General features: G+C 40.2%; 2 protein-coding genes across 2 annotated transcripts; both read right to left on the reverse strand.

Annotated features, from left to right (window-relative positions):
- Window positions 1–13,241: 13,241 nt before the first annotated feature.
- On the reverse strand, window positions 13,242–29,181 carry LOC120820806 (pancreatic triacylglycerol lipase-like). The gene is made up of 10 exons (XM_078104867.1): window positions 29,068–29,181; window positions 28,723–28,793; window positions 27,914–27,916; window positions 22,581–22,716; window positions 21,536–21,548; window positions 21,361–21,489; window positions 19,506–19,624; window positions 17,558–17,684; window positions 16,258–16,372; window positions 13,242–13,419 (listed from the first exon to the last, which is right to left on the reverse strand). Exons 1-10 carry the CDS (start codon window positions 29,179–29,181, stop codon window positions 13,242–13,244), a joined length of 1,005 nt encoding a protein of 334 aa, XP_077960993.1.
- Window positions 29,182–38,947: 9,766 nt separating this feature from the next.
- pitx3 (paired-like homeodomain 3) lies at window positions 38,948–57,090 on the reverse strand. Its single transcript, XM_040177937.2, has 4 exons — window positions 56,722–57,090; window positions 48,991–49,108; window positions 43,505–43,710; window positions 38,948–40,395 (listed from the first exon to the last, which is right to left on the reverse strand). The coding sequence occupies exons 2-4, from the start codon at window positions 49,097–49,099 to the stop codon at window positions 39,826–39,828; spliced, it is 885 nt and encodes a 294-aa protein (XP_040033871.1). The 5' UTR covers window positions 49,100–49,108; window positions 56,722–57,090; the 3' UTR covers window positions 38,948–39,825.
- Between the last annotated feature and the right edge of the window lie 10,085 nt (window positions 57,091–67,175).

Genomic DNA, 67,175 nt, shown 5'->3' on the forward strand with positions numbered 1-67,175 from the left:
TAGAATTTCATGACATTTGCAAAATATTTTGGCATTTTTTTCAGACTTGGAAGTTTAAAAAAAGTTTTTTCCATTACTTTTACAAGTATGGAGTGAACCCCATGCAGGCTTAGCCTACACCACCTAACACAGTGGGGCCACTGGGTGGAGTTGAACCCGAGGCATCTGTCTAGGAGGCGAGAGTGCTAACCACTACACCACTGTACCGTGTCAACTGCTGCCATTAGAAGGTCTTATGACTCCAATTTAGAAAAAATTCGGATTTTTATTCAAAAGTAGGTTTTCTCACCGTCGTCCCCCTTCATATGACTAAAGATAGAATTTCATGACATTTGCAAAATATTTTGGCATTTTTTTCAGACTTGGAAGTTTAAAAAAAGTTTTTTCCATTACTTTTACAAGTATGGAGTGAACCCCATGCAGGCTAAGCCTACACCACCTAACACAGAGGCGCCACTGGGTGGAGTTGAACCCGAGGCATCTGTCTGGGAGGCGAGAGTGCTAACCACTACACCACTGGACCGTATCAATTGCTGCCATTAGAATGTCTTATGACTCCAATTTAGAAAAAAATCAAATTTTTAGTCAAAAGTACGTTTTCTCAGCATTGTGCCCCTTCATATCACTAAAGATAGAATTTCATGACTTTTTTCAAAATATTTTGGCATTTTTTTCAGACTTGGAAGTTTAAAAAAAGTTTTTTCCATTACTTTTACAAGTATGGAGTGAACCCCATGCAGGCTAAGCCTACACCACCTAACACAGAGGCGCCACTGGGTGGAGTTGAACCCGAGGCATCTGTCTGGGAGGTGAGAGTGCTAACCACTACACCACTGTACCGTGTCAACTGCTGCCGTTAGAATGTCTTATGACTCCAATTTAGAAAAAATTCGGATTTTTATTCAAAAGTAGGTTTTCTCACCGTCGTCCCCCTTCGTATGACTAAAGATAGAATTTCATGACATTTGCAAAATATTTTGGCATTTTTTTCAGACTTGGAAGTTTAAAAAAAGTTTTTTCCATTACTTTTACAAGTATGGAGTGAACCCCATGCAGGCTTAGCCTACACCACCTAACACAGTGGGGCCACTGGGTGGAGTTGAACACGAGGCATCTGTCTAGGAGGCGAGAGTGCTAACCACTACACCACTGTACCATGTCAACTGCTGCCATTAGAAGGTCTTATGACTCCAATTTAGAAAAAAATCGGATTTTTATTCAAAAGTAGGTTTTCTCACCGTCGTCCCCCTTCATATGACTAAAGATAGAATTTCATGACATTTGCAAAATATTTTGGCATTTTTTTCAGACTTGGAAGTTTAAAAAAAGTTTTTTCCATTACTTTTACAAGTATGGAGTGAACCCCATGCAGGCTAAGCCTACACCACCTAACACAGAGGCGCCACTGGGTGGAGTTGAACCCGAGGCATCTGTCTGGGAGGCGAGAGTGCTAACCACTACACCACTGGACCATATCAATTGCTGCCATTAGAATGTCTTATGACTCCAATTTAGAAAAAAATCAAATTTTTAGTCAAAAGTACGTTTTCTCAGCATTGTGCCCCTTCATATCACTAAAGATAGAATTTCATGACTTTTTTCAAAATATTTTGGCATTTTTTTCAGACTTGGAAGTTTAAAAAAAGTTTTTTCCATTACTTTTACAAGTATGGAGTGAACCCCATGCAGGCTAAGCCTACACCACCTAACACAGAGGCGCCACTGGGTGGAGTTGAACCCGAGGCATCTGTCTGGGAGATGAGAGTGCTAACCACTACACCACTGTACCGTGTCAACTGCTGTCGTTAGAATGTCTTATGACTCCAATTTAGAAAAAATTCGGATTTTTATTCAAAAGTAGGTTTTCTCACCGTCGACCCCCTTCATATGACTAAAGATAGAATTTCATGACATTTGCAAAATATTTTGGCATTTTTTTCAGACTTGGAAGTTTAAAAAAAGTTTTTTCCATTACTTTTACAAGTATGGAGTGAACCCCATGCAGGCTTAGCCTACACCACCTAACACAGTGGGGCCACTGGGTGGAGTTGAACCCGAGGCATCTGTCTAGGAGGCGAGAGTGCTAACCACTACACCACTGTACCGTGTCAACTGCTGCCATTAGAAGGTCTTATGACTCCAATTTAGAAAAATTTCGGATTTTTATTCAAAAGTAGGTTTTCTCACCGTCGTCACCCTTCATATGACTAAAGATAGAATTTCATGACATTTGCAAAATATTTTGGCATTTTTTTCAGACTTGGAAGTTTAAAAAAAGTTTTTTCCATTACTTTTACAAGTATGGAGTGAACCCCATGCAGGCTAAGCCTACACCACCTAACACAGAGGCGCCACTGGGTGGAGTTGAACCCGAGGCATCTGTCTGGGAGGCGAGAGTGCTAACCACTACACCACTGGACCGTATCAATTGCTGCCATTAGAATGTCTTATGACTCCAATTTAGAAAAAAATCAAATTTTTAGTCAAAAGTACGTTTTCTCAGCATTGTGCCCCTTCATATCACTAAAGATAGAATTTCATGACTTTTTTCAAAATATTTTGGCATTTTTTTCAGACTTGGAAGTTTAAAAAAAGTTTTTTCCATTACTTTTACAAGTATGGAGTGAACCCCATGCAGGCTAAGCCTACACCACCTAACACAGAGGCGCCACTGGGTGGAGTTGAACCCGAGGCATCTGTCTGGGAGGTGAGAGTGCTAACCACTACACCACTGTACCGTGTCAACTGCTGCCGTTAGAATGTCTTATGACTCCAATTTAGAAAAAATTCGGATTTTTATTCAAAAGTAGGTTTTCTCACCGTCGTCCCCCTTCATATGACTAAAGATAGAATTTCATGACATTTGCAAAATATTTTGGCATTTTTTTCAGACTTGGAAGTTTAAAAAAAGTTTTTTCCATTACTTTTACAAGTATGGAGTGAACCCCATGCAGGCTTAGCCTACACCACCTAACATAGTGGTGCCACTGGGTGGAGTTGAAACCGAGGCATCTGTCTGGGGGGCGAGAGTGATAACCACTACACCACTGTACCGTGTCAACTGCTGCCGTTAGAAGGTCTTATGACTCCAATTTAGAAAAAATTCACATTTTTAGTCAAAAGTAGGTTTTCTCACCGTCGTCCCCCTTCATATGACTAAAGATAGAATTTCATGACATTTGCAAAATATTTTGGCATTTTTTTCAGACTTGGAAGTTTAAAAAAAGTTTTTTCCATTACTTTTACAAGTATGGAGTGAACCCCATGCAGGCTAAGCCTACACCACCTAACACAGAGGCGCCACTGGGTGGAGTTGAACCCGAGGCATCTGTCTGGGGGGCGAGAGTGATAACCACTACACCACTGTACCGTGTCAACTGCTGCCGTTAGAAGGTCTTATGACTCCAATTTAGAAAAAAATCAAATTTTTAGTCAAAAGTACGTTTTCTCAGCATTGTGCCCCTTCATATCACTAAAGATAGAATTTCATGACTTTTTTCAAAATATTTTGGCATTTTTTTCAGACTTGGAAGTTTAAAAAAAGTTTTTTCCATTACTTTTACAAGTATGGAGTGAACCCCATGCAGGCTAAGCCTACACCACCTAACACAGAGGCGCCACTGGGTGGAGTTGAACCCGAGGCATCTGTCTGGGAGTCGAGAGTGCTAACCACTACACCACTGTACCGTGTCAACTGCTGCCGTTAGAATGTCTTATGACTCCAATTTAGAAAAAATTCGGATTTTTATTCAAAAGTAGGTTTTCTCACCGTCGTCCCCCTTCGTATGACTAAAGATAGAATTTCATGACATTTGCAAAATATTTTGGCATTTTTTTCAGACTTGGAAGTTTAAAAAAAGTTTTTTCCATTACTTTTACAAGTATGGAGTGAACCCCATGCAGGCTTAGCCTACACCACCTAACACAGTGGGGCCACTGGGTGGAGTTGAACCCGAGGCATCTGTCTAGGAGGCGAGAGTGCTAACCACTACACCACTGTACCGTGTCAACTGCTGCCATTAGAAGGTCTTATGACTCCAATTTAGAAAAAATTCGGATTTTTATTCAAAAGTAGGTTTTCTCACCGTCGTCCCCCTTCATATGACTAAAGATAGAATTTCATGACATTTGCAAAATATTTTGGCATTTTTTTCAGACTTGGAAGTTTAAAAAAAGTTTTTTCCATTACTTTTACAAGTATGGAGTGAACCCCATGCAGGCTAAGCCTACACCACCTAACACAGAGGCGCCACTGGGTGGAGTTGAACCCGAGGCATCTGTCTGGGAGGCGAGAGTGCTAACCACTACACCACTGTACCGTGTCAACTGCTGCCATCGGAATGTCGTATGACTCCAATTTAGAAAAAATTCGGATTTTTATTCAAAAGTAGGTTTTCTCACCGTCGTCCCCCTTCATATGACTAAAGATAGAATTTCATGACATTTGCAAAATATTTTGGCATTTTTTTCAGACTTGGAAGTTTAAAAAAAGTTTTTTCCATTACTTTTACAAGTATGGAGTGAACCCCATGCAGGCTTAGCCTACACCACCTAACATAGTGGTGCCACTGGGTGGAGTTGAAACCGAGGCATCTGTCTGGGGGGCGAGAGTGATAACCACTACACCACTGTACCGTGTCAACTCCTGCCGTTAGAAGGTCTTATGACTCCAATTTAGAAAAAATTCACATTTTTAGTCAAAAGTAGGTTTTCTCACTGTCGTCCCCCTTCATATGACTAAAGATAGAATTTCATGACATTTGCAAAATATTTTGGCATTTTTTTCAGACTTGGAAGTTTAAAAAAAGTTTTTTCCATTACTTTTACAAGTATGGAGTGAACCCCATGCAGGCTAAGCCTACACCACCTAACACAGAGGCGCCACTGGGTGGAGTTGAACCCGAGGCATCTGTCTGGGAGTCGAGAGTGCTAACCACTACACCACTGTACCGTGTCAACTGCTGCCGTTAGAATGTCTTATGACTCCAATTTAGAAAAAATTCGGATTTTTATTCAAAAGTAGGTTTTCTCACCGTCGTCCCCCTTCGTATGACTAAAGATAGAATTTCATGACATTTGCAAAATATTTTGGCATTTTTTTCAGACTTGGAAGTTTAAAAAAAGTTTTTTCCATTACTTTTACAAGTATGGAGTGAACCCCATGCAGGCTTAGCCTACACCACCTAACACAGTGGGGCCACTGGGTGGAGTTGAACCCGAGGCATCTGTCTAGGAGGCGAGAGTGCTAACCACTACACCACTGTACCGTGTTAACTGCTGCCATTAGAAGGTCTTATGACTCCAATTTAGAAAAAATTCGGATTTTTATTCAAAAGTAGGTTTTCTCACCGTCGTCCCCCTTCATATGACTAAAGATAGAATTTCATGACATTTGCAAAATATTTTGGCATTTTTTTCAGACTTGGAAGTTTAAAAAAAGTTTTTTCCATTACTTTTACAAGTATGGAGTGAACCCCATGCAGGCTAAGCCTACACCACCTAACACAGAGGCGCCACTGGGTGGAGTTGAACCCGAGGCATCTGTCTGGGAGGCGAGAGTGCTAACCACTACACCACTGTACCGTGTCAACTGCTGCCATCGGAATGTCGTATGACTCCAATTTAGAAAAAATTCGGATTTTTATTCAAAAGTAGGTTTTCTCACCGTCGTCCCCCTTCATATGACTAAAGATAGAATTTCATGACATTTGCAAAATATTTTGGCATTTTTTTCAGACTTGGAAGTTTAAAAAAAGTTTTTTCCATTACTTTTACAAGTATGGAGTGAACCCCATGCAGGCTTAGCCTACACCACCTAACATAGTGGTGCCACTGGGTGGAGTTGAAACCGAGGCATCTGTCTGGGGGGCGAGAGTGATAACCACTACACCACTGTACCGTGTCAACTCCTGCCGTTAGAAGGTCTTATGACTCCAATTTAGAAAAAATTCACATTTTTAGTCAAAAGTAGGTTTTCTCACTGTCGTCCCCCTTCATATGACTAAAGATAGAATTTCATGACATTTGCAAAATATTTTGGCATTTTTTTCAGACTTGGAAGTTTAAAAAAAGTTTTTTCCATTACTTTTACAAGTATGGAGTGAACCCCATGCAGGCTTAGCCTACACCACCTAACACAGTGGGGCCACTGGGTGGAGTTGAACCCGAGGCATCTGTCTAGGAGGCGAGAGTGCTAACCACTACACCACTGTACCGTGTTAACTGCTGCCATTAGAAGGTCTTATGACTCCAATTTAGAAAAAATTCGGATTTTTATTCAAAAGTAGGTTTTCTCACCGTCGTCCCCCTTCATATGACTAAAGATAGAATTTCATGACATTTGCAAAATATTTTGGCATTTTTTTCAGACTTGGAAGTTTTAAAAAAGTTTTTTCCATTACTTTTACAAGTATGGAGTGAACCCCATGCAGGCTAAGCCTACACCACCTAACACAGAGGCGCCACTGGGTGGAGTTGAACCCGAGGCATCTGTCTGGGAGGCGAGAGTGCTAACCACTACACCACTGTACCGTGTCAACTGCTGCCATCGGAATGTCGTATGACTCCAATTTAGAAAAAATTCGGATTTTTATTCAAAAGTAGGTTTTCTCACCGTCGTCCCCCTTCATATGACTAAAGATAGAATTTCATGACATTTGCAAAATATTTTGGCATTTTTTTCAGACTTGGAAGTTTAAAAAAAGTTTTTTCCATTACTTTTACAAGTATGGAGTGAACCCCATGCAGGCTTAGCCTACACCACCTAACATAGTGGTGCCACTGGGTGGAGTTGAAACCGAGGCATCTGTCTGGGGGGCGAGAGTGATAACCACTACACCACTGTACCGTGTCAACTGCTGCCGTTAGAAGGTCTTATGACTCCAATTTAGAAAAAATTCACATTTTTAGTCAAAAGTAGGTTTTCTCACTGTCGTCCCCCTTCATATGACTAAAGATAGAATTTCATGACATTTGCAAAATATTTTGGCATTTTTTTCAGACTTGGAAGTTTAAAAAAAGTTTTTTCCATTACTTTTACAAGTATGGAGTGAACCCCATGCAGGCTAAGCCTACACCACCTAACACAGAGGCGCCACTGGGTGGAGTTGAACCCGAGGCATCTGTCTGGGAGGCGAGAGTGCTAACCACTACACCACTGGACCGTATCAATTGCTGCCATTAGAATGTCTTATGACTCCAATTTAGAAAAAAATCAAATTTTTAGTCAAAAGTACGTTTTCTCAGCATTGTGCCCCTTCATATCACTAAAGATAGAATTTCATGACTTTTTTCAAAATATTTTGGCATTTTTTTCAGACTTGGAAGTTTAAAAAAAGTTTTTTCCATTACTTTTACAAGTATGGAGTGAACCCCATGCAGGCTAAGCCTACACCACCTAACACAGAGGCGCCACTGGGTGGAGTTGAACCCGAGGCATCTGTCTGGGAGGTGAGAGTGCTAACCACTACACCACTGTACCGTGTCAACTGCTGCCGTTAGAATGTCTTATGACTCCAATTTAGAAAAAATTCGGATTTTTATTCAAAAGTAGGTTTTCTCACCGTCGTCCCCCTTCGTATGACTAAAGATAGAATTTCATGACATTTGCAAAATATTTTGGCATTTTTTTCAGACTTGGAAGTTTAAAAAAAGTTTTTTCCATTACTTTTACAAGTATGGAGTGAACCCCATGCAGGCTAAGCCTACACCACCTAACACAGAGGCGCCACTGGGTGGAGTTGAACCCGAGGCATCTGTCTGGGAGGCGAGAGTGCTAACCACTACACCACTGGATCGTATCAATTGCTGCGATTAGAATGTCTTATGACTCCAATTTAGAAAAAAATCACATTTTTAGTCAAAAGTACGTTTTCTCAGCATTGTGCCCCTTCATATGACTAAAGATAGAATTTCATGACTTTTTTCAAAATATTTGGGGATTCTTTTCAGACTCTGAAGATTAAAAAAACTTTTTTTCCATTACTTTTAGAAGTATGTACTGAACCCCATGCAGGCTAAGCCTACACCACCTAACACAGAGGCGCCACTGGGTGGAGTTGAACCCGAGGCATCTGTCTGGGAGGTAAGAGTGCTAACCACTACACCACTGTACCGTGTCAACTGCTGTCGTTAGAATGTCTTATGATTCCAATTTAGAAAAAATTCGGATTTTTATTCAAAAGTAGGTTTTCTCACCGTCGTCCCCCTTCATATGACTAAAGATAGAATTTCATGACATTTGCAAAACATTTTGGCATTTTTTTCAGACTTGGAAGTTTAAAAAAAGTTTTTTCCATTACTTTTACAAGTATGGAGTGAACCCCATGCAGGCTAAGCCTACACCACCTAACACAGAGGCGCCACTGGGTGGAGTTGAACCCGAGGCATCTGTCTGGGAGTCGAGAGTGCTAACCACTACACCACTGTACCGTGTCAACTGCTGCCGTTAGAATGTCTTATGACTCCAATTTAGAAAAAATTCGGATTTTTATTCAAAAGTAGGTTTTCTCACCGTCGTCCCCCTTCGTATGACTAAAGATAGAATTTCATGACATTTGCAAAATATTTTGGCATTTTTTTCAGACTTGGAAGTTTAAAAAAAGTTTTTTCCATTACTTTTACAAGTATGGAGTGAACCCCATGCAGGCTTAGCCTACACCACCTAACACAGTGGGGCCACTGGGTGGAGTTGAACCCGAGGCATCTGTCTAGGAGGCGAGAGTGCTAACCACTACACCACTGTACCGTGTCAACTGCTGCCATTAGAAGGTCTTATGACTCCAATTTAGAAAAAATTCGGATTTTTATTCAAAAGTAGGTTTTCTCACCGTCGTCCCCCTTCATATGACTAAAGATAGAATTTCATGACATTTGCAAAATATTTTGGCATTTTTTTCAGACTTGGAAGTTTAAAAAAAGTTTTTTCCATTACTTTTACAAGTATGGAGTGAACCCCATGCAGGCTAAGCCTACACCACCTAACACAGAGGCGCCACTGGGTGGAGTTGAACCCGAGGCATCTGTCTGGGAGGCGAGAGTGCTAACCACTACACCACTGTACCGTGTCAACTGCTGCCATCGGAATGTCGTATGACTCCAATTTAGAAAAAATTCGGATTTTTATTCAAAAGTACGTTTTCTCACCGTCGTCCCCCTTCATATGACTAAAGATAGAATTTCATGACATTTGCAAAATATTTTGGCATTTTTTTCAGACTTGGAAGTTTAAAAAAAGTTTTTTCCATTACTTTTACAAGTATGGAGTGAACCCCATGCAGGCTTAGCCTACACCACCTAACATAGTGGTGCCACTGGGTGGAGTTGAAACCGAGGCATCTGTCTGGGGGGCGAGAGTGATAACCACTACACCACTGTACCGTGTCAACTCCTGCCGTTAGAAGGTCTTATGACTCCAATTTAGAAAAAATTCACATTTTTAGTCAAAAGTAGGTTTTCTCACTGTCGTCCCCCTTCATATGACTAAAGATAGAATTTCATGACATTTGCAAAATATTTTGGCATTTTTTTCAGACTTGGAAGTTTAAAAAAAGTTTTTTCCATTACTTTTACAAGTATGGAGTGAACCCCATGCAGGCTAAGCCTACACCACCTAACACAGAGGCGCCACTGGGTGGAGTTGAACCCGAGGCATCTGTCTGGGAGTCGAGAGTGCTAACCACTACACCACTGTACCGTGTCAACTGCTGCCGTTAGAATGTCTTATGACTCCAATTTAGAAAAAATTCGGATTTTTATTCAAAAGTAGGTTTTCTCACCGTCGTCCCCCTTCGTATGACTAAAGATAGAATTTCATGACATTTGCAAAATATTTTGGCATTTTTTTCAGACTTGGAAGTTTAAAAAAAGTTTTTTCCATTACTTTTACAAGTATGGAGTGAACCCCATGCAGGCTTAGCCTACACCACCTAACACAGTGGGGCCACTGGGTGGAGTTGAACCCGAGGCATCTGTCTAGGAGGCGAGAGTGCTAACCACTACACCACTGTACCGTGTTAACTGCTGCCATTAGAAGGTCTTATGACTCCAATTTAGAAAAAATTCGGATTTTTATTCAAAAGTAGGTTTTCTCACCGTCGTCCCCCTTCATATGACTAAAGATAGAATTTCATGACATTTGCAAAATATTTTGGCATTTTTTTCAGACTTGGAAGTTTTAAAAAAGTTTTTTCCATTACTTTTACAAGTATGGAGTGAACCCCATGCAGGCTAAGCCTACACCACCTAACACAGAGGCGCCACTGGGTGGAGTTGAACCCGAGGCATCTGTCTGGGAGGCGAGAGTGCTAACCACTACACCACTGTACCGTGTCAACTGCTGCCATCGGAATGTCGTATGACTCCAATTTAGAAAAAATTCGGATTTTTATTCAAAAGTAGGTTTTCTCACCGTCGTCCCCCTTCATATGACTAAAGATAGAATTTCATGACATTTGCAAAATATTTTGGCATTTTTTTCAGACTTGGAAGTTTAAAAAAAGTTTTTTCCATTACTTTTACAAGTATGGAGTGAACCCCATGCAGGCTTAGCCTACACCACCTAACATAGTGGTGCCACTGGGTGGAGTTGAAACCGAGGCATCTGTCTGGGGGGCGAGAGTGATAACCACTACACCACTGTACCGTGTCAACTGCTGCCGTTAGAAGGTCTTATGACTCCAATTTAGAAAAAATTCACATTTTTAGTCAAAAGTAGGTTTTCTCACTGTCGTCCCCCTTCATATGACTAAAGATAGAATTTCATGACATTTGCAAAATATTTTGGCATTTTTTTCAGACTTGGAAGTTTAAAAAAAGTTTTTTCCATTACTTTTACAAGTATGGAGTGAACCCCATGCAGGCTAAGCCTACACCACCTAACACAGAGGCGCCACTGGGTGGAGTTGAACCCGAGGCATCTGTCTGGGAGGCGAGAGTGCTAACCACTACACCACTGGACCGTATCAATTGCTGCCATTAGAATGTCTTATGACTCCAATTTAGAAAAAAATCAAATTTTTAGTCAAAAGTACGTTTTCTCAGCATTGTGCCCCTTCATATCACTAAAGATAGAATTTCATGACTTTTTTCAAAATATTTTGGCATTTTTTTCAGACTTGGAAGTTTAAAAAAAGTTTTTTCCATTACTTTTACAAGTATGGAGTGAACCCCATGCAGGCTAAGCCTACACCACCTAACACAGAGGCGCCACTGGGTGGAGTTGAACCCGAGGCATCTGTCTGGGAGGTGAGAGTGCTAACCACTACACCACTGTACCGTGTCAACTGCTGCCGTTAGAATGTCTTATGACTCCAATTTAGAAAAAATTCGGATTTTTATTCAAAAGTAGGTTTTCTCACCGTCGTCCCCCTTCGTATGACTAAAGATAGAATTTCATGACATTTGCAAAATATTTTGGCATTTTTTTCAGACTTGGAAGTTTAAAAAAAGTTTTTTCCATTACTTTTACAAGTATGGAGTGAACCCCATGCAGGCTAAGCCTACACCACCTAACACAGAGGCGCCACTGGGTGGAGTTGAACCCGAGGCATCTGTCTGGGAGGCGAGAGTGCTAACCACTACACCACTGGATCGTATCAATTGCTGCGATTAGAATGTCTTATGACTCCAATTTAGAAAAAAATCACATTTTTAGTCAAAAGTACGTTTTCTCAGCATTGTGCCCCTTCATATGACTAAAGATAGAATTTCATGACTTTTTTCAAAATATTTGGGGATTCTTTTCAGACTCTGAAGATTAAAAAAACTTTTTTTCCATTACTTTTAGAAGTATGTACTGAACCCCATGCAGGCTAAGCCTACACCACCTAACACAGAGGCGCCACTGGGTGGAGTTGAACCCGAGGCATCTGTCTGGGAGGTGAGAGTGCTAACCACTACACCACTGTACCGTGTCAACTGCTGTCGTTAGAATGTCTTATGATTCCAATTTAGAAAAAATTCGGATTTTTATTCAAAAGTAGGTTTTCTCACCGTCGTCCCCCTTCATATGACTAAAGATAGAATTTCATGACATTTGCAAAACATTTTGGCATTTTTTTCAGACTTGGAAGTTTAAAAAAAGTTTTTTCCATTACTTTTACAAGTATGGAGTGAACCCCATGGAGGCTAAGCCTACACCACCTAACACAGAGGCGCCACTGGGTGGAGTTGAACCCGAGGCATCTGTCTGGGAGGTGAGAGTGCTAACCACTACACCACTGTACCGTGTCAACTGCTGCCATCGGAATGTCGTATGACTCCAATTTAGAAAAAATTCGGATTTTTATTCAAAAGTAGGTTTTCTCACCGTCGTCCCCCTTCATATGACTAAAGATAGAATTTCATGACATTTGCAAAATATTTTGGCATTTTTTTCAGACTTGGAAGTTTAAAAAAAGTTTTTTCCATTACTTTTACAAGTATGGAGTGAAACCCATGCAGGCTTAGCATACACCACCTAACACAGTGGGGCCACTGGGTGGAGTTGAACCCGAGGCATCTGTCTGGGAGGCAAGAGTGCTAACCACTACACCACTGTACCGTGTCAACTGCTGTCGTTAGAATGTCTTATGACTCCAATTTAGAAAAAATTCGGATTTTTATTCAAAAGTAGGTTTTCTCACCGTCGTCCCCCTTCATATGACTAAAGATAGAATTTCATGACATTTGCAAAATATTTTGGCATTTTTTTCAGACTTGGAAGTTTAAAAAAAGTTTTTTCCATTACTTTTACAAGTATGGAGTGAACCCCATGCAGGCTTAGCCTACACCACCTAACACAGTGGGGCCACTGGGTGGAGTTGAACCCGAGGCATCTGTCTGGGAGGCGAGAGTGCTAACCACTACACCACTGGACCGTATCAATTGCTGCCATTAGAATGTCTTATGACTCCAATTTAGAAAAAAATCACATTTTTAGTCAAAAGTACGTTTTCTCAGCATTGTGCCCCTTCATATGACTGAAGATAGAATTTTATGACTTTTGGTTAAAATCTTTGGGGCTATGGATTTTTGTTGTTTTATAAACCTCTGCTTTCTTACAGTTTGACCGAAAAATACGTTTACCGTTGACTTATATTACCATTTAGTATAATCATCCTGACTTTATAAATTTGTTACTGTATTTTAAAAGGAAAACATCTCAGATGAAACAAAAACAATTAAAAGAAAAAAATCCATAAATGATGCATCATACTGAGAACAGTTCCTCGCCCAGTTTGTACCTGTAATTAAAGAAACATCTAACTTACATCTTCTTGTATTTTACTCTGCAGCTCCACCATGGATGCCCCATACTTGGGATTCATGGGGTTGAAGATTGTGGGGTTGTTCCACTGAAACGTCACCTCTGTCACATCCCCCACGTCCACCTCGGTGTCTATCAGCATCTCATAGGTCCTTCCAGGAGTCACGATCCCCCTGTCACAACACATTAGTGAAGAGACAATCTGGGCAGCACCATTGTAAACAGACCCATTCCACATGCTGCAGCAATAAACATGCTTTAAAGACATTTGTTTCCACTACAATTTGGAGAGCTGTGTACAACGTACGTTGGCTTTACATATTACATATTTTGTATTGTTTTTCCTCAATGTGATGAGTGCAAAAAGGAATAACCGAGGCGCAGGCAATGTTGTGGAACTTCTGGGATGTAAGCGATTGCATCGGAGCCCTCTGTCAGTCAGGTGCTCCTTGCCACATATCCCATGGGCATTGTCTTCAGTCCTCAGCTTTTGTGGGCAAGTTAGAAAAGACATAAAATAATTTAATGTATGCTACGTATCTCTTTCATCTGGCTCTATAGGTCATCCCAGAATGGGGTCACTTTTCCTGCCGCCTTACTCTCCATTTCCCCTTGTTTCTTGTGCTTTTGAGTTTGTATCCTTATGGTTGAAATTATTGTACGTCGCTTTGGATAAACGCGTCAGCTAAATGGCATGTGATGTAATGTAATAATTTCTCTATAATGTTTGATCAGCAGCAACATGATAAGATGTGCCCCTCTGTCTCTCTGCACGTATCTGAAGAAGACTGCGAGGGACCTCTGCGTTTTGATACAACCCACCAAGCGCATTTTTAGCATCTATGTGAAAAGAAGTTAGGAGTAACTTTTTGAAACACAGTATGAAGATCCTTTGTATCTAATGAATCACCTTAAGCTATGTGTCTAGTTATGTTCTTTATTTTTAACAGAATTGCAAAAAACAGTTTTCACTTTGTCATTATGGGTTGTGTGTAGAATGTTGAGGAAAATAATGAATTTAATCCATTTTGGAATAAGGCTGTGACATAACAAATGTGGAAAAAGTGAAGCGCTGTGAATACTTTCCGGATGCACTGTACATTCACAAGAGGAAATAAGGAGTGATGCAGAAAAGGATTTGTGGTCTAATGTCGAAGCCAGGGTTGATTCCTAAATCTGTAACAGTCTCATACAATGGTAAATAAATATAGCTTTGTATTGTATTCTGAAATGACTGGGAAATGGTACTTGTTTTCACAACCTGTACTTGTATTCACAACCTGTACTTGTATATCTCTTTTCTAGTCTTGTCGACCACTGAATGCTCTTCCAACACTTCATGCCATCATTCACCTATTCACACACTGATGACAGCAGCCACCACACACAGTGCCACCTTGGCCATAACATTTACACCATTCACACACCATAGTCACAGTTACAGGAGCAATGTTGGGCTTAAGTGTCTTTCCCAAGGACGCATCGACACAGGTTGAACTCTCAATCCTCTGATTGGAGGACGACCGGCTCTCCACTCACCCCCAGTCACCCCTTTTGCACTTGGCATTACGCAAAAAAACTATTGAATCATTTTCGATTCATTTCTTTGATGTATACATTCATTTAAGGTGTCACAAGCCATGAAATAGTGAATGAAATATGAAATGAAATATCATTTTGTTTTGTTTTTGTAAGGAAGCAGATCACCGTAGATTGTAGTTCCTTCTGGACCCATGGTCCTGACACCTGCCGTGGCCCTGCTGACATCATCATCATTATTATTTTAAATATTAATCATATTACTGTACTCGTAAACCAACATTACCCTCTCCTGAAGTCTTTGTGCTCTCCCTCCCCACAGGCTTCTGTGGATGGTGGTTCCATCTGATTGTGGTTGCCCCTGCAGTGGTCCTGCTGTGCGCCTGGCTTACTACTCACAAATACTTGAATCATTTCTTTCATAGGAATTGCATGTATTATACATTGTTCATTCTGTACACATGGCATCCATTGTAGTCTGTCCATCCCGGGAGTGGGATCCCTCCTCTGATGTTCTCCCTAAGGTTTCTTCTCTTTTTTTCCCTCTTGGAAGGGTTTTTTCATTTTTTGGGGAGTTTTTCCTGTGCCGATGGTGGGTTTCGGGACAGAGGATGTCGTATGTGTACAGACTGTAAAGCCCTCTGAGGCAAATTTGTAATTAGCAATTTTGAGCTATACAAAATTAAATTAATTGAATTGAATTGAATGTCAGTGTTCTGGTCCAAGAGTTGATCCTGAGCCGTGCATCAAGTTTGTTTTTATGGCACGAGTGCTTCTTCGATGTGAAATAACAACAACAACACTTCTGACTCAGTATATATTAATGTGTTTTAACCGAAGTAAAATAATCAAATGTGTTATATCCACCCCCTGTGCTCTTGCCATGCCAAAGAAAAACTGTTGACAAACTGCAAATAATATCATGTCTAGAAGGGGGGTTTAGATAAAACAGGAGTAGGTCTGTATCACTTGAACAATAAGTTGGAGTGTTGGGTGACATGTCAGCTGAGATAAGATGACCGCACAGGATATGAAATCTGTGTGACGTGTATGTCCGGTGTCCAGAAGGTCAGTCCGTATCTCATGATGATCAGATGTATGTCTCAGGATAAAGAACATAACGGTCCTTGTACAATGAGATCATTGTGCGTCCACAAAACCTTCCTGTTTATCATACCTTATCCCAGTATATATGTTGTGGCTGGAAAAGAACACCTTTGAGTAGGCTTGGCGCATGAGTTGTATGTGTGTCAACTCTGTCTCCTGTTGCAAACATTAAATGTTTTGTTTTTTATGATTCTACACCGGTGTCGAGTATTAATTTTTCTAACAAAAACATTCAGTGAAAGGTGCTCCACTGGTTGAGCTGTAAAAAACGGCATTCCGTAAATCATTTTGGCAACAGTCACATGGTAAGAGACAGTATAGTTGTTCAAGGTCCCAACAACAGAAATGTGTTGTAATGTTTTTACACATGAAGCGTGTACTCCTTTGTGCAGTCAGTGTCTCCAGCCAATGCCACATACACGATGCCTGGGTTAGACCAGCTGGGACCATCCAGGTTTACCTTCATTCTGTAGCTGTAACCTAGAGACGGAAAGAATAGTAGTTACACTGTGTTTTATTTATTTCCCCATCGTGTCAGAACATCTTCATACATGCATCATATTCCATTGGTGGGGATTATCAAAGAACACAGGGAAAAGACACCTGGAGTCTGCCTGCTACCTTCAGAGCATCGAACAGACATCAGTATTTAATTAAAAAGCAGGTTGTTTCACTGTGTGAATTGGATTACTTTATGTGTATGGAACAACATTGACATGTGACAATATACCAATTCTTTGGAATTTTTTTAATAATTGGCACGGTTCAAAGAGAGACAACATTGATTACTGTTATGTAATTCTGCAAAAACATTTTACACTGGTTGGTAAAACGTGGTTTACACAAGGGCCTAATTTCAGCGCATAAAATGTCATAAATATGGAACTATGGAGACTGTGTGCCACGAACGAGAAGCTTCCTGGACATAATGGGGGCAGTTTCTTACATTCATAAAAAAACTCATTCATACATTCAAGGACCCATTGGCATGGCCTGGCCAGAAAAGAAACTGGCAACTCTGATTGATGGATCTACTACTGAGCCACGGGCCCCCAAATTTGCCATTATTCAGATCAGTGTATTAAAAAAAAGAATCTTGCCAGAGCTAAACAAAATTGTGCTTTTACAGCAGCATTTTTGCCCCAGGAAGGGCACACCCTGGACCGCCCCAGCTGTTTTCTTTTCCCCATAGATGGCTTCTCCAAGTTCTGGTGGAAAGAAAGCATTGCAGAACAAGCAGAACCAAGCCTAATTAACGGGACAAATCATACGACTAAATGTACCTACACATTGTTTAATAACGCAGCCTCTGATTTGTAGTTGTAACTGACAAACCAAAATTCTACCTCTTAGCTATCTGATTCTTTGTAGATCTGTAGCTGAATTAGAGGGGCTTTTGCTTTCCAAGAAGAGCTTCAACATTTCTTCGATTTGTTTTATGGCAGATTGTAAACATCTATTTTGAACGCAGCTCTATTTTGAAATAAAATCCCAGTTTAATTTCATTCAATTTTATTTGAGGGAACAAATACTTTTGTATTATATTATATAGACATCTATTTTGACATTTTATTCATTTGAAAATGCTTCTCACAGAAGAAATCAATCAACCAGCAAGTGCTTTCAACCTGTATTCACGGTTAAAGGGAAGTGATGGGTACTTACGGCCAAAGGGCGTTGAACTTCCCGTGTTAAGAAAGTACTTCTGTGAAATGCCATCAATCACAGTGTGCCTGTCAGCATAATGGCCCATCAGAGGACATTTGTTGTCTGCACATGGGAAACACTTTCCCTGCGGGGACAAGGACATGGTGAAGTGTGAAGAATGATGGTGTGTCATGGAATAGTGAAGGAAAAGTGACAACATTAAAAAGAAGTTCCCCTACACTCCTTTTACTGTGTTGAAGATTGCCACCTAATAAATATGAAAGTGGAGAATGTAGCTGGTTGTGACAGTGAGGGAACAGGCTTTTTTGTTACTGTCAGCTATGGTTGCAGAAATAACACCATAGAGCGTTTACGAGGTGAACAACAAGGAGGTGCTGTCATATGGGGTCATGCTCGGCACTCCCCCAGCCTCCTTTGATCAGGACATGTGTTTAAAGAAGGGATAAACTGTAAGTAACACCAACAGCTGCAGATACAAGCTCTCCAATTGGAAGACATGAAGGAAGCTCATTTACAGTGCCCCTTCAGCTGCAACAAAAATCCAATCTTGCTGAATCAACTTCTAAAACCCCCAAAATGGTTCACAGCCATATCAATGTCATACAGCAACAGGTGGCAGTCCCCTACACATGCTGGGCTGGTGGAGATTTGGCCCCCTTCTCCTTCTGAGTCACTTTCTGAATCGAGGCCATAAGATGCCTCCCTGATCCCTTGTCTGTGGCTGTTACCACCAGAAGCTTTGCTTGGATCATTAAAGTTCCTCTTAACACTATTTTTATCTGCAAATCCGAGTTTATAACTCTTCATGTTACTGTAACTGTAATTTCTGTGCTGCAACACTAACTGATTTGAACTATGAACTAATGAAATCAATAATTAAAGGTGGAATTGCTGCAGTTAGGGGAATCTCTATTTGAGGTGAGATCTTTCAGACACAGTTTCTCAACTAGTGAACTGACAAACCAGAAACCGAACTGGAAGCTTTCATGTTGGCTGTGTTGGCCAATCCCATTTCAGGTAACCCTGTTCTTTTGGACTATGATATGACATGGTTAGCGGTCAGTAATGAGACAGGATTTCTTAAATAAACTAACCGATCAGAAGCTAGCAATCAAGCGCTTTATTTGTGTTGTTGTGTCTGGCTGGTTACAGAATGTAACCAACAAACGTTACGTAACATTGCTCTGAAAGTAGGCCCGCATGTAGTCACTACGCAACTATGAAGCCGTCACAACAGGGTATGCAGAGGCAGGACCCAAAAGTAGATTTCCAACACAAAAACTACTTCATTAACGAAATCAAACTGCCAAGGGGCAAACCGCAGACGGGGACCAAGAACTTACAGGCAAAACATTCAATGACGCAACAAAGGACAAAAGACACACATGGCTTAAATACACTGGGAAGGTGTAGGTGATTGGACACAGGTGGAAACAATCAGAGACACTGCAGACAATCACAGGGGATGACAGGACAAGGAAGTGAAGTTAACCCAGGGACAAGAGGCAGGAAACTACAAAGTAAAGCAGGAAATAAACCCAAACTGTGACAGAGGAGGGAGAAAGGAACAAAAAACGGGTGGATGGGGTTTGGAGTGCGTCAATGGGCCGGGAAAGGGTTAGGGAGGTATTTACAGGGATACACAGGCGTGTTAGATTACGGCAATTAGCTTCAATTATACAATTCTAAGATTAGTTAGTTAGTATTTTTGTTGATGTTACTTCTGTACTAAATAAAAGTCATATTTGATTAGGAATGGATTTTGTTATACTTTTGACATGGATTCATATTATATGGCTGTAGTTTGATCCTATTCAATTAAAAAAAAATGTTTGAACCTGCAACAACCACAGAAAATATTTCATCTATAGAATATTTAAATACTTAATAAGTAAAGCTTGCAAAAAAACAAGCTATTTTAACACTAGCTGTACCAAAGACTTACTGCAGCAAAACGTTCCGAGTCAGAGCAGTGGAATCCCACAAAGCCTAGACTTTTAACCATGCTCTCGTTGTAGTATTCGTAGGCTCGAACGTGATTGCAGTCATCAAACTTTTTGGTACCTGGCAAAATGGTTTGCAGGGAAAAAGAGAAAAAGACAAGGCATTAAAACAGGGAAATGTGGTGAGGAATATGTAACAAATTGTGAATGGAAATTTAAATCTTGAATTTCGGGTTTAGCTTGGTATGATGAGAATGATTTGGGGTTTTTTTTGCTGAAAGGCTTTTAATTCTACCTTCCTGCTTCTTTGAATTTGAATGCAATTACATGTGTATGGGTCAAACATGCATGGGACTTTCACTCAAGACACTGTCTTCCATGTCCCATGTGGTACCAAAAGTTGAGTTATTGCTACTGACGTACATGTACATCCATATAGGGAAGTAATGCACCAACTTAGTTGAACCAACACCACCAGTTGTTTGCTTTTTTAACACTAACCAAGTCATTTTGTCTTTTAAACCTAGCCGTAACAGTTTCACGTTAACCTTTTTTTTAATATGTTAACCATGCACAAACATTCTCCGTTAAAATTATACACCAAAGTTAACAAAAGTCAGCATGGATGCTTCTGCTGGAGAGAGTAGGGATGAGATCACATTGGAATCTTAGAGTCAGAGTATGAGAATGTGTGACAGGGAGAAGGACTGTTGTTTTCTCCCCCACCACAGGGCAAACACCAGACTATCTAAGACCTCCAGCTATGCAGCCTTGGCTCTCACTCCCCCCTCTTATCTATAGGATCAAAAGTAGCAGATTCAGCTGTGCCAACAACACCCCCCTTCAGATCCAGACCCAGGCATGGCACCAATGCTGCTACTTGAGCTTGCTACTTAGCGGCACATGTCAAAGGAAGGCTCTCGTCATCCATATTAGAACATATTTGCCAAGAGAGATCCAGCGCAAATAACTCTGCCTGGGGTTTCTTTACAATTTTTCCATTGGGATAACTCCAATATTCCACTTGGGGCTCTGCAGTGTAGGCTGCATTGTTGAGATAGGATTGCGTTACGTATATGAAGTGTGCCTGGGATGAATTCTTTAGACTGAGACCACTAAAGGTATAGTATGAGGAGCATATGAAAATAGCATATGAAAATTCACTTAACCTGCAATAAATTCTCACTTTAAGGAACTTTTTTGAGAGGTGATGATTCAACTGTTTGCTCATTTTGTAATGCTGTGTGTCTGCTGCCTTTAACATGAGCTACTAGTTGAATGATCTCATGCATTTGTAAAACGTTAAAGTAAGTTATGTTCACTGAATTTGAGACAATAACATCTTTTAAATGTGATATTATGGGCACAACTGCAAAACAATAAAAGCAAACCCAAGTAGTCAACATGACTGAGTCTGTCTCAATCCTGACAGAAATGTTTTGTATAGAGATTTGTATAGATATTACTTTTTGAGATAAGACCAGCATTTCATAAAGACAATAAACAAAAAAGTATACAACATTTTTAAAAAAATCAGATGGGGAATTGAAATATACAATACATGTATATGTCTGTTGTGTCATGATTGTTTCCACCTGTGTCCAATCACCTGAACCTCCCTAGTGTATTTAAGCCATGTGTGTCTCTTGTCCCTTGTCACGTCATTGTTGAATGTACGAAAGTCCCTGTCCATGTTTCCTGTCTCAGTTTTTGCCCCTTGGCCTTTTTGCTTTTGAATATTTTGACTATTAAAGTCCCTTTTTGTTTTGAAAAACCTTTCAAGGACTTTCATGGAGAGTTTTTTTCCCGGTCCCAGTGTCGTTTTTGCCACCCTCGTCGCGTCATTGTTGAATGTACGGAAGTCCAAGTCCAAGTCCAAGTCCAAGTCCAAGTCCAAGTCCAAGTCCAAGTCCAAGTCCAAGTCCAAGTCCAAGTCCAAGTCCAAGTCCAAGTCCAAGTCCAAGTCCCTGTTTCTGTTTCTGTTTCCTGTCTCCGTTTTCGCTGCGTTTGAGTCCTACCTTCCCCTACGTACCTTCCTGACAGAACTTGAGACAATAACATCTTTTAAATGCGATATTATGGGCACAACTGCAAACCAATAAAAGCTGATTCCACTCATTGAAACAATAATTTTTAAACTTTCTTCATCCACATTTATTTTTCAGAAATGCATTAAATAAATACATATCTAGAAAAGGCCTCATTTGTATATTCATACCTAGCCATTGTTTTTATTTTAGTAATCAACTCACTAAGTTTCATTGTAAATAGTAAATGTACTTTTATATCTCTTTTCTAGTCTTTCTTCCACTCGCTCTCTCTAACATGTAACATATCATTCATCCATTCACACCCATTCATACACTGATGGAAGGAACTATTCACAGTGACACCTGCCCATCAGTAGCTAATATTCACACACCGTAGCCACGGTGTCAGGAGCTATTTGGGGTTAAGTGTCTTGCGGACTTGCGGAGGAAGGGATTAAACTGCCAATTAGCTGATTGAGCAATGATCATGCCTTCCCTGAGGCACAGTTGCTAATAATTATGCAAATTGTTTTATTCGCTGTCTTTAGGCCTCTACACACATGGGGTGTTTTCTTCTGTGTGATTTAATTGCACCATAATATATTTTTTAAAACTGTTATTTTTGTTTCTATCCCCTTTTAAATAGGGTTAAGGCCTCACATAGTAATGAAACAACAACAACATGGTCAAACAAGACAGTAAACAGGATGACTTATGTCAAACTTGACAAAGATATCCCACTCCTTCTGTTCTTGACTTACACAGTAAAATTCATAGAAATATGGCGAGTATTTTACATTTTCAAGTTGTTTATCCGTCATGCACCCTAAAAGCCTTTACTTGGAGTCAGATGGAATAGTTATCAGTTCTATTGCACTGTGTCCATTAAGAAGATAGAAAACTGATCAACAGTAAAATCCAGCCTGGAGTATTGCTGTAGAAGGAATCAGACCACCACAAGGATATTTCCCTCCCCTTGAGAAGGGATGCTGATGTGTAGGAATAAAGACATTATGCCCGGGACAGTTAATAATACCATATATCTACCATGAGGAATGTGAGCATGAATGCCACCTGGGCAGTCACCAGCCTTGCGTTATTGGCAGCCGGGGCATACTGAGTCTTCACACTTTTCTTCCACTCCACAACCACACAGTTCTCATTGTTCCACTTCAAATTTGTCCTGTGTGAGTTTATGGTAAACTAAAGTATTTAGAGCGAACACATCGTCACATCGCCATCGTCAGCTTGGTGTCAACAGGGCCCCAAAAGGCCAGAGTGCATCTCTTTGAGAAGAGCTGAAACAAGCGGATATACAGTTTTTGATTCTATCAGATCAAGTAAAGCTTAAAGAGAAAGAGAGGAAACCTGTAGACCAGCGGTTCCCAAACTCAAGAATGCTGCGGCCCACTTTGAAATCTGAAAATCTTTCGCGACCCACCCAAACCTTTAATCACAACTCTGATCAAAACATAATGATTAAATGACCTTAAGAATTTAACCCAAATCAAACATCCGCGAGCCAAAGTCTGTCTCCGCGAGGTATTTGCTCGCTTGCGAAAGGTGTACTTCGTTACACGCGAGGAGAGTCTCTGCTCGCGCTCGAAGGAGTTTTCTACGTGCTCGCTGTTGTTCTTTTTGACAGTAAGGTGGAGACGGTGCTTTCAGGGTCCGATCGTGTGGTGCGTCCGCTCCCGCCGCCCCCTCGCCATCCACGCCTTAAATCTTCGGCTGCTTTTGGAATAACTAAAAAAACAAAAAAATAATCCCCGTTAAAATGTTTCAGCTACTGTAAAGAAAAGGACGCCGTCTCTCGCTCTTTTATCGCAAGTGCTCGGCGAGAATGACAGCTTTGTTTCTCCGACGCGCCCTGAAAAAAGCTCCATATCTCACGTGCTTGAGCGCCGCTCAGCATCTCGCCGTCGTAGACTGAGCTTTGGCATGTTTGGCAGAGTGCCTTGAGCGCCGTGTACAACCAGTATGGATCAACCGATTAACCAATTGATCCATATATATAAGGCGCTTCGGATTATAAGGCACTGTCGTTTTGAGAAAATTAAAGCATTTTAAGTGCACCTTGGAGTGCGGAAAATGCGGTATATTTACTTTAATACTACAAGAGGGCGCCCCGTTTGTTGAACGACAGGCAGACAAGAGCAGCCGTTTCGAGCAAGAGCCTTATTGTTTCATTAATCTGTCCGTTTAAATAGTTTTATGCTTCATCAACTAATGTTTCACATAACTAATGTGCCGCATCATAAATATTTTTATATTAATTTCAAACTTAAAAAAATTGAAAATTAAAAAACTTTATTTATTTATTGTAAATGACCTCTCGCGGCCCCCCTGCAGTACTTTCGCGGCCCACCAGGGGGCCGCGGCCCACACTTTGGGAATCGCTGCTGTAGACGATGTCAATCAAAGTAAAGAACAATGACATACCACCTTCACTCTGTTGCTTGCTTGGTTGTCATCGTTGTGAAAGTGAATCCAGAAATGAAAGTGAACTCACCATAGGAAGTGCCGGTGAGGAAGCAGAGCAGAATCCACCTGTGGATGTTATGAGAATGTTTGGTTGTAAAATCTTGGAACAAAGACATGGACGGGATGAAACGGTGTACTTACCATGTGGCCTGACAAGAAAGGTAGTGAAGCACCTAAACGCAGCACTACTTAAGCACACTGCTTTGCCACGTAGTGGGAAACACACAGCTGACAGATTAACCGACATGTGAGAAGAGAAGGTTAAAGAAGAGGTCACTCACAGTTCAATGTGTGCTTCATACACATATCTTCTTCCGATCTGGAGAAAAACACTTTTGCATGTAGATATCAGTCAGCAGAATTACATAATCGCAGGTCTATTCTGTATCAGCAGCTGCTCCACAATCTTTTGTGGGGTTCAACACAGCTTAGTTTACCAAAGCAACTCACCATGATTTGAGGAAAGCGCTCAGAGAACACTCTGTACTTACTAGAAAAAGCTCCTCAACGATATGCATATTTTTAGTAGAGAGACATGATCAATGACTTCTTCTTTGGCTCAAAGATTTATAACTTTAAAAGAGAAAGAAAGCCATGTTAGTGCTGCTGAAGTGTCTTTGAGCCATACTACAGCTAATTGCATTCCTCCTCATTGCAGTCCACAGATTATTGAACTGATAAGTGTCATGCTTCTTCCCACTCTGTTTTTTTTCTGTTGTGTCTTAGCTCTTTGTTGTTCTATTTTTTTTTTAATAATTTGTATTTGTTTTCCCTTTTATACATGTTCGAAAAAATAAATTCAAATAAATAAAAAAAACTGATCTGGCTTTTACACTTTAGTGACTTAAACTGTAGTACAAGCAGGGCATTAACATGCTAAAAATATAACTATTAAGGAAAAAAACAATAAATACCACTAAAAGGCCATCGTATCAAATATACTCAATATTTCTTTATCACACCTCTAAAACTGCTGTGCCATGAGATGATGGCAGGAAATATAAATAGAAAGACTCATTACTTTATGATCAGTGTTGGTCCACAAAGCAATAGGTAGACTGTCCTCCTAAGATCCAATAAACTGGGTCAGTCCCCCCCATCTAGTTTGTTGTTTATAACAAACCATCAAGTAGTTATAACTAAATATGTGCATCCTTTGGGTTTAGTGATGTAGAATATCCAATAGTCATCAACCTCTTCCATAAATTAACGTTTTATATATTGTATTTTAACTGTTTTACTAAATCATTATTAATGTGGATTTTCACAGATACATCTATCATTTTTAATGGACACTTATACAAACAATTGCGAATTACAGTGTGTTAAAACCATCCTTGACATGGTGGATGCTGCCTATGAATGGTAAATATGGGGATTTCATAAAAGGGTTCCCCTGAATGTTCTATTTGTCCCTTTGTCAACTGTGTGTCCAATAGATGGCGTTAAAGAGTAGCAGTATACATCAGTATCATTAGTGAACCCTGTTACACTTCACTTGAAATCAGATCCCTGTCACCGATGTCTTCATCTTTGTCTTTTTTTCAATTGGTCGTGACTACCCAACGTAGTTGGTAATTTCATGTTGTCGCCACTTAGGAGCACTGACTGTATGGCTGAATTCTGTTTTATCAAGTATTAACCATTATGTTTGATCTTCACTTCTCTTTCTCGACTACAAATAGCACAAAATGTGCAAAAGCTGTGTTCAGTGCATGACCGTAAAGTGTTACATTAAGCCCTTTCGTAGTGTTCAAAGCATGTTCTCTGAGCAGCCAATGATCAGTGTATGTTACTCCGGGGATGGGGCTCTGGTCAGGACACACCAGACTGCTTACAGTTTTGAGTGTGATATTGTGTATATTACACTTTCAAATTGCATGTCTCTACATGGTTCTTAGAACCGCGATTTCCATGTTTGGAATACGTTTTAGAATGTCCTGTTTATATTTAGAACATTGAAATCCATTCTTGGAGCAACAGATTCTGTAGAGAAACGGTCAAAATGATGCAGTTTGTGTTTGTGAACCTAACGCCACAAGGGATGTGATGCAAAATGCTGGTTGCTTCGTGGTATTGGGATATCTGTCCTAAAGTTTATGTGCTATCATGTCATTTTCTTTTTTAGCATCATCGTCCAGAAGACTGGCAGCTCTGAAACACAGAACGGTTAGATTGAGTAAACAGACCAGCGGGGGCCAACGGGCGTCAATTTTTGCCAGATGATGCAGTGAGAGGGTTGAGGTCTTTTCTGTGAAGTGTGTTGGGATTTGGACCTGGGTTAATCCCATGTGAAAACAGCCCTGCATGCACTCTGCTCTCCTGGGCTCCTGGATAAATACCTTCCAATTAGAGGTGTCTGGGAGAGCTTTTAGACAAGAGCTTCAGCTACAGCTGGTGGGAGTCTTTGTATGTGTGAAAAGTTTCTGCTCTCTTTTTTTGCAAACTGGTTGGATTTAGATCACAACAATCATAATATTCACATGTATAAAACCCTTCAATGCCACAGTGGCTCCCTGCTTATGGTCTACATAAGTAAGGATTCACATGATATCTGGAGGGAAAATAAACCTCTCTGACTGTGATGACGAGCTGAAGGTAATTATTCAGTTATGGATATTATGGATATTAAATGTTTGACAACAGTGTCCTTAGTGTGACAAGATGAGTGTTGATATATAGTTTATTCAGGTGCATCCTGTGCAACTCCTCTTTAATGGCTTCACTGGTTTGTGTCCAGGGAACAAAAACATTTAAAAGACGTTTCAGAGCGACACACTTTTCTCATGGCTCTGCATACAGCAGCTTTATTAATATTCTATTGTAATTCTAAAACTCCTAGTTCTATATGGTCATCTACACATACATATGATACATAAGCTGATACAGTACATAGATTCTATTCATTCGTATCAATTAGATTCTTTGGGCTTGTTTTCATCTACATTCTCTGAAAGAGTTGAGATCATTGTTGTCATTATTCTTAAACCTCCTTAAATATAATCTGATGGATTAGAGTGACAAGGCACTTAAATGAGCCTATACATTTTACCAACACGCATTTAACGTTAACTTGTCTGCAAAACTTTGTCCGGCTTGTACCCTCAGGGGGGCGGTGTCAGTTTTTGCCATGATTATATGATTCATTTAATTTTATTTTGTATCGCAAATAATCCTCAAAGGTCTTTACAATCTGTACACATGTGACATCCTCTGTCCAGAAACCCTCACATCTACACAGGAAAAACTCCCCAAAGAATGAAAACGTATTTGATGTGGAGAATAAAGGGAAGAAACCTTTAGAGAGACACAGACGATCCTCCCTGAGACGGACAGACTGAACAACGTCAAATATGTATAATACGTTAAATTCATCCGACAGAAATGATTCATATTAACACATTGTCTCATCATATGTGTTCATGATCATCTCCTGCTCGTCTGCGGAGAAAATAGACGCTCTTCCTTTAAGTTTATTTGCTGTTATACTGTTAAAAAATCCTGGTTTTGGTGATCGACACTTCGAACGTAAGACGCGCACGTGTGATTATCCTGATGATTGACATCTGGTTCAAACTAACGAGATAATTTGATCGCCGATCCGCCTTTGAGGAACCGAGATAGCCAGATGTCAATCATCTCGGTAATTTGAGCTGGATAATCGGACATTTGATCGACTTAGTTGAACCACGTACGAGGAACAGGGCCCAGGTCGGGAATCACCTGATTTAGATTAAAAATAATCCCCAACTAATGTTTTTTGCTACCGTTTGAGTAACATTTACAATACTAGAACTTAATTTCCCTGCTGTGTTTGGAGTCAGACAGTATATTACTTGACCTTCACCTCGGAAAATAACCCCAATAAAGAAACCTTAAGGAACTTGTCAACTTACCTGCTGGAATGCAGAAAAACAGAAACACACACAGACACATGCACAGCACGTTGAGGCTAATGCATTGTTGGTTTGAGTCATTTTATGTTGTTTTTAAGACAATTAGGTGAATATTGAATTAGACCAGTATCTATGATGGTTATGACAACAGTATGGAAGAAAAAATATTCAAATCCCCCTAAACTTCAAGCAAAAGATTGGTTGTTTGCTTTTCTCACATGTAGGAATAGAAACCAAGCGGTGTGTCCACTTGTATATTTACCTGCAGTGCAGACTCAAATATATGTAGAATCTCTTTGCGTGGCATGTATATTGGGGTCCACTAGTACAATGATGGGGAGTTCTAAGGCAAACAGGAAATTACGTGCAAGCCAGCACAGGCTGTAGGGCCCGGGGAAAAGAACAGAAAAGCTTGTTAGGTTGGGTCTGCACTGCAGCGGCTTACTGTAGGAATGTTAATCCTCCTAATGTATTACAGTTGGAGGAAAAGCAGGACCACAGGCTGAACTGGGCCTTCAGGGCACACCGAGGAGGGAGAACAAGTGGAAAAGATGGTGAGAAGGTGAGGGGAAGTACAGGAAAGGCCACATGTGAAGGTGAAACGGAGAGATTAGTGCAGTATAGACACAATCAAATGTGTGTTTACTTAATGTTTTTTTTACACAGACACACAAACTGTGACAATCAGTAACACACCTTTTGTCACAGTTTGTGTGTGTGAAAACCATACGTTTTCACAAAGCCCTAAAACAGCACAGAGTTTAGGAACGTTTTGAAACGGAGACAGTATCAGAAGGCTAGTAGCTTACTAGAGGGACAGGAAGGGTTGGTGCAGGGTGGCAGCATCAGACCAGGCACAGCGGGAGCGGCGGACCAAGACCTGTGCAAAGGGACAGTAAATTTCCTTCTTCAGGGCCGAACATTCCAGTGCCAGAGCTAGTTAGGGTGTTGTGGGTGTACTCCACCCACAGGAGCTGCTGGGACCATGACCAGACACCTAAGAGACGTTTCCATCTCCTAGTTATTGCGCTGAGTCTGGCCGTCAGATTGAGTGTGGAATTCTGATGACAGGCTGGCACGGACATGAACTGAGGTCTCTGGTACGAGACCACATCAGAAGGGAAACCATGGAGCCAGAAGATATGCAGCCGTACCAGTTCCACAGTGTCTTTGCCGAGGGGAGCTTGGGCAAAGCTGAACTGCTCTACCACTGCTAGGATCGTGGGATGTTTGTTGGACAGTGGCTGTTTGGAGCTGTGGGCCCACATGGAGGATACCAGATGACAAGTTCTGAGTGACGAACAGGCAGTGAGGTGCTTGGACCGGGATGGTCCACCAGTGCAGCCTTGACTCTCTCCTCTACCTCCCGGGTGATAGAGGCAACCAAGACGGCAGTCGACTGTATATTGTCATTGTCAGGGATGGAATTCCCTTATTCATATGCTGGCGGGACATGGTGTCAGACTTGAAGTTGCATATACCAGGCCGTTAACAGAGGGAAAAGTTAAATCGGAAAAAAGAAGTTCCAGTTATTACACTTTTCATCATGAGTGTGCTATTTTTGGAGCAGAGGCCAAACAAAATATACTCAAAAAAATAAGTCATTGGAAGAACTCAATTTATTTGTGTGCAGGATTTCCATCCAATACATATGTGTAGACATAACTCAATCTAAGAATATTCATGAAATAGGATTATATTGATTTAGTCCGACTTTACTCTGTACTCTCAGAAACTCAGTTCTCAGAAAGTGACTCTGCTTCGGTTTGGAGAGGCCTCAAACACGTCACAAACTACAAGCCAAAACCCCCCCACTCCATGAATGACCTTCGCCTGGCAGACGAGTTGAATGAGTTCTACTGCAGATTCGATAGACAATGTCCTGATCCCATCAGCCACAGCTCCACCAACCTCCCCCAGCCCATCAGGGGCTCACACCTCTACATCTATATCACCTTCCCCTTCCCCACCAGCAACGACCATCTCTATTCTGGAGAGAGACGTTAAACAGCTCTTTAAAAGACAAAACCCCGTAATGCAGCCGGCCCGGACTCAGTCTCCCCTCACACCCTGAAGCATTGTGCTGACCAGCTGTCTCGGTGTTCACTGACATCTTCAACACCTCCCTGGAGACATGCACGTACCAGCCTGATTCAAGGCCTCCCCCATCATCCCTGTTCCCAAGAAGCCCAGGATCACAGGACTCAATGACTACAGGCCCATCGCCTGGAGGATGCTGGAGGATGTACAGAGGTACATCCTCCAGCCTCTGGACTCCCCAGGAACCTACGCCAGGATCCTGTTTGTGGACTTCAGCTCTGCCTTCAACACCATCATCCCGTCTCTGCTGCAGGACAAACTCTCTCAGCTACACATGCCCGACTCCACCTGCAAGTGGATCACAGACTTTCTGTCTGACAGGAAGCAGCGAATGAAGGGGAAACATGTCTCAGCCTCTCGGACCATCAGCACCGGTTCCCCCCAAAGCTGCGTTCTTTCCCCTCTGCTCGTCTCCCTGTACATCAACAGCTGCACCTCCAGTCACCAAGAAGGCTCAACAGAGGTTGTTCGTCCTGAGGCAGCTGAAGAAATTCAACCTGCCAAAGACGATGATGGTCCACTTGTACACGGCCATCATGGAGTCCATCCACTGCTCCTCCATCATCGTCTGGTACGCTGCAGCCACAGCCAAGGACAAGGGCAGGCAGCGTGTCACCCACTCTGCAGGGTGATTGGCTGCAATGTGCCGTCCCTGCAGGACTTGTTCGCTTCCAGGTCTCTGAAGCTAGCTATAAAGATCGTAGCCAACCCCTCCTCACCCCGGACAAAACCTGTTTGTGCCCCTTCCATCTGGCAGGAGACATTCCACCGGTCACTTTCTTTCATACTGCACACGTCACTTTACTGTCATTTTTCACCCGTCACTTTGTCGTCACTCGTCACTTAGTCGTCACTCGTCACTTTGTCACTTGTTCGCTGGTGCACTTTATTTTTTTATATTTTTTAACTTTTTAAATATTTTTAATTTTTAACTTTATCTTTATTCTATTATAGTGTATTACCGCCAAGTCAAATTCCTTGTATATATGACATCTTTTGGCAATAAATGTTTCCTGATTCCGGATTCATTTTGATCAAATTCATCTAAAATGAACCAAATATAAAAAAATGTTGTTCGTTGAACTCAATCTAAACTCAAAAAGTCATTGGATGAACTCAATTTATTGGTGTGCAGTACATCCAACACATATGTGTAGACATATCTCAATCTAAGAACAACCATGCAAGAGGATTATATTGAATTAGTACTCATTTTGATCAAATACTTCTAAAACAATTATTTAATACAAACATTTTTTATTTGATCCCCTATTAAGACACATGAAACATAATGCAGTTCAGGCATTTTTTAGTGCAAATTCTCAGAGAAGTCAGAACTGACCATACGGAGCAAATACAAAATAATAAACCATCTGATCAGGAAATTAATTAACAAAATTGCCAAAATGATCAAGTGCATTGTGTATTTCAATTACTGACAATGTAAATGAATATCAACCTCAAATCAGATCCAAACCGCTTTTCCTTCCACATGCATAATCCTATAAAGGAGAACAGGATAATTAGCACACATCCCACTAAACAAATGCAGTGAAAAAGCATTGAGCATACAGCCTATTACTTACTATCATACAGAGGTTGCCTCCGGAGCCTTGGTGATGCTGAGCAAAAAATAAAAGATGAGATAAATATATTAGAGAAGTGAAATTAGAGAACTGGAATACTGGCATTCCCTAATGTCACAGGGAAGTCAATGTTTTAACTTTTAACTTACAGATGAAACATGTAGAATGGACTATCAATTTACCTTTTAAGACAATACTGAAGGGCCATATCAAATACAAGACAGCAAATTTCAAATACATTTTACTACATGATCTTAATAAATATAAAACTTTGTTGACCAGCGAAATATCTTCGACCCCATTTCAGTGAGCTGTCGCATAAATGTTCTGTTAAGTAAGAAATGAAGAGTCCATTTAAATGTTACAGTGATGTCCGTGTAACAGACGTATTAATTGTGTGTATAAGATGAATATTTCTACAACATGTTTGTCAGTAAAAAGAACGTAACTTCCACAACTGTTGGGACCGGAATACGCTGGCCTGCCTTTTTTATTCTGGAGGTGAAGGGAGGGATAGTTTTAACGTTGTAGCAGGTTCGAGCCACCACCTTTGGGGTTCGCGTAAGGACGCACAGAGACACGATTCTTCTGAGCAATATATTTTATTTTATTTTCTCGCAGTGAGCAGGTTTCGCATGGTCGTCCTCGTCGTCGTCCTCCTCCTCCTCCTCCTCCTCCTCCTCCTCCTCCTCCTCCTCCTCGGCCTTGCCCCTGAGCGTCTGCTGCAGAGTCTCCCTCTCTCTCCAGGCCCTGCTCACTGCTTTTCAAGGGACACACAATCAGTTCTGATCACTTCCACCTGTGCTCCTTACTCTCCTGCCGTCACCGTCCCCTGAACCACTCCCCCGTTCTCACCCCTGCAGCTGAGCTGACCACACCCCGCCATCACAAACGTTAACTGCGGTCTGGTCTGTCAGAGACAGGAAGGAAAAAAATCGTACAAATTAATCTTCCGCCACTATAGATGTATATTGCAGGTGTTTTCTTGTAGCTGTGGGCAACAACAAACTATGATCTATTTATTTCTGTCTGCCATTCAGTTGAAACCTTCACGACGATTAGTTAGGAAGCGTGAATATCATAGGTCTCCAAAAATGCAAACATTGATTCAATCACATGGAGCCGAGATGTTGGAAAAAGGAATAGTGGAAATGAGTCACAGCCCCTGACCAGCACCTGTTGTGATGGTCAGAAAAAAGGATGGCACATGGCGTTTTTGTGTAGACAACAGAGGTTTGAATGCAGTCACAGTAAAAGATGCACACCCTTTGCCCAGAACAGACGACACCTTGGATGCACTGAGAGGCTCAGCGGTGTTCAGCACAAAGGATCTCTCATCAGGGTATTGGCAAGTGCAGCTTCAGGAACAGGACAAAGTAAAGCTTTCACCACAAGCAGAGGACCTTACCTGTTTTGTATGATGCCCATGGGTTTAGTAAATGCACCCCCCACTTTCCAACATCTAATGCAAATGGTGTTACAAGGTCTTTCATGGAAGACCTTGATGACATTACTCATCAAGTATAGTCACAGTTTTTCAGTCCATCTTCAGTATTTGAGAGAGCTGTTTGATCACCTCAGAGCCGCTAACCTCAAACTCAAACCTTCGAAATGCAGTTTTGCATTTCACAGGAAGTGACATTTTTGGGGCATGGCGTTTCACATGAAGGACTAAGGCCTGAAAAACAGTGTCCCCAAAAACCCTTCTGAAGTCAGAGCATTCCTTGGCCTATGCTCTTACTACCGGCGTTTCATTTAGGAGTTTGCAAAAATGTCTGAGCCACTTGATGCTCTTACTCAAAAAGGAAACACTTTTCCGTGGACCAAGGTTGAACAGAATGCTTTTGAAAGTCTCAACCGTTCTCTCCTATCCGTATTTCTCACAGGAGTTTCTGCTTTTCACAGATGCATCCGGCACAGCTGTTGGATGCGTTCTGTCTCAGGTGAATGCGGAAAACATGGAAAATGTCATTGCTTATGGCATTTGCGTTTTGACAAAGACAAAGACGTTGGTCTTCAAGGATACTCAAAGGTTTTCTTCTTCGGAGTGGGAATACATACCTTGACGATAGACAAACGGAGACATTCAGCAATCGGAGTGTGCAACCCACGTGCAAAACCACGTTTTCTACCTCCTGTTTTGCGTACTGGTGTGAATTTGGCTGGAAGAACCTTGTTTGTTTCTTTATCTCTCCAAAAATGAAGACGTAATTACCTACAATAAACCAAACATGCTGGAGAAGATGGGAGGAAGATAGAGCAGACCACCACCATATATTTTGGGGTTGTCCCAAGATACAAATATTCTCGGAAATTATGTGGAGCAACTATGCAGCATATCCTTGGAAAGAAGATCCCATACACATGCAAGTCACTCTATTCAGGCAATTTACCAAAGGCAATAACAGGAAATGACAGATAGCTCTTAAAAATACAGTAGCAGCAAAAAAAGCAATTACCCGTAAATGGCCACAACCCGACCCACCTTCTAGGGAACTTGGCGGAAATTGTTATAGAAATCCACGACATGGAAAGATTGCCTTTCCATCTGAGATTACGGGGAGGGACATACAAGGCAAAGTGAGCAGGATGGATCAAATATAAGGCAGAAGAAGAGACTGGGCAAATGACCTGCCCTACCTAGCCTATCTGCAGAGGTGTTCATTAGCTCCAAAATATATCATATTTTTAAGATGAAGATTACGCATATAATCCTAGATCAAAGACTAAGAAAGACTTTTTACAAGAACAGAATAAAACTCTTACAATTGGTTAGTTGGATAAAATACAAGGTTGACTTGATGGTTTGACAACATCATTGATGTGTTGCGGTATATTTTGTCAAGTGTGTATTCATTTATTTTCACTTAGGCTATTGCCTACATAGGTCATACTATAATGTTTTTTCCTATCAAGTGTTATTTCTCCTTGATAAAAGAATTCCCTAATAAAAATGCAGTGTCAAAAATAAAGTGGTTCCTCACCGCAACAGGGATGATGTGTTGAATTCTTATACATGCACAAAGGGTATTCTCAGAGTTGCACTTTTAGAACACATGGTTAAATCTGTGGACATTTGAAATGAAATATTTTGCAAACCATAGATGTTGTCTAATGAGATGCTTCAGTCCAAAAGTATTAGTTTTCAGAAATGATCCGTAATTTTTTTTGTAATTACTGCATGTCTTCTGTTTTGACCTTTTGATCAAACACCAAACAAAATGTGCTCCTTATGTCCCCTACAGGTGTGCCGCTGTTTGCTGCAGGGCAGCGTTCAGTGTTTAGCTGCTCACACCTGCTGTGAGTGGAAGGCCCTTGTCTAAATACAGTTAGCCTGATGTATCCTGGACCAATATCGAGAGGCACTTTCAACGGTACATTGTGTCATTCAGTTACTTTTCACTTAATATTTCAAGTGTAATTTGAATCTATTTCATAGCATGAAAAACCGTGTCAGTACAAATATCAGCCACCTAAAGTTGTTCTTGACGACTTTTTATTCACTTCCGAGAGACATATTATGAGCATCTCATTTGAATGACATCTCGTCTGGGTCCCTGTCATGTGCAAGACCATACAATGTCAGATGAAATGTCCCCCTTAAAAAAAAAAGGTCAGAAAAAAGTCAAACATAACGGAAAAATGTGACAGACTTACATTTTCGTACTTCGTAGTACATGAATCATTTGACAATTTTTCAGATTTATCTTTGGACCATTTGGAAGGTCTGACCCGCCAGACAAAATTCCCTATGCAAAGTAGTTGAAGCTAGATGTTCAAGAGAAAAGTGTTACTGATGGATACTGATGAAGTCCCAGGGGCCAACTGTCTGCACATTGAGAACTTGCTTTTAATACTTGATAATACATTCTTTATTGCTGTACTTAAATAAACATGTTGTTACATTTAATTAAAGGAATGGAATACTACAGTACACCACTGAGAAAACAAAAACTTGGACCTGCAAATCCACCAGAGCAGGTCAGGAGATTGCATCAAAGAAAAAAGATGGAATTAATCGTCGTGAAGGTTTCAACTGAATGGCAGACAGAAATAAATAGATCATAATTCTTTGTTGCCCACAGCTACAAGAAAACACGTGCAATACACATCTATAGTAGCAGAAGATTAATTTGTACGATTTTTTCCTTCCTGTCTACGACATTAAACAGGTTGATCAAACAGCTCATAAAAATGATCACAAAGACTCACTATGCGTGGTTAATAACTTTGAAAAGCTTCTAGCAGCGAGTTCTAGTTTTTTTACGCTCCTCTACCAGGAACCAAAATGAACAAGTCTGTTGAAATACTCTGTATTTTCCACAGTAATTACCACAAAACTGTTTTGCGTCTAACAGAACAGGAAGAGGGTCAGGGAGGAGATACTGGAATAGGTGTATTGGAGGTGTGGTCTTGCTTTCGAAATTACGCAAATTAAATTCAATACATTTTTAGATACAAACAATATGAAGTATTGTTCATGATCTAAAGTACTTAATACTACATGTCATCCTATATTAAACATCCTGGTGTTTGCATTCAATTTTGCAAAGAAAAAACAATGAAAAGTGGACTCGTATACTAGACTATTTCCTGAATCAAGTCAAATGAAGCACGTATGTTCCTTGAAATATTCCCACCTCTGATTCCTCCTCCTGTACTTCCCTTTTTTTCCTCTCTATTCTCTGAGGTAATCGTTAGAACCTTCCATGCCTCTGTATTATTTGATGTTGTTGCACTCTCCTTGCTTGCTGTAGTTTTGTGCTTTGAGTAAACATATGGGACCGGCAAATATCTGCACTCTGGTGGAATATTGATTCTTTAGTGTGATTTGGCAGTGAAGAGCACATACTGTGACGGCTTCACTTCACTCCACCAAACGGGTTTGTGTCTGGTCCACCAGGACACTAGCTGCTCTTGGATCAGCAATATGATTTGGAGAGCTCCTGGCGGTCTCTCTGGGATACAACACAGAACCACTGGAATCAAGAAGTGATACATTTCATCTAAACCCTGAAAGCATTGGAACTGTAATTTCTTGATTAATTTCTGTCATCTCAACTTGACAGATGAACCTTTAATTACATGAACTGAATTTTTTTGACATTTTGATCAGCGTATATCATACTGCAATAAAAGGTTTCTATACTGCAAACTCATAATATGAATAAAAATCTTTGTTTTAACTGTATTGCATTCCAATGTCAATCAACATACTTAATTGCAACACATACAATAACTCGATCAAATCGGATTACGAGAGCAGCGGCCATGAAAGATCAGCCTGTTTCAAACCATTTGCTGTACCCATTGGAGCTTTCTCACCAACATTTGCAGGGCAATCAGGAGAGACATTCAACAATAAATCATTAAACATGCATAAATATGAATTGTCTTTGGAGCGTGGACCATCTTGCTATAGGATAATCTAATGGCAGGGAAGCTGATGTTGGATAATGCGTATCCAGACCATGGTGGTGGTGGTGAAGGAAGATGGTGCAATCCTTTGATGGGCAGGACTGCTGCTGAATGGAAGTGTTCGAGGGGGAGAAGGGTATCAAAAAACGTTGAAATGACAACTGAAAGCAGCAGAGAGGAGAACAGTTTTTAAAATTTGACAGCAACGATGCAATTGGCTTACACAAAACGGTGCCTACGTATGGCGTGCACATATTCACTGTTTTTGTCAATATAGCTTGAATGACAAAATGAAATACATTATGATAAATTAGTAAATATCGATTGATATATATTTTTTTTATATATTTAATCCATAATGTTTTAAATGTATACATTTTCATATGACAGTCTGGACACACGTGTGCCGTTCACTTTGTTAACCTTTTTTTACGTCACCATGCTGTCACTGATTATTGTGTCTTAATGTCACAGTGCAAAGACATTGCAAGGTCAGCATCCAAAGCTGATTTACGGAAAGGATTAACAAAGGGCTCAAAATGTCTGCACTCAACTACTTGACAATGGGACAAAACTAAACCCTCACGAAGTCAGAGGGAGCGTGCCCTTAAATAGATGGGGAGGTCGGGTTGGGATTTCTTTTTTTGGTGTGTTAGTTTGGTCATAACTGATGACATTGAGGTCATTTTTGTCCATTGCTTCTGAAAATGGGAAAAGTATTAACTGAGAGGATGTATACATTATGACATTTTTTGTAATGGTCAACCAGAAGACTTTCCATCCATCCATCCATCGTCAGACCGCTTTATCCTGCACAAAGGGTCGCGGGGGGGCTGGAGTCCATCCCAGCCAACTTCGGGCGATAGACAGGGTACACCCTGGATTGGTCACCAGCCAATCGCAGGGCAACACAGAGACACACAACCATTCACACATCTACGGGCAATTTAAAGTCCCCAATTAACCTGATCCTCAGAGCATGTCTTTGGACTGTGGGAGGAAGCCGGAGAACCCGGAGAGAACCCACGCAGACACGGGGAGAACATGCAGACTCCACACAGAAAGGCCACTGGGTGGAATCGAACCCAGGACCTTCTTGCTGTGAGGCAACGGTGCTAACCACCACGCCACCGTGCCGCCCATCAGAAGACTTTCATGCGGGGTAATTTAAAAACAATTTCTTAGAAAGCAAACTTTGAAGTTTTAACTGTTGATGAGGTAATAAAAAGAAGAAATAGAAACAATTATAAGATTTCATTTGAATGCAGATTTCTAATCGGAACATATTTGTTTTGTTTTGTCCTCTCTTTTTCCATGTCTTCTAATGAAACAACTACGTTTTTAATACGTGTCACCTGTTCACTATAACAATAACAATGGTTATTATTATTTAGCAGTAGTACTTTAGAACGTGTGTGGTATAATTAGTAAATTTTATTATTAGGAGCTGTTGAGAAATTTTAAGCATCATCGAAATGGTAATAAAGGAAAAACAATGGAAATGTCAGCATAGTAAACAGTTGCAGAGGATGATGGGGGGGATTGATGTGCTGCTAACCCCTCGTTTGCGGCCCTGCTAGGACACCTTGCTCCTTGAGGTCCTTATGTCATCTGGGCCCTGCTTCAGACTTGGCCTCTGTAAATTCCTGCTATGTTACTGGATAGCCTGCGGTTAGCACCCAGAGTATAGGTCAAACATATCAGTGAGCAGCCATCAGGAACATCTATATCTCCGCACCTCTTTCCCTCCAGCCCACTACTCTCTTTCAGCGTTGCACAGGGGTTGCCATGGAAGTGAGTCATGGTTTCTATGGCATTGTGCTCATTGTTGTGAGAGAATTGTGTTTTGGAGTGTCACGCATCTGTACAATGGCATATACGGTTATATATCAAATACAAAAAGACATGTTCTGTTCAATGTCAAAGTCAATTTCTAGTTGATAGAAACGGATACTTTAATTGGTTCTTTAATGAGACAAAGCAGGCTACACCAGGAAAAAAGCATCGTTTTTTGTTATGACAACTGCACTCTTACATACATTTTTACATTCAAGGACTCCCTTTGTAAAACACCACACAAATCTATATACTCAATGGCTTTTCAGAAATTTACTTGACAAATCTGATATTCTGTATGTGTTATGCTCGAGATTGTGGTCAAGAATGCCCTCCTCTTGTCCATCCAAGATGACCTTTGACCTTTTGAGGGGAGAATAAGTAAACAAAGTTCCAAAAGATGTTTTTGTATTACACAGATTCAAGGCCTTTGCTTTTGAAAAACATGCTTTTATCATCTTTTCTCATCTAATACTTTTCATATATTTTTTTGGCACATATAAAACAAAAAAGTCCATAATATACATTTTCCATTTCTCCTACATTACAACCACAGGTCCCTTTTCCTGCAACGGCAGTAAAGATCCCATTTGATGATTTTGGGCAAAGATGTTGAAGCATCCATGTTTTTTTTTACACTTGGTTTCTACGTTTACTCCTATCATGCAGTTAAAAAAAAAGGGGAAAAATGATAATGGTTATAATCTTTCGAAATCCTTTGAAGCAGTTGGTCAGTTTGCCAACACAGTCTTACAAACCTGAAAGAATTCCTTTGAAATGCGGTGGTCCATCTGGGTATGTCTATTTGTCGTTTCAGTTTTGAAGACAACATATATTACGAACATCAAAACTTGATGTGCCCGTCTGCAGCACGTCTAGCAGTTGAGGGATGATCTGATGAGACAGGAAGTTGGGTAATAAATGACTTACAGCTGGTAAATTAGGTCAGGGGTCTTCATTGGAGCATCTTCTTCATACCGGCCGGTCAACAGCATATTGGCAGGGGTTCAGGTTGGACACAGGGTTCTGCACTGCCGGATAAGCAAAGTTGGTGTGCTGCTTGGCCTTGAGCCGCAGACTGGCCAGGCTGGAGTTGCAGGTGTCTCTGTACATGTAGGGACTGGCTGTGGTGGCATAGGGGCATGTGGCCGCGGTCACCGCTACAGAGTTGAGCGCTGTGGGACTGTTGAGGTTGTTGAGGTTGCCCAGGTTGTTGAGCCCCGTTGAGGGAACCCCGGCTACTGCTGAGGGCACCATGCTCGAGGCCATGTTCATGGAGGGGATGGAGCTTGGGGGAGAAAACATAGGCTGGGATGATAGGGGGCTTACATTCATTGAGTTAAAGAATGGGAAGCTCTTGGCAGAGAGCGGGCTGCTTGCTAGGCTCTTGGTGGCCCAGTTGTTGTAGGAGTAGCCGGTGTACATGTCATCATAAGGCTGCATGAGTCCATTGAACTGGGAACCAAAGCCATTTTTACACAACTCTGCCTGCTGGTTCCTCTCGCGCTTTCTCCACTTAGCACGACGGTTCTTGAACCATACCTACGAAAGGCAAAATTAGAAAATTTCAATGTACAGTTTGATTGTTGGACCTGACGCTATACAGCCACTATGAAAGTTGGAAACATGAAAAATGCATGGCTAACAAGAGCCCCTTTTCAGTACAAAATTCTGAGTCTGTTACTTTAGGACTATGTGGGTGTGTTTTGGTTAGAAGAGTAATAACTATTGTCTTTTCTAAACTGAGCCACGTTCACCTAAAACCGAGAAAAATGATACATTCAATACACACTTCAAAGGAGCTGCAGGGAAGATTAATTTGAATGCTGACAAAATGGAAGTAAAATCTGAGATGCTTGACTAGGTGGAGTGAATCCTTTTTCCCTATTGTCAATTATTAAATGTTTTCACAGCTTCACCTTTAATAAAGGTGAATGTTAGTTTTGCACACAAGAACAAAATAGAGTGACTGATGAAGTTATTTTCAAATTATTTTTACTATTACTAACTATTAGAAAGTTCCACAAGTCAATAAAGTCTAATTCTAAAACACATCTAGAGTATCCTAACCCCTCTCAAATACTTACAGTAATATTGTGTGCATATATCCAGACTTTTTGAAAGACATTATGATCCCAGAAAGTAAGTTGAAGTGTATCATCAAGCAGTCATATTAGACAAAGCTTATTAAAACTAATCATTGGGACTTATTTGAATAGTGAGATCCCAATGAAAGAAATGTCAGGGAAGGGCAATCTTAAAAAATTGTCATTTTATGGTCCTATATTTCAAGGATATAAATTGGATTAATGCTTTAGTAGAAAATTCATTTTTAGAAATGAAAACTGTGAAAAGTTCTAGCTCCAGGTAAAGTTGTGGGCAAAACATTTTTTTGAATAGGCTCAGAGTATCTGACACCAATCTCATCTGTCTAATTTGTTATCAATTGTTTTGTCTTAAATCTTCGTAAATCTGACAAGCCTTTACTGTGTTGATACTCTGCCGTGTCTCTCAGCTCACTTGGCATACACACTGTGTATCATCCAATCTTCTGTTATTATAGTAACAGAATGCTGTTGACCATTAATATGACTATAAAGTGCATGACAGAGTTTTCCATCTCACTCAGGGACAGCAGGGGAAACCCCACGCCAGAGAACAGAAGCTACCCAATCTTCCACTGTGACTCAGAAGTTGGATGGTTAGTGGAAAAGGCTGAATGTCAAGGTTATTCAGTGTCCCGAATACACACACGTAGTCTACTTATTTTAATGAGATCCACATACTCTCTGTATAAAAAACACTGATATATTTTTGATGTAAATTTAAAAACACACAATCAAAGACCTCCGATGAGGGTGTGTCTGAGGTACAGTACGAGTCAAAAGTTTGGACACATTCACTCCTGATATGCAATCTAGTCTTCCAGTGCTTCCAAGTGAGAGATAATAGTGGCAGAATAATGTTAAGGATGTGGACGTAAAATATGCAACCATGAACTCATATTTTAAACAGAGTCTTTGGCCACTGGCATGCAAGCGTAAAATACTGTAAACAATGACACATATTATCAGCTCAAACAACTTCCTAGAAAACATTCCATGAACGTGGAGTCAAATATCATTCATTAGCACGATTACTTTAACTTTTGTCATTTCCCCCCTGCCTCTCTGATTGGACCGGCAAATGAATGGAGACACGTTTTACAAGGAAATTTGCTCCAACCTGTGAACTTTTTATTATATCTTTTACTTACTACGAAAATGAATGAATTAGTGTGGCTTTACTCGTGGATTAACTTTACCTTAACCTCACTGGATATTTGTAAGATAGAAAAAAGTGAAGTAGATAGCTTAATACACCATAATAGTTTAATGTTATAATCATGTTCTCCATGTAACAAATGTTGGCTTGTTTCAATAGTTCAAATGGATTTCTGGCCCATGAAAACACATTGATAAAGAAATTACCTACTAAACATTTGCATGTTAACAATTGTTAGCAGTTGGTTGAAAACTTAGCTGTGCCTCAAACAACCCAATAGCAGAGTTGTCGACCAGAGCACAGATAGTCCGAAGGTTCCACGCAAGATACTGATGACAATGTATCATCCAAGTTAAGTGAAGCAAGTTGTGTCTATAAGGTCTAACCAAAGATTACTTTCTAATAGGTTTACTTCTGTAAAGGCTAAAACACCGTCTTCAATTATTACACCCTCAATCCCTTCAATGTGTTCCTCAACTTTAATGATTAATAACAGCTCTCACAAATGTCATTAATCATTGTGACAGGTGAGGTGTTTTGGTCATGAGTTGGGGTTAGAAAGGCCAGTAAAAGATATCACTGACAAGACCATGTGTAGTCTGTTGTCCTTTCAAAACAAGAACCAAGATTGTGTGCTATGTGACCTTTCATCCAGCCAACAATAATTTGATCTATTGCTTGTAAGGCAGGCCAGGGATTGCATTGTCATCCATCGGAATGTGTGTCTTCCTGCTTCATATAGCTACAATGACCAAGATTTCCAAAAAACAATAAAAGCCTGGGGCAAACATCGAGATAAAAGGGAAAACAGGAAGGAAGGAAAAACTGACAAACTATCGAATGAGACTCCCTGACATAGAGTAACAATCTGACAAGGTGCAAGGGACACACATGGTTTAAATACACCGGAAAGGTGGAGCTGATTGGACACAAAGGGAAACAATCAGGGACAGGGCATGAAGTGAAGTTCACCCAGAAACACGAGAGGCAAGAAACTACAAAATAAAACAGGAACTGAACAATGGTCGCACATTGTGGACCTTAAAGGAAAATTACAAAACTGTCTGATTTGTACTTTTTTCTATGTACAAGTAAAACAATGTGTCACAGAAACTAATGTAGTAGTTACTGTGAAAGAATGTACCAGTGAAACATGTAGGACTATGGGTCAGACAACCAAAGTATATTGTGTGGGACAATATTGGACTACAGGTGAGACAATGAAGGTGAGACAGTTTAGGACTATTAGGGAGACGTTTTACCGGTGAAAAAATATAGAGTTACTACTTGGAGAGTTTGTTGGTGATCAAATACTACATGTCACTGATAAGATCACCTGATCACCGATATTCGCTGCAGTAACAAGCACAGTTGCGTGTGTACTCACCCGGACCCGGGCCTCAGTGAGATTTGTCCACACTGCAATCTCCTCTCTGGTGCTCATGTCGGGGTAGCGGTTCCTCTGAAAGGTGGCCTCTAGCTCCTGGAGCTGTTGGCTCGTAAAGTGAGTCCTCTGCCGCCGCTGCTTCTTCTTCAGAGAGCTGTCCTCGGCGCTGGAGTCATCTAGCAGGTTTTGGTGGGATTTCTCAGTATCTGCAGACACACATAAAGACAAGATAAAGCCCCCCTCACACACGCACAGACAGTGAACCAGTATTTTTTGGGCAGTTGGATGCTTTGTATTGGTAATACATCTCCCTCCAGTCACCCAAATTTGGTATTATAACTAAAGTTATCAACAGCAAAAAAGAATACAGCTTTCTCTACAAAAGCTGGTGATCTTAGAACGCATAAGGGTAGCATCTTACCCACATACATGTGTCACACCTTATATTACCATAACTTACTAGAGAGGAGAAAACAGTGTTCTAGGCAAGTGAACTTCCTTCATTTGAGTATGTAAAAACAGGAAACAATACACATTATAAGAACAGTAGATACATTTGTAAAGTAAAGTATATAACGTTAAAAGATATTATTATACAGATTATTATGTTGCATAGTGGTATTTAGCTATATACATTACCAGTCAAAAGATTGTACACACCTTTTATTCAATTAAATGAGGAGTTATGTCCAGACCTCTGACTCGTATTGCATATTAAATTATTTGATTACTAAGGGCTGTCAATAGATTTAACTAATTAATCTCAACATGAGATGACAACGTGCATTTTTAGACAGTTACTTTCTTTGTCCATTTTGCAGTTGTATGTAGTCTTGGTACATATGATATTCAGGTGCTATGTACTGAAAGAACAAGTAACATCAAATGGCGGTCACTCCAACAGAAAAGGGGATAAATAAAAACAAAGAAATTAAATCAAGGGATGAAAAAATAATAGTTGTCCACTCCTAAATGTAGTATTGTAGGTGCCACATATGCGCACAAGAGGGTAGTGTATGATATGTGCACAGAGAAAGTTAACAGGTCATAATTCAGCTGGAGGGCCGAACAACATACGGTAATAACCCTCATTGTATTAGTAATGCTGTGACAAGGCCCCATCGTTTTGTAAAGATAGGCTTTTGGAGCCATAATGAATATGTTATTCGTTCCATTTGATAGATGTCCCAAACCTTTTGGATCCATATATCGTATGTAGGGAGGATCCCCTGTGTAACCATCTGAGTTATACCCTTTAGTGCTGCTGTGAGCAGTATGTTTAGAAGGTATTTTTTGGCTCTGCCATCCAGCCCTTCAGGTATTGCTCCAAATAGTGCTACGGCGGGGTCTTGTTGGATATCCTGTTGGAATATCTCTTTGAGGGCATCAAAGACCTCTCTCCAGTAAGCACTTAACTTATGGCATAGCCAGAATATATACGTATGATTGGCAGCAATGTAATGTAATGTAATGTAAGCATGTGTTCCACACTTCCACCAGCACAAGATGGATTGTGTTGGGCCCATCTTGGCTAATATTTTTGGAGATCTGAAGAATGTAACTATTTTCCATTTAAAAGTGTTTGAGCTTGAAACCCAGTGTGTGTGGTTTCCTCCCATGTATTCTGTGGTATGATCCTGTTCACTTCCGCCTCCCATCTCCACTTTACCTGTAGGGAATTATGTGGATTCATAGATAGAAAGATGTTGTATAATTAATCTCACATTTTGAAATTCAGTTATGGCTCTGGAGGGGCGTCATCACACGTCCCCCCAGGTTGTTCCCCTCACCTGAATCCCCCCAGGGTCCTAAGCCCAACATAGGCCGCTTCTTACGAACATCAATAAGCGCTAAGAACATGAATGTACCAACATACATTCATAAGAAATGCCACAACAACCTAAAAGAGTTGTTCCATCCAAAAAGACCATTTTCTGCTGGTACATGTTCGTATTTTTACATGTTAACTTGCCTGTTATAATGTCATGATTATGGATGCTAAGTTGTTTTTCAATAACAAACTGCCCTGGCAGCGGCAAATAGCTTGGGTTTTATATTGGATTTGATTACATTCATGTTTAAGTTGATTTTCTTCATTATTTTAACTGCTACTGTGTGAGGGGAGTATTCCTGATGAAAAGCAGCTTTATTATTTCAAGCATCTGAACACCAAAGATTATCCAATTTTATTCATATACAGTATGACAGTACAACATTTTAATAACAAAAGTGTGCGTAACAATGCGCTTAATCACAAACAATCACAGAAATCCTGTGATTAATTGTGTTTTGAACCTTTGCCCAGCACTAGCAAAGGCATAATTGGTGACTTGAACATAGAAAAATGTTTGGTATGTAAACTATAGTTATCGTTGCCAATCCCTCACCTTGAAATCTATGAAGTACTTAATTAAAGGGCCGTATTATTTTTACTCAACTTTCTTGAGTACTGTACTTGGCATCGGGCAGAGATTAGAGCTTTTTTTTAGTTTTTTTCAACTTTGGATTTGCACCTGGCGTCCTTTGCTTTGAGTAAAATATTGTTAGAGATGAATTGGACTTAATTAGACTTTATAAAATGGAGGACGAAGCACCTAAACACAGAGCTCTGGTGCAGACATGAAGCCACCAGTCTAATTGGCTGAATTCTCCACAGGAAAGCAGAACTATTTACACATTGGGAAAGAGCACATTGTTCTGTCACCTTTGAGCCCGGACGGCATTGGTACCACCATTGCTGAAACCCACTGAATATCATTGTCAGTTCAAACCTCATCTGAAATCCCTCCATCCCACAGGCTGGAAAATGACAAGAGTGTGTGACATTGCCAAGAGAGAATGGTTCCAAACACTGCATTACGTTCAAAGATGTGTAGGCGCAGTGAGTGATTGCATTTGGCCCCCAGTGCAGCGAGTTTAAAAGACCACACATCCATGTTATGTCTGCCAGGGCTTCTCTCTGCCAGATCGGACTGCTGCAATTTGAGGACCTCACAGAAAGAAGTGAAATGAGTTGGCCAGTTAATCCTGTGGATCAGGCTTTTGTGACTGGGGCAAGTTGGGCTCTGTTTGGCGAGGGCTTAGCTCTCTGAGCAGTTCGAAATAATCAGCGGGTTTAAAAAGGGCCTCCGAAGGGCCGCTGGCAAAACCAATAAGGGCCAGACTGAGGCTGTTATCTGGCAGTAAACTGACACTGGGTAAGCTGTCACTTAAGGCCAAAGTCTATAACACAATACTGAGGAAAGGGCAGACCTTTTTAGAGTGAGGCGCTGACCAACAATAGAAGCAATCTGACTGATAATGTGAAGACATGACAGAACCGTTCCAGGTCATCCATTCAGAGAGCTTTAATCTGGAAAACAACTGCAGCAGGCTTTTCAGTTTTGGAAAAACACTAAATTCAGATCATCTTCATAGAATGAAAAAGATGCATAATTATGGACCATCACATGCATACAGGATATTCCAGGTCACAGTTTTTATAAGCAATATGACAGAATAAAATCCCAGCCACTGATGGGTGTGAGATACTCCTTGTGTGCAGGCCTAAAGTTAAAGAGCAATAGCTTTTGTTTAGCCCCACCTCAGTTTCGTTGCCATCCACATCACCAGTGGAAGAATAACTCTAGATTCAACTGTTTGTCCTTCCATCCATCTTCAAAGCCGCTTGTGTATTTTACAACTTTTGAGTGTTTTAAACAAGGCCTATTCAAGTATTCATACTAGGAAGTTACAGACGTCGCTTTTCTCAATGCAAGTCTATGTGAAAAGTCTTTCTGGGACGGCAATGCGTGATCAATCCAGTAATTCTACTGTTTGTCCACAATGTACAATATGCCTCAAAGCTTGTTGTTCTTTTGGCGCCTCGGCTCTGGAGCCAATCTGGACCCATTCCAGATTTAACATTGCATTTTGTGTTCTTTATGAAGGCAAGAATTCCTCTGGAACAATACTTGATAATATGTATTTATATAGTAATTGATAGCCCCTCACCACTCTCAGACAACTGTGAGTAACCACAGTAAAAATAAACCTATATTTGGTTTGCCAAACCGACAGCTGTACATTCTAGGGGGACAAATGCTAAGTGGAATTAAATCAACACATATTAAGCCTCAAAATTAAAAAAAAATGTTTAAACAAACTATAAGATAATAATAGTTTATAGAAATAGAGATCACAAATTCAACTCTATCTGATTATTTTATAATCATATATATACCTGAATATTCAAACATGTAAAATCGATTTTAAAACTAAATTACATTATTTTAAATATTTATAGGTCATCACTTTTCTTATTTCATGTGTCAATGTAAATTGTTAAGTCAATTTAGGGGATTCACTATCTTGGCCCTTTTTCATTGCATCAACTTGACATTTGTATAGAAATGTCAGGCTTCATCAGAGAAAAGATTTACAGACACCATAGCAGCTTAACTGCAAAACAACAGACCTTGGAATACCTTAAGAAGATGGCAGTGGCAGGAACACACCCAAGCATTTTACACCACATTACTTTCCAAAATAGTTTGGGTTGACAGTTAGTTAGTACTACATTTCAAACACACACAGTTTAGCAATATGATTGGGTTACACACACCAATAGATAGAGATCGGGACAGACGGCTGGGTTACATTGTTTTACACTATATGAAGAGGTTAGAGAGACCCTAACCCTAACCCTAACCCAGCTCACAAAATACAGGTGATTATTTGATATTCATAACAGTTGATCATTGGTCATATGAAAAGTTCAAACATGAAGCCTAACTATGTTAAAGAGTAAAGTTTACAGCCAAAGAGGAAGGAAAGTAGGATTGTATCCAATCTTTAACAGATCACGATGAGCCACTAATGACATGGAATCCGTTCGGTTCAATGCAGTGACTCGTGAAAAAGATGGTAAGTGGACTTTATAATTAGTTTGTCTAATGATGAGTCTTTTGGTTTCTCTCTTAGTTGTGGAAGCAGCAGGTCTGTCCTGATTCGCTAAATATCCATCCTCTCGTTTGGGTGGTGGATCATGCTTTTCTTATTATTTTATTCATCCCATAGCAGAAATGGAAATAGTGCTAAATCAGCCACAATCAATGCTCTGGGGCTCCGGAGGCTCTGACCGGGAGTTGTCGTCTGCTGGATACTCAGTGTTATCAATGTAGAAATAATCGGTCTGCTGTGCAGCCAGTTTGTACTCTTGTAACTTCTTTAAGCGATTGTGCAGAAATACGCTGGCTTCTCCCAATATGATGATGATGATTGTTATTATTAGTAGTAGTATTCTATCTCTGTATTATAGTTGTTGCTGATATTATTGTATTGTGAGACTGTGATTGTTGTCATCATATGTCTCATAGTCGTTTTATTGTATGATCTGAAACTTGTGTGTTATTTTTAGCATTTTCTCTTTTTCCATTAAACATGTGTTGTGGTCCGGTGGTGCGCCGGAAGCTACGTGCATGTGACCTGGAGGAGTCGGAACTGACCGCTGTTGTCCTGGCCTTTACATCCCTGCTCGTGCTGCGTGGTCCCGGAGTCGGAGAGCGACAGCGCCGGGCTGCGGGCTTCGCTGTCCGTCAGCAGGTTAAAATCCATACCCAGGCTCTGCAGATAGACACACACACACACACACAGAGACAGACAGACAAATGTCAGGCTTCCCCCTTCAACAATGACTCACAGATGTGCAGCTACAAACCCGAGTAAGGATGCAACGTTGGCCCTTGATGGAGAACAATTTATTTGTATTCATCATAATTATATTAGGACATCCTTTTAGTTGAACTCTAAGGTTCCCTTTCACCACTACAGTATTAATTTACCACTAATGTAAAGTTAACATCGTCATATTGTGGTTTAGACAATATTCAAATATTTTACATTTCTTGCTTAATCAAGAAAGTGCTGGTTACAAAGCAAATCTTTTGTTCGTGTAATATTCTGAGCGACATGAGAACCTTTTTTTTCTTTCAAAGCAGCTTGTAACTAATACTGGCCTCATTTTCCAACCGGATTCCATCAGCACGAAGGACTCCTCTCACTGCCGCATCAGCAAGGAGAGGACTCATTCTACTTACGGGGGCCACAACAAGCCGCTCTATCAATACAGACACTGGCTGTTCTTCTTTCTTTTTTTGAAACAGGGGAGGGAAAACACTAAATATTACAATATTTTAATTTTCAGTTACTATTCTATAAGTCTCTTCATAGAAAACAAGTACTAATTTCATGTCGGCATAGTCTATGTATTTGTATTTCTTTAGTTCTGTCATGATCACCATGATTATGTGTTTATTGCCTGAGAGATGTAAAGACATTTATTTGGCCGAACAACTCATCACATCCCAACCAAATATACAACCCGTCTCTTTGGAGATTTTATATTTGTTGAGTTTCCTGTTGGGAAAAAATATCAGTGTATTAAATCAGTGGACGGTCCTTTTGATGTGGGTTTGTGTGTATGTGTTTAATTTAGCAGTGCGTTCTGTTTTTTCCGTTTCCTCTTTGATCTTTCCGTTCACTCCTGGTGTGTTGTAATCCCGATCCCTTTACATAAGCCTGACATAAGCGGCTATAACAAGAGCTGCCTCCAACTGACTCTATTTTGAGCTACGTGGAGAGAGCAATTGAGTTATTGCTACAAAACAGACAACGATTTTTAACTTAATAGCAGTCAGTATTAAAATGAGTCAAAGAAAACAGAAACAAATGTAAAACCAACACATTTGACATGGGAGGTTCAGGGGAAGGATGAAGTGAAGCTGCTGTGAAATGAAGGTCTGCCCCACCTGGACTCAGCGTGGTCTATTTTCTTTATTTACTTTGCACGTCCCAGGACATAGTGAGTAAAACCACAAGTTTACAGGTTTAAAGAAAAGTCGTCAGACTGCTGTAGACGACAATGACTCCATGTCAAAATAGATTTAAAAAGGCCATAAACCTTGTGAGAATCAAACCCTGACACTGAATTGGGGTTGTTGCACCCAAGTATCACCCATTTGGGTTTTGAACCGAGCAAAACCAACTTCCAACAGGAATATGGTGTACTCATCGCAGAGAAATATATGAATACTTCAAATCGTTTGAAACATTAGAATCTTTGCGAAAATCTGCACTAATCCGTTTGAAAATGCTCCAAACAAGGGTCCAAGAAGTTATAAAACAAGATATGCAATGTCCAGAAAATGTTCACACAGCGGTGCTTATGTACATTTCCTCAGAAGCAACAACAACAAACAAAGACACTAAATCGCTGGCTGAGACAATGCAGAAGATGCTGATGTATGTGTTATTTCTCTCAGACAAACTTTGCCAAAACCAGAGCAAAAAAAAAAAACAAGCATCCAGTATATGAATCATTTCTGTGCAGGTTTTGGCAGTTAGGGTTTTCAGCCAATCCTCACTAATATTTCCGTGGGTTTAGTTGGATTCAATAGGGTCAGACTATTGAAAAAAAGTGGTTGAAAGGCCAACCACAGCCGGAATTAAACAAAATACATATTAGGACTGTCATTTGTCAGCCGTGACGCCTGCACAAAAGCCTCCTCTAGAGTAGTTTAGACTAGGCTAGGCTGTCAAGTAGAATAGGGTTGTATAGGGTTGAATAGGGTGGTAGTAATGGGGCTGTTAGTGATTTTATTTCAGGCAATTCACAAAGATTTTTTTTATATTGACTTATTTCTTCACCAGTAACAAATAAACAGATTTTAGACACCAGGACACTCCGGGGTTCCCTTTATCCTGACAAAAAAAATGAGAAACAGTAGTTACTGAGTTATTACACTTTTTTCCCTGTGTATGCAAATTTTAGACCAAAGGCCGAAAAACAGCGCCCCCCCCTCCCCCCCCACCTTCACCTCTCCTTGCTTCTGCAGATTGAATTTCTGTTGAACTCTGTCCCCCAGGCCCGTCCTTTATGTGCCAGTTGCATATGACCTGTGCAGGGTTAACAGTCAGAGCGTGGAATGGCACTACCAACAACCACACGCTGTCGACTTGGTCAAACTCTTGAACCAAACTCTCTCACCATTTGAAACAGTTGAGACAACTTAATTTCCCTCAATGCTCTCTGAACATCCCACTTTATTTCAGCCACTCTACTGTGGAATCCTCCTCCTCTGTGTCCTGGAAACACTTAGGACAATAAGATGTGTTTATCAATGACACAGTGTATTTTTATTTATTCTTGTTCAATTTGAAATATTCTTTATTAATATCAGGGTTGTTACAAATAAGGTAATGTTTAGACAGAGCTCTGTCATAACCATATTTCTTATTATAACACGGGTAGATGAAATCCAGTGTTCTGATTGGTTGAGAGTGACGGGGGGCACATTATTGAGCGATAATGTACTGTTGCTGTTTACATTGAGATGGTGCGGGACCCAATGCTGTTTACGTGCACCTATGGGGACTATTTTCTCTCTGGACTACTGAAATGAGGTACACAACGTTTGGTGGCTACAATTATTTTGTGCTGAAAGGCAGCTATTTACTTACTATTTATAAGGTCGTTGGTAACCGTATTATAAAAGCAATAAGGTACTTGAGGTAGTACTTTATCTTCAATAATGTAACAGTTCGAGGGTTGCCAGCCCTCGCTGTTACATTATTGGACAATAAAGTACAGCCTCTCGTACAGCCTATCGTACCTTATTGCTTTATTAACAGTCAGCTATCTATGACAAAATTATAAAACTATAAATAAACATATGTGTAGAGACAATAACAATTACGCGAAGCTTGTTCAAAAGCACAAAATATTTCAAACTGACAAGCTGAGCACATGCCCAGTAAGGAGTCGTGCCTTTCAAACTAAAAGCTTGGCAAGGCTCCTTCACAATGGCGGGTGCCTGGGCCCGCTACTGCTAATTACCTAACTCCCCTGATTAATTCATTCATTCATCTGGACCTCTGTTGTCTAAATACAGTTGCAGGTTTTTAGCCCAATTGTATCAGAGTCAGAATGCTTTAGTGCAGACACAGGAGGATTATGAATGTCAATTTAGATCATCTTTAAAACAAAACGTTTAAAGAGTGGATAGATATGAAAACAGAGAGTCAGACCAAAAGCAAGACATGTATTAAAAAGTTGGAAGAACTCATCAAATAAAGGTTGCTTTGTGAAGTCATCGCTGCTTTCTCTTAAACTCCTCCTCAGCCTCCCTTCATTTTTTGTGTGTCGCTGACAAAGCAACATAATTCTCCTCTAAAGCCGACCTGCATCTTCAGATTAAAGGTTTAGTACCTTGTTACCACTAAATACCTGGGACCTGTGAAAGGTGGCTCCCCGTCCTCTTTCAAATATTATTCCAGTCAGACAAACAACCTAATGCACATTTTCCTATTTGTCACTGCTAACGCAAGTGACATTTTCCAGAGAAATACATCTGTTTTTTGTTTTGCATGTGTGAGAACGATCGACGCATTCCACAAACGATCAGGAGACAGGAAAATGGGTATTCTCCTGTCAGCCAGAGGCCACGGCTGCATCTCTGGGAAAAGAGATGAGAGACCAAGGAAAAACTCCAGTCTACCAGAAGAGAGATTACCTCCATAAGTACCCTGCTTCTGTATTGTGGTTTCAGATTAATGAACCTCTCATATGGATTTGTGGGTCAGAAAGATCACTTTCCCCCCTTGTTCACGCGCACTCAAGTATCATTTCTGTTCTTCCACTTTTGTTTAGTTGAATGACTCACAGCTATTGGTATTTTTGGATTTCTAAAGGATACCATGTAAAATGTGACTTATCATTTGAATTTGAGTTTATAGGTTGGCTTATCTTAATGCATTTAGTTTTTATGAGAATGGTTGATTAAATTTGTCTCATTTTGGGTTTTTCTAACAACTGATCTGACATTTGGGACAGCCTCGTCTAATGGAGCGCCATGTTCATAAAATGTTACAGGCAAATTACAGATCTGGCAAACATATCCAGCTGTCATGATATCACCATTGCTGTAGAATCATTTTGACTTCTCTCGAGAAAGGTCACCATGCTCTCTGCCCTTTTGAATAAACTAAAACTGAATAAAGCTACCACTTTGTTCAAAGTCAAACAACTCGGCACAAATACAGCAAGTAGTCAACATACAAGTGGCTTATGTAACATTTACCTCTTTGAAATGAAGATGCGGACCATGTCATGTTTATTTGGAGCAGTGTTACCTTTGGCTGTAGATGCGTGTTGAGCCATTTTTCTTGGGTTTAACATCTGAGATCCTCCATAAAGGGTCCTGGTGTCTCCTCTCTGACAGAGTAACAGCTGTCCCTTTGTGAGGGCAGAGCCCAGGTCTAGTCTTAGCAAGGGCCAGTATTTTGGATTTTCTAAATCGGAGTTGGCGTGGTGTAAATGTGGTGCTGAGGGGCCGGCTGCATGCAAGCCACTCATTTTGTCCAGAACAAGGTGTCAGTATCCCCCCCAACCCCCTGCGCAGGCACGCACAGACACCTCCACACACCATCAGGGGTCCAGATAACTATATTTCCAAAAATCAGAAGCACTTCTCCCCTCCAACATGGCCAACAAGCTATCACGGAGCTAACGAGTTCAGGAGTTGACTGCCAGGTGGATGCTGTGATGGTAAAAATATAAATCACACGTGAAACCGGCGGTCCCAGTCTATTTCCTGGAGCAGCAGCCCCCGCATCCACCTGACATCGCGGATCGTCGCCGATCAAACACTGCCAGGACGCAGAGGCCTCCTGTTCAGCAAAGGACGCCAATCAACAGCAAGATGGGAGTTTGCATAAGCAGACGCCCGGTGACACCAAAGTCATTAAAATACATGGTGATGGTAATAATAAAAAAGAATGGAGCGAAAGTCCTCTTCTTTTTGGGGATATTGCGGGTCCATCTGGCGGTGCGCGCGGCAGATTGCTCGCATTTCCACGCAGTGCGGGCATTAGCCCCGGAATTATTCATAAACGCGTTGAGAATTAATTCGTGGGATTAAGAGTTGATTAAGATGTGTGTCACTTTGCGGTCTGAGAACTTATTAAGGGCCTCCTCGATGAGACGGTAGATCGAATTTCAGTCCAATGTTTGTAGATGTTAATTTCTGCCCTCCTATGACAGTCATTTGCATATGACTGGGAGAGAGAGGCCGAGGCCGGCCTGTGGACAGCGGGGACATGATTGTCTGTGTGGACAACACAAGTCCACAACAGTGATTAACACAGAGCCGTGCAATGGAACAATTCATCGGGGCTAACCAAAACAAATATTTCAATGATTAGAACAGCCTGTTAGTGTATAACAACATTTTCTTATGATTTTAACTACAGAGGCAGCATGTTTTTAACAGATTCATATCATTCAACTCATAGATTGATTGTTGATTGTATCAACGTTAAATGTAAGTGACAATATTGTGAGAATGTGGTTCATGAGTAATATTTTTCTTTTGCAGTCGATCGTTTTAAAGGAATAGGACTTTTAGAAATGAAATACGCATTTCGAGACGTATTGTTTTCTGCACATTCTAGAGGTTTTGCTTTTCTAAACGCCGTGTATTGATTCGGTGTCTTTACGTTATGCGGGTTGAGTCTAAAGGCAGAAGGTGGATTTTTCGCTGCTGATATTAACATGTTTGAAGTGACTCCCAGATGCGCAGTGATGAGCTGCAGCCTCGGAGTCTGCGGGCCGGAGCCTTCAGTCCGGCCTCACAGAGGCCTTTGGAGGCTAATAACCACCCCAAAACAAATCGGCATTCAACTAAACGTAAGCTTCCATTAAACAGTTCTTATTTTATATATATCCTGCCGGGGGACCGATGCAAAAGAGGCCATAGCCGAAAACGTCCGGGGGATCTCGGACAAATAAATCTCCAATCTGTTTTTCTTTTAAAATGAAAGAAAATTAACAGTTTTTGAGAAAAAGCTTTGAGAGAAAAAATATAATTTTATAAAACGCCCTTTGAGCTAAACCATAAAAATACCAACCAATTAGGCCTTTTTATATTGTAAAGATAAAATAATAAGCATTCGTGAATTCGTTTCCGATATTTATTTGACATTTCGATTTTCACATTTAAAGTTAATTTATTCATGCTTTTCTTTTGAACGAGTAATGTAGAATGTGATCCAGGCGTTTACATGTTCAGCCTCGGTCTGACAACGGGCCGTAATGAGGAACTATTTATACCATCAATAATGACGTATAAATGATTTAAAAATAGAAAATGCGATATATTTTTTATTCATATTGTTTGTTATAATATTTTCCTTTTTTCTACAAATACCATTTATTGCCATTTTTACTGTTGTTGTTTTTATTATCAGTTGCGTCTATTGTTATCATAGCTATTATTATTTGTACATGATTATACTCAAACTAGTGTTTAAAATAAATGACAAGGAATACCTTTTAAATACCATCACATCGATCTTAAATATTCTAACGTCGCAAACATAATGTGTAATATTTCGGAAGATATTAAGCATAAAGTGAAGTTGTGGATATTGGGTTTGTGCGCGTGGCTGCTGGTTGTAGGGGTACAGCTTTGTTTTCCTGTGGCCCCGGCGGACAGCTGGCACTATCCATTTCCCACACATCTCCAAATATTTTTGACCTCCCAAATATTTCAAAACGGAAGTCTTCGAAATGTAGATCAACAGCCCAGCCAACTGTAGGCCTAAATATGATCTCACAGTTTAGTGATGCAGGACAAATAGGCTTCCGTCTGCTTCATGCAGTAACGTGTCTCTGTCTGTCCTCACACACACGGAAAAACTGAGCATGTCGGGCTGTACAGGTCAATAAAAATGGTCACATGTATGGAGGTCCAGATGATAGCTTCGCAGAGCGCGATCATCTTTGAAATGAGAGTTTGACATTTATTTTAATATTGTGTAATCATGGTGGTTATTTGGCTTGAATAGAAGATACAACACACAGTTTAAAAAATATCGCGTTGCCTGGCGTGTTGCCCTTCATCAACAACACCAATCCGCTCCAAGTAAAATCCAGCTGTTCCGAAGGCCTTTTCTTTTTCTTGTGAGCCACGTCGAGAGCTCTGACACGCGTATCATTTGTGCTTTTATTATAGAATGCTTCCAAATTCACCGGTTATCAAGCCTCTGCTTTACTCATATAGATTTAGTCAATTGTACGCACAATACAAAAAACGGTGGCTGAACTAAAGGGAGATCAAATTGAATAAACAATACATAACAGAGAGAAAAGAGAGAATAGTGCGGTTATTTTCACTTACATCGAATCCTGGTGTGTGTGGTTAAATTAATCCGTGGAAAAGGCAGACAGCTGCGCTACAGGCTGATGTAGGTGTCCTGGTCTCAAGTTTGCTGGTGACATGGAAAAAAGTTCCCCGCTGCGTCAAAAAGTCACAAAAGGCGTCAGTCAGTGAGTTTCCTCTTTCTTCTCCTTCCCCCTGTGCTGTCAGACATGAAGGCTGTGCAGTTGTGAGGCTTGATCCCCACACTGAGTAAAGGGAGGGGGCCGGCGGTGGGGGAAGGGGGGGATTCGTGCTAAATATTGTGCGTGACAGGTCCACTGTAGAAAGGACGGCCCCCTACTCCCTCTCTCTCTCTCGCTCTCTCTCTCTCGCTCTCTCTGTCCATGTGCGCATTGAACTCACACACTACGCATGAACACAATAAACGCAAACGCACACTCCTCATCTCCCTTTACCGCTGGCTCTGTGTTTACACACACTCTCTCCATCTCCATCGCCTTCTCCCCAGTCTCCAACGTGCAGTTTTATTTAGCGGTACTTTTGTAATTTAGATCTGCAAAAGGGTTAGGACTTATGGTTCTTTTTAAATGTAATCGTTTTTTCATGAATGACCTGACGGGAGGACTATCTTTAGTCAACAATCCGTTTTAGAAAAAAAAATAAAGACATGAAGAAAGAAAATTTTAGAAAAAAACACGTAAAGGAAGCAGAGAGAACTAGAAAAGAGCTAATATTCAATATTCATTTGAGGTCCAGATGTGTATAGCTGAAATACTGAAACTGGTTGAAGTGAGTCTAGAATTACTAAAAGAAATTGAAATGGCAATTGAAGTGTAACTGCAGAGAGAAGGTCTTTAAGGTCTGAGAGAAGTTGTACATTCAACTAAAAGCAGTGGAAATACGAACCCAATGGATTAAAAGAACGGCAACTGTCAGTTCAAGAGTTGCAAAGTATCACACATTTCGATCGACACATATTTGATAGTGCAGATTAGTTGGGACGTCAATTTTAGGAGACAGTTTTACTGAAACAGGAAACCAAACCCAACTGCAGGTTTTCCTGGCTTTAGGGAGAGACAGCAGCAGTGCAGGGACTTTGGAATTGGCTATATGATCATAAAAAAGTTCCAGATTTGATCATATTGTTGTTAATGTCATTTTTAAAGCACCAGTAAATTTCCTGCTTATTACAATTCACCGTCAAGTTTATGAAAGACATAAGTTGATAGAGATAGACAGATGGCCCCTGGCTCATGCTTCAGCAGATATACGTCTGACATCGGAATATGAAAAAAAGATGTACAGATGATGTGTAATTTCCTTTAATCAGTCCTCCTCCTCAACCTGTTTTGCATCTTTAAACTGATGAACTACTCCTCCACATTGTCCACATCATGAATATAAGGAAAGTATATATGCTCATCAGAAAACCACAAGTTTCTCAAGACATGAATGACAAAATCTCTTTTCAGATCTAGGATAGGAAAACCTGTCGGCGTGTTGGTCTGTTTCTTTGGTCCAGACTGAAGTATCTCAACTATGAGATGGATTGCCATTAACGGCATGATAACGGCTTTGCTAATCCTTTGACTTTAGGGCGCTAGTTTGATGAAATGTCTCAACAGCTGTTAGATTGATTACCATTCAATTTGGTTCACAAATCTATCTTCATTTCAGGATGAATTCGAATACAAAATTAGTCAGTCAACACAGCTGTGGACAACATTTGTCATCTTTCAGTTACCTTTGCTGGTGATGCAGGAACACTGAGGCTTTCAAAATCCACCAACAGTGTGAAAATGACCAAATCACAAATGCAGGTGTATTTGTTTTACTGGAACACCTGGTGTGTGTAAAAGAGCCCTCGCTGCATGCCAGCACTGATAAACTGCTTTCAGCATTCTGCAGGTCAGGCGATACTGAAGGTTTTAAAGGAGAACATTGACTGGGAACAGGAGAGAACACCCATTTTTAAGCGTAAAATTTGTTAATGTGATTGGGCTGCGTTTATCGGTTAAGCTGGTTGCACTCTACCACCATCAATAAAACATTAGAATTGGTTGACGTTCTCTAGCGACTGACCGTCCAACCAATTATGCTACATTGCCATCCTTTGATCTTAATGCTAGCAGAGAAACTCTGAAACAACAGATGAGATGGTTTATCCAATACCATGATTGGCTATACATTCAAGGGCAGGATTTAGCAACGGGTCAATTATCCTAGCTCAACATTGACTGCTACCGGGGGAAACAGCTATCCTAAACTATCTTCTTTAAAGCTCATTAAATAGTAATCTTACTTTCTTTTGTTTAACGCCCTCAGGAAGATTATTAGATAATATTAAAAATATTATATTATATTTTGCCATATATTATTAAAAATAATAATATATGGCAAAAGCCAGAGATGCATTTTTACATTTCTCTTCTTTTACAAATGAAATAAGCATGTTTTACAACATGATAGCTTGAGAGGGGAAGTTAGAGGTATTTGAAGACATTTTGGCAGGGCAAGATCAGCAGTTTCCTCATATTTCAATTATAAGCTAGGCTAATACCTGACTATTACTGAACAGCTCACATAATAGATCAACTATGAAAATGTAAATGATAACATTCAAGAGCAGTATCTAGGCCCTATAGGCACTGCCCTTGAATGACAAGTTTACCCTAGGTCTTAGCGTAAACTTGTTTGTTTGTTTGTTTGTTGCAGCCCTGATAGCATTCATCCCAATAGAGTTTCAAAGTGTAAGGATTCATTTCTGGTGCTATGCTTTCCAGAGGTAAAAGTCAGATGCATTTGTCCTTTAGACAATATTAAGTGACTCCCAGTTTGAGCATGTCTGCAACTCTTTGGATCTTTGGCAAATGTTTTCCTTACATTTTTTAAGAATAGAGTCTGCTGTGGACAGACATTAATCCCCATGGGGAAATGTGTGTGTAATAGTAGCAATACAGTACAGTAATTAAAATGAGAAATAAAAATGCACAATACATATATATATTGTGCATTTTTATTTCTATTTCTATATATATAATATGTACACAGTATAATAAAACACAATAAATAATAGTGATCCAATATGGATAACAGTTTTTTCAGTACATTTTGTAATTATGTTACTGTGTTTTGTTTCTATCCAGCAACAAAATACACCTATACGAAAACATTATTCGCCTTATAGAGTGCTGTGTTATGTGTGACATTAAGGATATCATTGGAAGAAAAGATTGAAATGGGAAAATAGAATGTGCAAAAACAATGCTACTGATTGTTGATATGGTTAGAGTACCTTCATATTCTGTCTTTTACACATTTTTACAGCGATGAGCAGGGCTCAATGGCATCTCCAAGAATGTTGAAACATGTCATACCCTAACCTCAATTGATCACTTTTATTACTTTTAAAAAGTAGTAAATAGGGTCTAGGACGGTACAAACAACCAGAAACCAATGGTGGATCTTAAAGATTGGAAATTATTGTTATTATTAATACGAGTCTCCCCCCCCCCTCCCCAAGGTCCGGGCAGGGAGAAAGCAACAATAGTGAGAGGGTAAAAATAAAAACTGTCCAAGGACAAATGAATGGGTTATGAGTCCAATGAGAGTCTTCAGTTTATTAAAGAATTGTGTGATCGAGACCTAAGTAGATTTAAACTTATCTTGGTGTCCCCACAATGAGAACATGCTTTTCTCCAATTTTAAGAAGAACACCAGGTCCTTTATCCACATGGATGGTTAGGAGTGCGAGGTGACATCTAGTCCATTTAGGCACCAGCCTACTTGAGGGAGCTTGATCCATGTTATTTTCAGTATATTTGCTGCCCAGTAGTAATATCTGAAATTAGGAAGAGAAAACGTACCTTGAGATTGATGTCTTTGTATCATCACTTTACTTATCTGTGCCTGCTTATCTAGAAGAAAGCCTATAATATGCTTATCCAAGGTAGTAAAGAAGAATTTACGCAGGACAATACATTGAAACATATATAGGAAACATGGTCAAATGTTAATCTTAACAGAGTTAACTCTACATAAGGATCTCAATCAGTGCTGAGACAGATTCCACCGGGTCCAAAATATAAACTAATAAATCATCAACATATAGCAATACTCTATGTGCAGTGCCCCATCTGTGAATCCCTTTAACGTTAAGACATGATATAAGAGCAATGGATAATGGTTTGATAGCTAAGACAAATAGTACTACTTAGCGTACTTCAGGGGAAGGCTTGGCGGGTACCTCAGTATGAATCGAAAGTGACTTTGATCTATTGGTGACGAAAGAGGCCCTGAGTGAGTTGAAGAGAAGTTTTACCCATGCCACAAATTTAGAACCAAAACCAAACGTTTCCAAAATCCTGAAGACATATGGCCATTCCAGCCTATGAAATGCCCTTTCTGCATCTAGGGAGAGAACCATCTCTGGGATCTCTCCAGACACTGGGGAATAGATAACGTTGAACAGACGGCTGATATTATTGCAATAATGGCAATTCCGTATGTATCCAGTTTGATCTTCAGAGGTTACTTGTGGATAACTGTTTCCAGACGCATAGCTAGTATCTTTGCCAGGATTTTCTAATCTGAATTAAGAAGAGATATTGGGCAGTAGGATGCACATTCCTTTGCATCTTTTCCAGGTTTTAGCAATACAGTAATGGATGCCTTTGTCAGGGTTCGTGGCAGAGCACCTCGGGTTAAAGAGTCGTTGAACATATCAAGCAAAAGTGGCAATAGTTTATCTGAAAATGCCTTGAAAAATTCAATGGGGAAACCTGGCTCAGCTGCTTTGCCTCTTTTGTATAGATTTAATTGATCCAAGTATCTCACTTGTGTTTAGTGGTTGGTCTAGATTCATTCTTGGGCATTATTAATATTTCTATATTTATCTATTATATATTCTCCAAATACATTATATTTTATATACATAAGTATAATTACCCACACCAAGCACATGTTAAAACGTATACCTAAACCTTGAATTTTTATTACACAGGGTGGTATAAGAAACACAACAGAGAAAAGTGTCTCCTACCGTAATAATAAATAAATAAAAAAAATATATAAAGTTACGATAAATAATAATAATAATAGAATAAGAGGTTCGCGTATTAGGAGGATAGCTATATGTATATAACATCACCTGTGTGTTCCTGTTTACGTGACAGTGTTCGTGACTTAGCTAACCGGTGATCCGTTGGTTGGAAACGGCTTTTGCTTCTTCCGAGGTGTCAAAGCAGACTGATTCTCTTTCAAAGGTGACGCGCAGGCGAAATGGGTGTAGCAGTCGGAAGCGAATCGTTTTTCTGAACAAGTAATGCCACTAAAGGCTGCTCTCTTTTTGGCCAGTGAAGTGCTCATCTTCTGGTATACTCTTAGAGTCATATTGTGGACCTTTGATTTGTGTTTCATGGCCTATCTTAGTGCTTAGCCTGGCAAAATGCTGCAATTTTGCTCTTTTGTCTGTTGTATTTTAAATAAATGAGACAGGTCAAATTAAATGAATGTCTTTGCTCTTATTCTCTGGTCTGTAATTAATTATGTACTGACTCTCGTCAAAGACACTGGCTCACATAAATATTATCAGTTTGGAGGAAGCAAATGTAATCAAGATAAATCCAGCTGTTTCATATGCAGCTGAACAATGTCAGGACAGGGATATGGTGGATCAAATTATACTATGCAACACAACAGCTTTATTAAAGCAGTTACTATTTCTTTGATGAATATATGTTTGGTGAACATTGGAAAACTCGCTAAACATGTGCATTACAAACAAAGCAAGGGAAGTTGCCATAGCTGCAGAGATGCAGACCTACTGTATCAATGTTAAAAATAGCATGGATAAGCATTTTTTTTTCTTCTGTATGTATGTTGAACTGCTTCGCCTCCATTATTTCAGCTACAGAAACGATTCAACTATTAAAATGTTCATGTTTCTACCTGTTATGTTTGAATTAATACAAATCAATATGCATAATATTTAAGCATTTTTTTCCAATGGAGTTTTTTTTCAAATCCGCTTAAAAGTCTTCAACTTTCAAATTCCTCAATTTTTCAGTTACAGCCACCATTTAACCTTTAAAATGTTGACAAAACATTAATATTAAATATTCATCTTTTTGACCTCATAGATAGACCATTTTCAATATCAATGATTATGTATCATGAGCTTTTGAGACTGTTTCTGAGATTTACATACGTGTGCATATGGTAGTGGAGAGCACGAAGTGCTCCCTGGGCAAAAATGTAAAAAGCCATGGGTTAAAAATGCAATGTAAGTCACTTTGGATAAAAGCGTCATCTAAATGAACTGTAATAATAATAATAATAATAATAATGTAATAACAAAGTTTAGCTCTGCATTCCGTTTTGGGTCTCGGAAAATGTGGGAACTTGATTGAGGTGTGGATTCTAGGTAAATCTCTGTTATTCTCTCTCCCCTTTAATCAGCTCGTTAACGTGTTATCACAGCTGCACCATCACTTAGTCTCTCACACAGTTGATTTGTATTAGCTGATTAGTAGAATCAGTCACATTTTACTGCTGTATAAACCTATTACTCCTGTATTAACATCTCTGCACTGGCTCTCTGTTAAATCAAGAATAGAATTTAAGGTACTTCTCCTCACCTACAAGGCACTTGCTGGTGAGGCACCGTCGTATCTTAAAGAGCTTGTAACACCTTATTGCCCTACAAGGCAGCTGCGCTCCATAGATGCTGGGTTACTTGTTGTTCCTATGGTTTTAAAAAAGTAGGCTGGGGGCCAGAGCCTTCAGTTATCAAGCTCCTCTTTTGTGGAACCAGCTTCCACTTTCAGTCCGGGGGACAGATTCGGTCAGCTCTTTTAAAGTAAAAGCTTAAAACTTTCCTCTTTGATTTTGCTTATAGTGAGGGCTGCCTCAGGTTAGGCTCAGGTTAGCCTTAGTTAAGCTGCTATAGGCTTAGACTGCCCGGAGACTTCTTAGGACACACCAAGCTCCTCTCTCACGCTCTCGTTCTACAATGATTCACGTTTTATTAATGCACATGACTAATTCAGCTTCTTTCGGGGAGTTTTTTTTTTGTGCTTTCTCCCCTAGCAGGCCTCCATATATCGTAGTTCCTTCTGGACCCTGGTCCTGACACCTGCTGTGACCCTGCTGACACCTGCTGCTGCCATCATCTCATCATCATCATTATCATTTGAAATATTAATCATACGAGTGAGGGGAAGGTGGAGTGTGAGTTTGGCCGGAGAGTCGGAGCAGCGGGGGCGGTATTGCACACGCTTTACCGCACCGTTGTGACGAAAAGAGAGCTGAGCCGGAAGGCAAAGCTCTCGATCTACCGGTCAATCTTCGTTCCTACCCTCACCTATGGTCATGAAGGATGGGTCATGACCGAAAGAACTAGGTCACGGGTACAAGCGGCCAAAATGGGTTTCCTCAGGAGAGTGGCTGGTGTCTCCCTTAGGGATAGGGTGAGAAGCTCAGCCATTCGCGAGGAGTAGAGCCGCTGCTCCTTTGCGTCGAAAGGAGCCAGTTGAGGTGGTTTGGGCATCTGGTGAGGATGCCCCCTGGGCGCCTCCCTAGGGAGGTGTTCCAGGCACGGCCAGCTGGGAAGAGGCCCCGGGGAAGACCCAGGACTAGGTGGAGAGATTATATCTCTGCACTGGCCTGGGAACGCCTTGGGATCCCCCAGTCAGAGCTGGTAGATGTGGCCCGGGAAAGGGAAGTTTGGGGTCCCCTGCTGGAGCTGTTGCCCCCGCGACCCGGCCCCCGGATAAGCGGTTGAAAATGGATGGATGGATGGATATTAATCATATTACTGTAATCATAAACCAACTTTACCCTCTCCTAAAGCCTTTGTGCTCTCCCTCCCCACAGGCTTCTGTGGATGGTGGTTCTATCTGATGGTGGTTGCCCCTGCAGTGGTCCTGCTGTGCGCCTGGCTTACTACTCACAATTACTTGAATCATTTCTGTCATAGGAATTGCATGTATTATACATTGTTCATTCTGTACACACGGCATCCATTGTAGACTGCCCATCCCGGGAGTGGGATCCCTCCTCTGACGTTCTCCCTCAGGTTTCTTCCCTTTTTCCCTCTTGGAAGGGTTTTTTCATTTTTGGGGGAGTTTTTCCTGTGTCGATGTGTGGGTTTCGAGACAGAGGATGTCGTATGTGTACAGACTGTAAAACCTCTGAGGCAAATTTGTAATTTGCGATTTTGGGCTATACAAAATAAAATGAATTGAAATAGAATTGAAAATGATGCGGCTATTCAGTCAACTCAAGGCTATATTAGAAATGTCAAAAAATACCACCTAACGTCTATTCCTAACGACTCGAGTAGAGTCGCAAGGTCAAGGAAAGAAGGTTAGGAGAATTCATGAGGAATTAGGAAAAAACAACCCAGGTGTTTAGGGAATCCGACTCCACTTTCGCTAAGCTATGTAGCTATAATTCAACCTTCATGTGTTGTTATGCTGTGTCATGTAGACAACATAAAACAACCAGGTTCAAAGTATTACTTTTTAACAAGACTGCAACATGAATGAGTTATGCTAACGGTTACTTACATGATCTATTTTCTTTTCTCGGTCATGATCGTTAATTCTTGTGGACGACTGAATGTTACGTCAGCATTTAAATATTGTTGTCGCAAGGAAGCTCCTCTCCTTAGCATTTGAGAATTTGAACAGCTCTTATTATGCCGTCAACTTACATTACTCAGTTAGGAACCTTCCTAAGCCCAATTGACAATTCAAATCCAGCCCGACATCTTGCAAACCCCTCGCTTGTCCCACCTCCCTCTCCCTCTCCATCCCCCTTGCTCGTCCCCCCTCCCTCTCTTTCCCCCTCCTCATAGACACTCACTCAATCACTCTCTCTGTCTATTTGTCTCTCTGTTTATCTTTCTCTCTCTTTTATTCCATTTCTTTCTCTCACTTACTTTCAGTCCCCCTCTCGTTCTCACTCACTCATTAACGCTCTCTCTCAGTTTCTCTCTCTCGGTTTCTTTCTCTCCCACAATCCTATAATTTCAAAATAAACCCCCTAGGGAGGAAATTCTCACTGTAATGCCTGGGATGAGGCCTATCAATTAATAACTTCATAGTTTGAAGGACAAACATTCTGTCTCCTAACCCCCTCTCTCGCTTACCAGATCCTATCATTTCAAAATAAAAGCCTCAAACATTATCTGTAATCATGAAGCTCAGAATAAAACTGTTTCGTTGAAATACTTATTGCTCTTTCAAATACAACTACAACTCATACTAATATTACTACTACTAGTAGCAGTACTATTAAAGCTGATAGTACTACTACTTTTACAAACACCACTACTACTAGTATTTCTACTGCTATTAACACTTAAATAACTCCTAATAGTAGTACTAAAAATACTACTAATACTAGAGGTAGTGACACTGCAACTGATATTACTACTCATACTAGTATAACAAAAAGTAACATTTGTTCTTCTGCTATGAAAACTATAACTACTTCAAATATTACTACAAATACTATTAGGACTAATATTATTAGCTGATATTACTCTGAGATCTGTTGATGAAGAGTGTGTTATAAATAACATGTATTATTATTGTTATCATATTAATTTTGCTACTACTAACACTACAACTACTAGTATTTCTACAACTAATATTACTACAAACACATAGCCATTTAAAAAAATAATAATTTCATCATTTCTCATTTATGTATTTTTAGCTATTTTTAAAAGGAATTAAGCTTTTCTCATTTCTATAATTTCAGTAATTATTTGAAATTTATTTAGTCTTTTCTCATTTCTATATTTTCAGCATTATTTTTGAATTCTTTTATGCTTTTAACATTCCAGGGCATTTTCTAGTTGCAGATGAAATGTTGTCATATGAATTACAAATCCTACAGCCAAACAGAGGTCTGACGCATATAGATTCTACATGCTATAAACAGAGAAGGACTTTGATGCTGATTGTTGTTTGCTTCTGATTCTGCTTCAGTTCTGATTCCAAATAGATAAATACTAGTAGAACTTTAGCAATTTTCCAAATGTATGCCTTCATTTCATTTTATTTTTGAAACATATAACAAAACGTGCCCTGAAAGCGATGAGTGTTAAATTAAGAGTAAAAATTCCTCTGCATATACTCGAACATCAGCATGCGAACACAAATGCAAAGTAGAAATGTTCCTTATAGACCAGTTATAATATAACTCGACCTAAAATATAATTGCAGAAAAGATTGTTTATCGCACCCCTCAATATCCTCTTTGCTATACCAAAGTGTTCCTCTAACCTTTGAATTTCAAAATGGCCACCATTCACCCAATGAGAGCATTTTTTCTTTTTCAATTTTTCCACTCAATAAGCACAATGCTGCCTAAAAACACTCATTGTACAGCACAAGATTATTGTTGGCCACTCATAACGTAGTATGAAGTACATGCTAAAATGTTCTTGTCATTCCTCA

Source organism: Gasterosteus aculeatus, chromosome 6 (assembly GCF_964276395.1).
Source record: "Gasterosteus aculeatus chromosome 6, fGasAcu3.hap1.1, whole genome shotgun sequence".
Taxonomy (NCBI): Eukaryota; Metazoa; Chordata; class Actinopteri; order Perciformes; family Gasterosteidae; genus Gasterosteus; species Gasterosteus aculeatus.

Coding starts and splice junctions, on each gene's coding strand:
- pitx3 (XM_040177937.2), bottom strand. CDS start 49,099: ATGGATTTTAACCTGCTGACGGACAGCGAAGCCCGCAGCCCGGCGCTG. Junction 43,711..48,990: donor TAAAGGCCAGGACAACAGCG/GTCAGTTCCGAC, acceptor GTGTGTCTGCAG/ATACTGAGAAATCCCACCAA. Junction 40,396..43,504: donor TCACTGAGGCCCGGGTCCGG/GTGAGTACACAC, acceptor TGCCTTTCGTAG/GTATGGTTCAAGAACCGTCG.
- LOC120820806 (XM_078104867.1), bottom strand. CDS start 29,181: ATGTGGGCCCACAGCTCCAAACAGCCACTGTCCAACAAACATCCCACG. Junction 28,794..29,067: donor GCAAAGACACTGTGGAACTG/GTACGGCTGCAT, acceptor CCCTTTGCACAG/GTCTTGGTCCGCCGCTCCCG. Junction 16,373..17,557: donor AAGTTCAACGCCCTTTGGCC/GTAAGTACCCAT, acceptor TTCCGTCTCTAG/GTTACAGCTACAGAATGAAG.